General features: G+C 44.4%; 1 protein-coding gene across 2 annotated transcripts; it reads right to left on the bottom strand.

Annotated features, from left to right (window-relative positions):
- Positions 1–19,116: 19,116 nt before the first annotated feature.
- On the bottom strand, positions 19,117–48,867 carry LOC115648079 (L-threonine 3-dehydrogenase, mitochondrial-like). Of its 2 annotated transcripts, XM_030555201.1 has the most exons (10): positions 48,753–48,867; positions 47,836–47,893; positions 34,307–34,506; positions 33,796–33,838; positions 30,258–30,328; positions 24,904–25,053; positions 24,629–24,801; positions 23,510–23,600; positions 21,695–21,964; positions 19,117–21,431 (listed from the first exon to the last, which is right to left on the bottom strand). In XM_030555201.1, the coding sequence occupies exons 3-10, from the start codon at positions 34,488–34,490 to the stop codon at positions 21,292–21,294; spliced, it is 1,122 nt and encodes a 373-aa protein (XP_030411061.1). In that variant the 5' UTR covers positions 34,491–34,506; positions 47,836–47,893; positions 48,753–48,867; the 3' UTR covers positions 19,117–21,291. The 2 variants fall into 2 exon arrangements, with proteins under 2 accessions (XP_030411061.1, XP_030411062.1); XM_030555202.1 differs by lacking the exon at positions 47,836–47,893.
- Between the last annotated feature and the right edge of the window lie 23,222 nt (positions 48,868–72,089).

The raw sequence follows: 72,089 nt of genomic DNA, 5'->3' as shown, positions 1-72,089 counted from the left end.
ACATTTTTGCCAGGGTAGGTTGGCCCTCCGATATCCTTACGGATTCAGGAACTAATTTCCTGGCAGGGACCATGAAAGAACTGTGGGAAACTCATGGGGTGAATCACTTAGTTGCCACCCCATACCACCATCAAACCAATGGCCTGGTGGAAAGGTTTAATGGAACTTTGGGGGCCATGATACATAAATTTGTAAATGAACACTCCAATGACTGGGATCTAGTGTTGCAGCAGTTGCTCTTTGCTTACAGTGCTGTACCACATCCCAGTTTAGGGTTCTCACCGTTTGAGCTTGTGTATGGCCACGAGGTTAGAGGGCCATTACAGTTGAAGCAGCAATGGGAGGGGTTTACGCCTTCTCCAGGGACTAATATTCTGGACTTTGTAAGCAACCTACAAAGCACCCTCCGACACTCTTTAGCCCTTGCTAAAGAGAACCTAAAGGATGCTCAGGAAGAGCAAAAGGCTGGTATGATAGACATACCAGAGAGCGTTCCTTCAAGGCAGGAGACCAGGTTATGGTCTTAAAGGTGCAACAGGCCCATAAAATGGAAGCATCATGGGAAGGGCCATTCACGGTCCAAGAGCGCCTAAGAGCTGTTAACTACCTCATAGCATTTCTCAATTCCTCCCTAAAGCCCCGAGTGTACCACGTTAATTCTCTCAAGCCCTTTTATTACAGAGGCTTACAGGTTTGTCAGTTCACAGCCCAGGGAGGAGATGATGCTGAGTGGCCTGACGGTGTCTACGACAAAGGGAAAAGTAACGGTGGCATGGGAAAGGTAACCCTCTCCACAATCCGGAAACGTCTGCAGGGGCAACAGATCAAGAAGTTGATGCACTCTCCCATGAAAGTTCCCTAACATAAACTGGTTAAAAATTGTCCTTGCAATGTGAAGAATCTTGTAGTTTTACATAATTAGTGGCATATGTAAGGATGCATGTGTTTATTGATCTGCATCTGAGGATTATGCATCTGAGGAAGTGGGTATTCACCCACGAAAGCTCATGCTCCGAAACGTCTGTTAGTCTATAAGGTGCCACAGGATTCTTTGCTGCTTTTATTGATCTGTTTATTTTAAAGTTCTAGGGAGGAATCACTACCAGTGTACTTCCACACTGTCAGCGATTTGGGGGGCTTGTCATAAACAGATAAGAAAAGTTAATAGCACAGAAGTACTTTATATCTCTTTGATTGTAAAGGGTTAACAAGTTCAGTAAGCCTGGCTGTCACCTGACCAGAGGACCAAGCAGAGGACAGGATACTTTCATATCTTGAGGGAGGGAAGTTTTTGTGCTGTGCTGTTAGTTTTGGTTGTTGTTCACTCTGGGGGCTCAGAGTGACCAGATGTGCAACCAGGTTTCTCTCCAATGTCCTTGATACAGGCTCTTATAGATTCAGAATATGAGTACTAGATAGATAAAGCAAGTTAGGCTTATGTTTGTTTTCTTTATTTGCAAATGTGTATTTGGTTGGAAGGAGTTCAAATTGGTATTTTGTTGAAAAGATTTTAATTTGTACTTGTACACTTAGGCTGGGAGAGTATTCCCAGTGTCTATAGCTGAAAGATCCTGTACCTATTCCATTTTTTTAAAATTTACAAAGATAATTTTTACTGTTTTTTCTTTAATTAAAAGCTTTTCTTGTTTAAGAACCTAATTGTTTTTTTATTCTGGTGAGATCCCAGGGGACTGGGTCTGGATTCACCAGGGAATTGGTGGGGAGGAAGGAGGGAAGAGGGAGAGAGAGACTGATTTCTCTCTGTGGCAGGATTACTTTCTCTCAGGAAGAGTCTGGGAGGGGGAAAGAGAAGGAGGGAGGAAGGTGAATTGTCCTCTCTGTTTTGTGATTCAAGGAGTTGAATCACACAGTTATCTTCCAGGGTAACCCAGGGAGGGGAAGCCTGGGAGAGGCAACAGTGAGGGTAAGGGTTTACTTTCCTTGTGTTGAGATCCAGAGGGTCTGGGTCTTGGGGATCCCCGGGCAAGGTTTTTGGGGCACCAGAGTGTACCAGGCACTGGAATTCCTGGTTGGTGGCAGCGCTACAGGTTCTAAGCTGGAACTGAGCTTAGAGGAATTCATGCTGGTACCCCATCTTTTGGGCGTTAAGGTTCAGAGTGGGGAATTGTACCATGACAACCTCCCTAGGCAATTCATTTGCATGCTTAACCAACCTAAACCACCCTTGCTGCAGTTTAAGCCCATTGCCTCTTGTCCTATCCTCAGAGGTTTAGAAGAACAATTTTTCTCCCTCCTCCTTATAACAACCTTTTAAGTACTTGAAAACTGTTATCATATCCCCTTTCAGTCTTCTCTTTTCCTGACTAAACAAACCCAATTTTTTAATCTTCATTCATAGGTCACGTTTTCTTGATCTTTAATCATTTTTGTTGCTCTTCTCTGGACTTTCTCCAATTTATCCACATCTTTCCTGAAATACGGCTCCCAGAAATGGACACAATACTCCAGCTGAGTCCTAATCAGTATGGTGTAGAGCAGAAGAATTACTTCTTGTGTCTTGCTTACAACACTCCTGCTAATACATCCCAGAATGATGTTTGCTTATTTGGCAACAGTGTTATACTGTTAACTCATATTTAGCTTGTGGTCCACTATGACCCCCAGATCCCTTTCCACAGTACTCCTTCCTAGGCGGTCATTTCCCGTTTTGTATGTATGAAACTCAATGTCCCTTCCTAAGTGGAGAACTTTGAATTTGTTCTTATTGAATTTTATCCTATTTACTTCAGACCATTTCTCCAGGTTGTCCAGATCATTTTGAATTTTAACTCTATACTCCAAAGCACTTGCAACCCCTCCCAGCTTGGTATCATCCGCAAACTTTATAAGTGCACTCTCTATGCCATTATTTAAATAATTGATGATGATATTGAACAGAAATGGGCGCAGAACAGATCCCTGCGGGATCTCACTCATTATGCCCTTCCAGCATGACTGTGAACCACTGATAACTACTCTCTGGGAATGGTTTTCCAACCAGTTCTGCACCCACCTTATAGTAGCTCCATCTAGGTTGCATTTCCAGCAGAAATATGAGGAGGGGGGCATGTAGGATCCCATACAAACGTGTTGTCTTTGGAAAGTGCGGCACCAGGTACCAGGAGAGGTGGGTCCATCCCGGAAGCTCAGCAGGCATGGAGAGCAGAGAGGGCCAGGCAGGGAGGTGTACACCGCTGTGTGAGAGAGGCGTACGAAAGTGTGTGTGTGTCACCTCTCCTCGTGTGAACCCTAAAGCCTTAAAGATAAGAAGGTAAATAACAAGAATCCAATCATGCACTATTTCTTTTTACCAGGGGCTCAGTTAAGTTGACGTTAATTTGGATGTTTGTACTGCATAGTTCTGATTGATTGCCATTGAACTCGTCTGAATATGAGTAATTTTACCAGGTTTCCCGTATTCAGCATAGGGAAATATGGTCACCCTAATCAAAGGTTCTCAGTGTTACCTGGTGGTATTCATGAGACATTCCCCAATCACTTTACACACATACCAAAGTTCTTCACTCTAATATAAACAATGATGACAATGACAATGATGACAATGATTAGATACATCTTCATTAAAGTAAGCCTCATCCATGACTTCTAATATTGGAATATATACTCTTAATATATTTGTTTTCTGAGTAGTTAACATAATAGCTTCAGCAGCCAAACACCACAGGAAAAGTCTCATCCCCAGAAGTTAGTTCACATCTTGGTAATAAAATCATTACAATTTTGTATTGTCAGACTTTGTCAGTAGTTTAACCACTACATCTTTACTCATCACACACATTTTGACAGGTTTCCACACCCCCTTTTTATCCCACCCTTCATTCTCTGTTTTGGGCATGTACGCTTTTGGCACAGTGGCCATTTTGAAAAAATCTTTTTTTTTTTTTCCATTATGAGGCAACGTAAGCCTGCTTGTGTGTATGTTTTTTACATGTTATGGGAAGATTTTCAGAAGAAAACAGGTTTTTACACAGTTTAAATAAAGCTTAGTAAAGCGAGCTTAGGTCCTTTTAAAATTTACAAAAGAAAGGAAAAAAAGAGCGAAAGAGAAAGGTTTAGAAGAGCAGGAAAGCCTCCCTGCTTGTTACAGAAAGTGAGAGAGAAAGGTTTAAAGCAGAAAAAAAAAAAGCCCCTTACTCCAAGGGCTCTCCCAGGCAAATGCCAGAAAGTTCCGTGGGCTGGAGGGGGGAAGAGGTAGCCTCAGGCAAGCCACACCTCTTGGCTGAGCCAGAAGAGGTTTTATAAAGCCATTGCCTTTCATGGCTCTGTGCCAGGACCCAGCATTATGCTAAATCCCTGACAGGTCAGCAGTTTTCAAACCCCTAACTGCTCCAAAGACTAACTTATGTAAGAGAGGAGATAACCCCTTTTACCAGCGATAAGAACCTGCCTTTTTTTAAGCAAAGCTTTTAACAAATAAACTTTTGAAACAGAGCGTGGAAGCAGTTTTGCAGTTTCTAATGGTAAACTCCACATTTTACTTTTAGTGAAATAAAAACGTTTAAGATACACCACGCTCTCCTTTAAAAAGTTTCTGCTTCTTTTTAAAGTGCCAAACAAAGGCTGCTCTACTTGGAAACTGTAAAGGAAGATTTAATATGTGGGGTACAGTATAAAATCCCCAACTGATGAATTTTACAATCAAAACAATAGAAATGTTAAATAACAAAAGCCAGAGTTTTGCAACTGCATGAAGTTCGGAGAAGCCTCTGACACAGTTCTCTGCAGAAACAGCCTCACACACCCACTCAAGCCAACCACACTCTGCTCCTTTTGTGATTGTTTTTAATTTAAAACTGTTACCGGCTTTTGCTAAAGAAATAAACTTTTAAAAGTTTAACATGTAAAACAGGACATGGGGAAAAGAAAGTGGTCCTGCATTTTAGGGGATTATTGATAAATCTTTTTGTGAAACACTTTTGTAAGTAGTCCTGCTTTGTTAGTTGTTACGTTTGAGCAGGGGCAAGCATTTGTTATATGGAAACTTTACAAGGCATGACTTCCCAACATTCTAAGGAATAATATATAAATAAAATTAACAAAAATGTTGGAGGATTACATGCATAGAGAGATTTTGTAGAGTACCTGCAAAGCAACAATTACATTTTTTCTTTATGTTTATTATTAGATCCAAGGGGCCCTAAAGAATTATTTTATTGCACACCTCAGTAATATTATCTTTAAATAAGGGCTATTTTGTAAAAATAATGCTTTTTAAAGCTTTACCCATGGTACAAAAGTAACCCCAATCAGCTCTGAAGACTAATTGCTGTAAAAGGAGCTGATATATATATTTTTTAACAAAAAATGAGACCCTGCCTTTTTTAAAAAAGCTTTAACAAATATGCTTTTAAAGCAGAGCATTGAAGCAGTCCTGTGGCTTTTAAAGGTAAAATAACCAAAATGAATGTTTTAGGACTAGTGAATAAAAAATGACATTTGTAAATTATGGAGAAGCAAAGCCTTTTGCTAAAGAATTGAACTTGAGTGAAGGAGACTCCATTCCTATATGAAAAAACATAATCCATGAACGTCTCTCCTTTTTTTAAAAAAAAAAAAAAAAAGTTTTTTTCTGCAACAAAATAATTTTTAATTGCAGAATTAAAATGTAAAAAGCCTGTAAAATATAACATAAAAAAACAGCATCGATCATTTCTGACTGAGATGTAACATAACAAAAAGTTCTGTCTTAGGGATGTTTTGTAGCAGTTTAATGAAATAAAAATGTTTAAGATACGCTATCCTACCCTTTTCCAATTGCATTAACTTGTTTGTAAAGGAGCAAACAAAAAATGTTTTAGTTATAATATGTAAAGAATGCCCCGGTGTAACATAAAAAATCCTCAGTGGATGGGGTTGACAATACAATTTTATTTAAAGTGAAAGGGGAAATGTCATTATAGATAAACCATATTTACATATGTATTTTTAAAAAGAAATTGAAGTTCAAAGAGAGAAAAGCCATGTGTCAGCATGAAGCTTTGAGCAACTGCAGGAAGGAGAGAAATGATGTAAAGAAGCAGCGTGTTTCCTCATGCCCTGTCCTGCTTTTAAAAATCTGTTAACTTTGCAGTGAAATAATTTTAATCACAAGATTAAAATTAAATACAATGATTAAAAGCTATACCGGGGTCAGCAACCTTTCAGAAATGGTGTGCCGAGTCGTCACTTATTCACTTTAACTTACAGTTTCACGCGCCAGTGATACATTTTAAAGTTTTTCAGAAGGTCTCTCTATATAAGTCTATATTATATAACTAAACGATTGTTGTATGTAAAGTAAACAAGGTTTTCAAAAAGGGTTAAGAAGCTTCACTTAAAACACACATGGAGAACATGGTGGGCAGATGTGCTCTAATGATCAGGGTTTACTACTAGTAGTAGGGGAAGAGGGATGAATGAAGGACAACTAGAATAGCCACCATGAAATATACAAGATACTGAGTGAAAGTTTTGTCAGTTTCAGCCTCCACACTCTGCAGGACAGGGACAAAATAAAAAGATCTGAGCCCCTATGTCCTAAGGACATTTCAGGTGTTTAATTCAATACATAAAGAGGATGGAATGAAAACTACTATTTCTTTCAAAGGAGACAATAATTTCCCTGAATATCCAGTTTTCCCCTCCAATCCCTTTGTGGTTTTGTCTATCAGGCTATTTGCTTTCCCTGGGAATCTTTAGTTGTTTTACCAAAATTGCTTTGCCCAAAATAAACTCTGATCAGCATTTTCCCCACCATTTTCTCCATGTGTTTTTTATTTTAAACACTAACATTTCATAGAGGATCTGCAAGCAGTTTGGACATCGCAACCATGATCCTCTGCTGGGGAGGGAATGGGATAGATTTGAACTTGGAAATGGTTCCTGATTTTGATTGTATTTTTTGTGCATTATATTATTGAAGATTGCCTCATCCGGGGGCAGAAAAGAACTGCCCCAGCTTTGGTCACACACCCCCTCAACAACCGAGAGTGAAATTAACAAGGATGCCAGAAATAGCACCTAGTCCTGGTTCAGATGCAGAGTGAACAGCTAAATTTAAACTGTTCTTATGCAGGCAGCAGGCTACCTGGGGAGGATTCTTCCTCAGCCAGTCCCCCTGCTCCTTGCTACAAGCTAGAGGGGAGCCCCTGCAGCCCCTGCTGAGTGGGAGGGTCAGGGAACGCAGTGCCTAGCCACTTCAGGCAGCCTGGCTGGAGGAGGAGAGGGAGAGAAACAAACAAATGTGACAGTGAGTTTTCCCTTTCCAAGCTTTTATTCACTTTGAGTTTGAACTTTTTGTTATGCAGCCAAAAGAAGTGAAAGTAAGACAGTACCGAATGCTTCGATACAGTACCGCACCCCTTTTTACCGGTACTCCGTACTGGGCTCTACCAGCTTACGTTCACCTCTGTGCAAAACCTATTTAAGGCAGGGGAGTGACATAATCATGGTTCCTTCTTCACTGAATCCCCACCCAAGATGACTGCTGTGAAAGTCTAAGAAACAAAAAGAGTGAGCGGGGGTAGAAGGCCTGGCCCAGACTACAAGGTGATCCAGGCTGTGAATGGAATATCTGAAGTTTTAAGCTGCAGGCCAGTGCAGCTGACCTTCAAGAATCTCTGCAATCTACCTAAATCAACATTTAGGGTGAGAATTTGCTACTTGTAACAAGTTTCTTTAGTATATGAAGCGTAGATTGTGTGTTTGTTTTAATTTGCTAGGTATCTGTTTGCTAACTTATAATCACTTAAAATTTATCTTTTGTGGCTAAAAGTGGCTTTTGTTTTCTCTAAAACCAGTTGGTGTAATTCATAACTGGGGGGCAAAAAGCTGTGCATATCTTCCTCCTCATTGAGGGAGGGGGGAATTTCATGAGCTTACACTGTGCAGCTCTCTGTGCAGTGCAACACAGTACGATTTGGGGTTTACACTCCAGAGGGGGTGTGCACTTGAGTGCTGGGCAGTTCCCATGCAGAGCTGATCTCAGCATCTGTGTGTACAGGCGAGTCTCATCTTATGCAAGGGCTCCGTTCTGCGGTTAGCGCGTAAAGTGAAAACCGCATATAGTCAAAATTACATTGAGTTGAATGGTGGGCGGAATCACCCGCACTACAGGTACAGTATAAAAATTGTTATTTTTCTCTTTTTTGTTTGTTTTTGCCGACCACGTAAAGCTGAAATTGTGCATGTTAAATGCGAGTAAGATGCGACAGACCTGTATGGCTGTAGCTGGGCGTGTTCCTACCTGTGTGTGTGCTGGTAAAGTGCTGTCTGAAGCCTGAGGGAGGACTTGGCTGGCTTGCCTCAGCAGTACAGTGTAAAGGGAATCCAGGCTGGTGGGTCAGGCAGGCTCAGGGGTATCCAGCTCCAAGTGGCACCCTGGGGGGACCCAATTACAATGTGAATGGTAAAACTGAAGATATTAGTAGAAATTTGTGCGTGGGGAGTGTTTTAAATATCATTGTGATGGGATCCTTTTTTTAGTTAAGGACTATTTAACTCAGGAAGCAGAGCTGGTGGACAAAATGACAGAGGCAGAGGACCCAGACAGAGCACTGGCTGAAATAATCAAACTGACAGATAAAAAGTTAATGAGGAACACTGAACATCATCTTCATTCAGCAAATTACAAAATCCTGTTGAGAAAACAAACCTTAAATGTTAGTGCAGAGTTTGGGAACAAACTGGGGTATGTTGTACAAAAATAAAATAAAAGCACGTGCAAAATAAAATGCCAACTGAAAATGACTGTATAAAGCATGTTTATATGGAGCTCCCTGTCAGGGTCCCTGGGTCACACAAAAAGATCAACACACAGCGACTCGACTAGTCATGCAAACCCTATCAAAGCACAGCCCCCACCAAGCTCACAGAATTAGTGTTGTTGCTGCACCCTTTAAATAAGCACCGCACTACACCCCCGGGTGCAAATCAGTACAGGAAAACATTGTCTGTAAATGACGGCAGTAACGCTTACAAGTCACACATTCCCATACTGTGCTCTAGCTTTCAGGGTAGGAAAGCTTTTAAACTTTGTATTTAATTTTACCCCAGTGATTAAAATTTATTTCACTGCAAAAGTTAACAGATTTTTAAAAAGCAGGACAGAGCGTAAGGAAACATGCTCCTTCGTTACATCATTTCTCTCCTTCCTGCAGTTGCTCAATCCTTCATGCTGACACATGGCTTTTGTCCTTTTTATTATCAACCCCTTCTACTGAGGATTGTTTATTACACCCTGGCATTCTTTACAGTTTACAAATAAAACAGTTTTTGTTTGGTACTTTACAAATAAATTCATGCAATTTGATGAGAATAAGGTAGTGTGTCTTAACAGTGTTATTTCATTAAACCTCTTTACAAAACATTTCTGAGACAGCTCTTTTTGTTATGTTACATCTCAGTCAGAAATGCTCAGTGGTTTTTTCATGTTAAAAACTTCAAGAAATGTTTTTGTTAAAACTTTACCTAGCTTAGCAGAAATTTTAAAAGTGGGGGGGATAAGCACTATTTTGCAGGCTTTTCAAATTTTAACCGTGATTATACATTCTTTTATTGCAAAAGTTGATTGGGGTTTTTAAAAAAGAGGAGGGGATGCAAGGGTTATGTTTCTTCATATAGGACCAGTCTCTCCCTCACGGAAATTGTTCAGTTCTTTAGCAAAAGGCTTTGCGCTTCTCCATAATTTACAAATATATTTTTTTATTTCACTAGCCCTAAACCATGAGCTTTGGTTATTTTACCTTTAAAAACTATCAAGCTGCTTCAATGTTTTGCTTTAAAAGTTGATTTATTAAAGCTTTTTTAAAAGGCAGAGATCTTATATCTGGTAAAAAGTGTTATCAGCTCTTTTCACCTCAATTAGTTTTTAGAGCAGTTTGGCATTACTTTTGCATCCAGGACACTGCTTTAAAAAGCAATATTTCTACAAGATAGCCCTTGTTTAAAGACAATATTACTAAGGTATGAAACAAGGTAATAATTCTTTAGGGCTCTTTGAATGTAATAATAAACAAAACCAAAAACTGTCATTGTTGCTTTGCAGGCACTGCTAAAAGTATCTCGAGCCAAAACAGTTTTTCTTTATCTTACAGCAGGTCTACACTACAAATTTACTTTGGGGCAGCTGCGCTGCTGTAACACATATGGGGAAGATGCTCTAAGCCAAGGAGGGAGAGAGCTTTCCCATCGGCTTAATAATTCCACCTCCTCGAGAGTCGGTAGCTATGTTGGTGGGAGAAGTCCTCCTGCCAACATAGCATTGTCTATATAAGGGGTTAAGGATGGTATTTCTGTGTTGCTCGAGGTGTGGATTTCATACCCAAGCGACATAGTTACACCAAAGTAAATATGCAGTGTAGACCAAGCCTTATTTATTATTCCCTTGATTGTAGGAAAACAATGCCTCAAAGTTTCTGTATAACAAATGATTGCCCTCCCTAAAGCATAGCAACTAAAAGAATGGCTACTTACAAAACCGTTTCACTAAAAAGGATTTATCAATATTCCCCTAAAACCCAAAGCAAAAGAAGATAAGAATTTTAAATTTTTAAAAGCCAGGAAAGGAGAAGGCTGGGGTCTGATGGGACCTTGGATCTCTTTCTGCAGAGAATTGTCAGGGGCTTCTCTGACCTTCATGCAGTCACAAAGCTCTGGCTTTTGACGTTTAACATTTTTTAAAATTGTAAAATCGATCAGTTAGGGATTTTATACAGTACCCTACATTTTAAGGCTTCCTTTACAATTTCCAAGTAGAGCAGTCTTTGTTTGGCACTTTAAAAACAAGCAAACCACTTATTTTTAAAAGGACAGGGTACATTTTAAACATTTTCATTTCACTGAGCCCAAAACATGGAGTTTGGTTATTTTACCTTTGAAAGGTACAAAATTGCTTCAATGCTCTGTTTCAAAAGTGTATTTGTGAAAAGCTTTTTTTTTTTTTAAAGGCTCTTATTTCCGGTAAAAAGGGTTATCAACTCTTTTACATAAATTACTCAGAGGGTGGTGCTGGGTGGCAGGAGAGAGATCACTTGATTGTTACCTGTTAAGTTCACTCCCTCTGGCATTGGCACCTGGCATTGGTCACTGTTGGTAGACAGGATACTGGGCTGGATGGACCTTTGGTCTGACCCAGTACAGCCGTTCTTATGTTTGTTAAGAGCAGTTTGGGGTTGCTTTTGCACCCTGGCAATCAGAGGCGTTGACTTTCTAATTTCCCCAGGGGTGCTTGGCCCCAGGCCAGGCCCCCACTCCACTCCTTCCCCCATCGCCCCACCTCCATTCCACCTCTTCGCACCCTATTCCAACTCTTCTCCTCGCTCCGCCCCCTCCCCTGATCTGCAGTGGGTTGGAGGTGGAGGATCTGATCTGCAGGGGTGTCGGTGGGTGCTATTCTAGCCCCGGAGCACCCATGGAGCTGCACCTATGCTGGCAATACTTACAGCACTATCGCTACTAAACAGTAGGTTTACAGAAAATGTTACTGAGGTCTGGAGCTTTGGTTTTAAACAGGAGCAGGCTGTGCTGTTTGAAAACTGCTGACCAATCAGGGATTAGTATAATGCTGGGTCCTGGCACAGAGCCATAAAAGGCAATGGCTTTGTCAAACCTCTTCTGACTGGCTCAGCCAAGGTGTGGCTTGCCTGAGGTGCCCCCAGAATTGCTGGCATTTGCCTGGGGACAGCCCATAGGGTGAGGTGCTTTCCCTCCCTCCCCCCCCCCTTTTTTTTTTGGTGCTTTAAACCTTTTCCTTTCCTGCAGTTTTAAAACTCTTGTCTTTTTCCTTTCTTTGGTAAATTATTGTAAAAGGGCTTAATCTATTTACTAAACTTTATTTACACGGTGTAAAAACCTGTGTTCCTCTGAAAATCTTCTAGCCTGGACACATAAACACACACATGCAAAGTCCTAATTCACCCCAAAAAGAAAAAAATTTTAAATAATTTTTTCTAAGATGACACACACATGAAAAGCGCACACATCCAAAAATGAAACCAGGGGCAGGACATAAAGCAAAAAAGGGAGCATGAAAACTTGTCCAAATTGACAGGATGAGTAAAGATACAGCAGTTAAACAACACCCTGTATATGGAAAGTGTTAGAACCCAACTGTGTTAAGAACAGAGGAGAAACAAATGGTGAGGATACAAACAGACCAGTTATGCATCTAAAACAGACCAGTTCGTTTTGAAAAGTAAAAAGGCCCATTTATCTACCTTTTTAAAAGTTTGACATATCAGCATTCCTTGACCATTGCTGCACCCTCATCTCAGAATGGCTGTATATGACAGTACAGCTTATTTTTAAAACTAGACTAAAGTAAAATGACAAATTCCTGCAGTGGCCAAACTCAGCTGAAGTAATCAATGAACCTTGTTCTGTAAAAATCAAAGATACTGTCTTAGGAATGCTACAGGCTGAGATCCCATTTTTAATACTATGACCTGCTCCCCACAGCTTCCATAAAACTTCACATCCCAAAGTGACGTGCAAAGTAGGAATATATTTGCTCTTTGATTCATGTTTATTAGCATCCAGTAGTATTAACTGGAGCTTATATTTATAATGGAGAGAAGACACTTCATGACTTAAACTGAAGCATGGTATCAACAGATGTTTAAAGTAACTGAGGCTCAACACTGAATATTCACCTGAGCATTAATGAGAAAATCTCTTTCCCTCCTCCCTAGGGTGACCAGACAGCAAATGTGAAAAATCGGGACGGTGCGGGGTAATAGGAGCTTATATAAGAAAAAGCCCCCAAAATCAGGACTTTCCCTATAAAATTGGGACATCTGGTCACACGCATACCCACACCGACCGTCTGTCAAAGAAAAATAAGGCATCACTCAGTTCACATAAATTATCCACATCTTGAAGAAGTGATGCAGGGTTGTAATAATGCACAAGGGGATAAAAAGATCTAACAGAGCATTGTCCACAGTGAGTTTACCAAGCAGAAAGTTTTCGTGTGTAGGCAGAATGTATTTAAGGCTGTGGTGCGCAAACTTTTTCAGTCCTGCCCCCGCTTGCCATTAATGGAATGTCTGTACCCCCTCATCAGCAGAGCTTGGGATGAAGGTGGAGCTGGAGGCAGAACTGGGGATTGCGGGAGGAGCTGGGACTAGAGACAGAGTGGGATGGGGGTGGGGGAGGGAATCTGGTCTGGGTCTAAGTATTGTACTTGCATTTGTATTTGAGGATGCTGGGAAGGAGGGAAAAGAATCAAATGCTCCAGTGTCTGTCTCCCCCCGAGCTGTAATGAGACAATGCATTCAGTTCTGAGCATCAAGGTATTGACAGAGGAGAGGGAACTTAGAAGAGTGACGGGTTGTGTTACAAGAGAATGACTGGAAAAGTTAACTACGTATCACTTAGCTGAATGATGCCTAGGGAAAGCATGACAGTCCAGGTTACACCACTGAGTGGGACTGCTGAATATGGCAAAGCATTGGGAAGAGTAATTAGGAGTCACTGAATGAACTTAAGAAAGGGAGGCAAACATTTAAGCAGATCAGGAAAAGTTTGCGAGAATGCAAAAGAGTGAGCGAAAGATTATTCCACTGACTGATCTCCTGGTGGGTGGTGGCTTGGGAAAGAAGAGAGTCCGACTCTAGGGCTGGGAGAGACTGAGGCCTGGGCTACATAGCGGGATGGGGGGTTGAACTAAGATACGCAACTTCAGCTACGCTATTCGTGTAGCTGAAGTCGAAGTATCTTGGTTCGACTTACCTGGCCGTCCTTACAGCGGCGAGTCAACTGCCACAGCTCCCCCGTCAACTCTGCTTACTCTTCCTGCAGAGGTGGAGTACAGGCGCTGATTAGCGGATCGATTTATGGCGTCCAGACGAGACGCGGTAAATCAATCCCCGATACATCGAACGCTAGGGTAGTATGGACGTACCCTGAGACTTCTGCTGGAGAAAAACCACAGTCACTGCTAGTGTTAGTTTTTTTTAAAAGAATCCAAATAAATCATCTCTTCTCCTCACCAAAACATCATTAAAAATCACATTTAATAATCACAAAAGTGACAATATTATTTATGCCGAGCTTTTGCATTGGATAGAATTTCAGAATTTCTTAACTGGCACACCGGTTAGTTAATCTAGTTCCTAAAATGAATGCTACCTCCACCAGCTGCTTAAAATGTTTGGATTTAGCTTTGTTTAGGAACATGTATTACAGATTTAAAATTTGATTTGCAGTATCACTCTTGTATTTTCTAACCCAGGGGTTCTCAAACTTTTGTACTGGTGACCCCTTTCACATAGTAAGCCTCTGTGTGCAACCCCCCCTCTTATAAATTTAAAACATTTCTAACATATTTAACACCATTATAAATGCTGGAGGCAAAGCAGAATTTGGGGTGGAGGTTGACAGCTCGCAACCCCCCACGTAATAACCTCATGACCCCAAGGGGTCCTGACCCCCAGTTTGAGAACCCCTGTTCTAACCTGTCATGTCCCAGCCCCAGGGTTGCAGTGGCCAGGAGAGATGCCTCTTTCAATGGAAATCACTTGGATTCCAGATAAGTGATTTCCATTAAGTTTTAAAATTTGGTTGGGGTGAGGTATTGGAAACCATTAAGGCCAGATCTTTGCTATCTGGTATAGTTCTGGCTCTTCAGAGGACTCCCACTGACTCATAAGTAGCAAGCACTAGGGCAGAGGTGGGCAAACTACAGTCTGCGGGCCACATATGGCCCAATCCCTGAGCTCCTGGCTGGGATGGCTAGCCCCCTCCTCCACAGCCTCAGCTCGCCGTACTGCTAGGGCTCTGGCCTGCGCTCCTGCTGGGCAGCACGGGTAGCATGACTGGTTCCAGACAGGTGGTGGGGCTGTGAGCTTCTGCTGCTCTGAGCCACATCATAAGGGGGCAGGAGGTCCTGGAGGCAGTTAGGGGACAGGGAGCAGTTGGATGGGGTGGAGGTTCTGGGAGGAGGGCAGTAAGGGGACAGGGGGAGGTGGATAGGCATGGGAGTCCCAGGGGGCCTGTCAGGGGGCAGGGGTGTGGATAGATATGGGAGTCCTGGGGGACCAGTCAGGGGACAAGGACCAGGGAAGGTTGGATGCGTCAGGAGGTTCTCAGGGGGGCAGGGAACCAGGCTGTTTGGGGAGGCACAGCCTTCCCTACCTGGCCCTCCATACAGTTTTGCAACTCCAATGTGGCTCTTGGGCCAAAAAGTTTGCCCTCCCCTGCCCTAGGGGTTTGATGTTAGGTGCTTTGTAGGATGAAGACCTTATCTGCAAGTTCTTTGAAGCAGGGATCCGTCTGCAAACTCCAAAGCCATGTGTTAATGTGCTCCTTTTACTTAAGGGACTTGGTAAAAACGTAATGAGCCGACTCATTTTTGAGTTGGTGACACACAGTGTGAAGCCAGGAAACCTTTACCAGTTTCTACGTCACTTGTTTGTGGTTTTGTTTGCTGTCTGTGTTGCTTTATTGCTTATTTTTACTGTTCTCTGTGTGTGAAGTATTAAATGAAGAGTTGACATACCAGAGAAATTGTGTAAGCCTGAGAGAATGCCTTTTACTCACCTTTCCAGTATCAGAAAATATTTTATTAATATTTGTGATCAGAGCATGACTATCTTTAGTTGACTCAGATTTGTTTAGCATCTTAAAGCTGAGCTATGAATGCAGATAATATGCATGCAAGAGGGATAGTTTTCTGGACTGCAAAAGTCTGCAGCATGGTAGCATTTTGGCAGATATTTTTTTGGAAGATTTAGTGATCTATGGTAGGAGTAGGTTATTAAATTGGGTCTCTGGTGCATATTTTTTATGTTTTCACTTTATGTCTTTATTTATAACTTTTCAGTATGCCATATTTTGCTATGTTTACTAGCTTGAGTTAGAAAGGATGATACAATACATGTACTCCAAGGGCAGTGTTAATTTCTTTTTATTTGATTTCATTAAACAAACATCTTAAGCAGTGCACTTTATTAATTATCCCTTGTTTTAATAGTCTCTCCTTCCGTATCTATGAACTTTTAAAAAATATACATATCAATGTAGGCAATCTATGGCATGCGTGCCAAAACTGATTTTCAGTGGCACTCACAGTGCCTGGGCTGGCCACCGGTCCGGGGGGGCTCTGCATTTTAATTTAATGTTAAATGAAGCTTCTTAAACATTTTAAAAACCTTATTTACTTTACATACAACAATAGTTTAGTTATATATTATAGAAAGAGACCTTCTAAAAACATTAACATGTATTACTGGCACGCGAAACCATAAAACTTCTGAAAGGTTGCCGACTCCTGATATACAATATATCTAGGTTTTTTGTTTTTGGCACATATCCACACACTACCTTGATATTGGTGCACATACCAAAATTCAGTCTGCACATGGATAGAAAAAATTAGAAGGAATTAGACTCTATATTATTATGGTCACCACTTTTACAAGATTACGATTACTTTTGTACAAAGCGTGCCTTGTGAGGTATCAATTGAAAGGTCAGTGTGGTGAGCGTTATTATCCTGATAAAACGTGAATCAACATTGTATGTTTCTACTGTATAACATTGCTGTAACATGTTCCAGATTTAGAAAGGCAGGCCCACACCAGTTTTTCCGAGACAGACACACACTGGCTCCCCAAGACAGGTATCAAGGAAGTCAAGTGGGCTATCACTTACTTAAGCAGCCATTCTCCAGCAACAGGAAGGTGTGAATAAGAAATTTACATTGCATCACAGGAACATTTCAAACCTCATATCCACAATGGACTCTGTGTCACCATAAATTAGGAAGGCTGTTTCTAGCACAAAAACAGAGTTATAAAGGAGGAGGAAAATACTTGACTTCACCTCTCCTCCTCTGTGTCTCTGCTTATGACAACTCCTCTCAAAGAGCTGAACTAAGGGTGTAGTGGTCCTAGCCTGGAAGGGGACCCAGCCTATTAAATTTACAGCAGCATATGGTGACAAAACCATTGCTTTTAAGGCCATTCAGCTTGTTAAGTTAGGTATTAGCTTGCGTGTTATTCTTTTTTTTATAACAAATCTTGACTTTTTTGCGTTATCACTTGTAATCACTTAAAATCTCTTTCTCTAGTTAGTAAACTTATTTTAGTGTATTTGGATTGAAGCACAGGGGAAGCTTCAATTGGGATAAGCAATGCTGGTGCAGATATAATTTTCCTTTGATGAACTGACAGACTTTCTCTGAGCTTGCACTGTTCAGTAGTGTGCTGGACAGTACATGATGCACTTTTCTGAGGGAACAGGCTGGGACTAAAAATTTGCAGGTGTTGCCCTGTATGTAATTCATGAGTGACTGGTCAGAGCACTCCTGTATTTAACTGGGAGTGACTTTGCATGGTGAAGGCTGTGAGAGCAGGCCAGGTGTGGACATTCTGACAGCACAGCAGTGTAAAAGGTACCCTAGGCTAGAGAATTAAGGGGATACGGCTGTTCAACCATCCAGATTGTACCCTGGGAATGTTACACAAATATACCGTTAAAAATCCTTTTAACCTTTTATTGAAGACACAGTAAAGGAAAGAAAAACAGTTAAAGCATGTGAAATGTAAATTATTAAATGAGACCTCCATTTCAACAGCATCCCTTCAGCTGAGGAGAGATTTTAAGAAGGAAAACACCCTTGGTTTGACAGTCTCCTAGATAGGATCACAGATGGTAACAACAGTCCTTTGGGAGAAAAGAGAAGTTCATTGAGAGGAGCTGTTGCTGCTGCGAAATCCAGGTGATGGTTGGGATTCAGCTGGAGCTGGTAGAGGTGGCTATGTCATCTCAGTCTTGGTCAGGACATCTCAGGATTAAGATTGAGAAGGCCTGGGGTTCCAGGAGATGGTAGGGAGGCAGCCATAATGGTGAAGCTCACTTCAGTAGCCTCTGTCTGTTCTTCTATATTCTTCCCTCCACTCCAAAGTGTCTCTCTTTAAGGACCCACAAACAGAATGGGGGTGGAATAGCCCATCCCCTCATTATTTTGTCCACCAATTAGGCCTAATGTCTAATATAACCATTTCGGGCCATTAATTTCCAGTTCTACATCTTCTCTTTCTACTAGGTATGATTTTGATAAAACTCAAGGATTATGTTAATGTGGTTTTTTTTGTTTGAACTAATTTAGTGGCTGTCTGGTTCTTTTGCACATATTTATAATGTTATAACATTAATTGTTCAAAGCAACTTGACCTGATTTCCATCAACATGTATGATAGGTTATTGTAAGATTTTATGGATTTTCATATACTTTTCACAATTGAGCTTACAATTAGGGTAAATTTTCCACCCCAATTATTACAACAGGATATTTTAAAAGTTTGTTTATGTTAAATACAAATTTTAATGAAAATCTTAGAGCTTTTAAAAGAAAAATTATACTAGGTTTGGGTTGATTCCATAATAAAATAGTGGAGTTCTGTCTAAGGTCCAGTAGCAAAGGCCTGAATTCACAAAAGCAGTTATGCATTGTGACCGTCCAATGCCTAATTAAGCACCTAGAAAACCACTGTGATTCACAAAGCCAGAAGTTACACCTTGGACTGCAATTCATAAAAGCTAGCATGCTAGGTGGAGTGCTGCCTAAGATAAACGGGAAATGCTGATGACATGGGTGTGTGCTACGTCCTGCCCCTGTCTTGGTGATAGGTGCCTGTGTCTGGGCTGCAAGGAGGCACATCTCTCTGCTTGGGATTCTCCATTACAAACCCTCTCGGTGTTGGGGCCTATGCCATTTTAGCAGGAAGCAGGGGAGATGGAGCTCATCTAGTTTAGTTTGGAAAAGAGAAAAGAGAGGGGACATAGCAGTTTTCAGGTATCTAAAAGGGTGTTATAAGGAGGAGGGAGAAAACTTGTTCATCTTAGCTTCAAAGGACAGAACAAGAAGCAATGGGCTTAAACTGCAGCAAGGGAGATTTAGGTTGGACATTAGGAAAAAGTTCCTAACTGTCAGGGTGTTTAAATACGGGAATAAATTGCCTAGGGAGGTTGTGGAATCTCCATCTCTGGAGATATTTAAGAGTAGGTTAGATAAATGTCTATTAGGGATGGTCTAGACAGTATTTGGTCCTGCCATGAGGGCAGGGGACTGGATTCGATGACCTCTCGAGGTCCCTTCCCAGTTCTAGAATCTATGAATCATTACTCTAACCACTGAGCTAAAAGTTTTCACTGGGATGTAGGAGACACTCCTCCATCTGATGAGGAGAAGGGATTTGAACTGAGATCTGCCTAACTATTGGGCTATTGGATATTCTGACGAGGGGCGCTCTCAGTCTCCCTTGAAGCTGTTGCACTCTAGATAAACTAGAGTAATTGGAGAGTGAGGGACAGTTTCCTGGTTCTCCTACCACTCATCTGAGTGCTCTAATCACCAGGCAACAGAGTCAGTCTCATGCATGCATGCTCTTCCACTCTTCCTGAGTTGTTTGAGCTTACCAGCTCAGGCCACATATGCAACTTACGTGAGCAAATGCCCACCTTCCCCTGGATTGTGAACTGCTCTAGGGCTTAGGCAGGAGATGGAGGCAGAAACACAGACATCTAGGGAACTTTTACTGCAAACACTTGGGTGCCAAGTGAGTTTAGGCACCTACAGGATTCAGTGGGGAGTTCTTTGCATTGCATTGATGCCCGACTCCTTTTGTGCGTTCAGGTTTAAGTGGCCTCCAGAAGTCTAGCACTAACTACTGTTAAACTAGGTCAGTTCTCTCTTATGTGTAACAAAGAGCAAGAGGAAAGGAGAGGAGCACAGAGTCACCTATAGTAACACAAAGTTTTCTCCCGTAAAAAAAAAGGTCGACAAAGCCCAAAGAAACATGTGTCCTGCATGAGGAACCTGAGTTCTTAGTGTCAGGAAAGACCAAGCTAACAAGCCTCAGAAGTGGGCCTTAACCTTCTGCCCCCATTAAAACTCATGCATCAGTCCCAGAATCTCCTATGTATGAAACTAAAGAAGTAGGATAGCCCTTACCAACTGTAGCTAGAATTTGGTGGCAAGGTGAGGTCGTACACTCCGCCCACTCTTTATATAGATTATGGGACATCACTCAACTCAGTCCCATTAATTACGAACAAACATTCAACCTTTCACATAACTCAGCAACTAGAGAAAACTTGTACTTTCAAGTATTGGATTCAGATAAAGTAGAAGGCTGCCTTTGGCTCCATTTCTTCAATTTGTAAAATAAAGACATGCTGGTACAGTCTCAGCTTCTGGATTCCACTCCTCTGAAGCATACAGATTTATTATACCTACACATAAATAGCATCTACCAATACACACATACATAGCGCACAATGTGAAGTGAACAGAACAGGTATTTTCAAGACTGGCTCAGCTTTACAACTGACTCAAGTCTCAACCTACCTTTAAAAACCTGCTCTCTGAGGTATATGATCACAATGGTGTAGTAAATGGCACTGGAAACAGGCCAGGTATGGTGCTAATTCAAGGTGAACTCATTCCTGGGAATTGCCTACTTTAAACAGGATAGTTATAGATTCAGATATGCAACATAGATTTTAGTGTCCCAAATTCATCTTCACAATGAAACTGAAGTCAACAGAATTTCTACATACACGAAAAAGCTTGTTTTGAAAACACTGTATTTTTAAAAGCATAATGAATTCAAGTCTCGTTTTCCTTTACATGTATGGACATAAAAGTAATGCTACAAACATTCTGAATCTCATCTGTAAACAAATTATAGCTAGCTATAGTGCTATGTAAACCTGCAAAGTTGAGCTATTAACTAAATGGTTTCCTTTTTAAATGAATAACTTTAATGACCATTGCCAAGTTTAAGCGATCAAAAGAGCCATTTTATTTTTAATGGTTGGTGGGAGAAAGAAGGGACAATCCCATCTTCCTACAATCCACAATTAGCTACCGCCACTCAGGAAATGAAAATTAATGTAAAATTTGTCAATTCTTCAGTATGTGTCTAAGCACAAGGCTTTGTAATGTTGCTATGTGTTGTTTTCAGAAAGATACTCAGGCATTGGAATGAATGGATAGATTACCAGCCCTGTAGTAAGAGATTTTTTTTCTAGCTTCTTAAATGCTAAAATTCAAGAATTCTATATATGTTTCTCATTTAATCGTGCTGTAGTTTTGCTAAATAATTTGGTACGGTCTCAAATAAACACACTGAATTCAAACTATAGTACTTCAACCCCAACTCTATTGCAACATATGGAAAGTTTATAATTTACCTGCTATAAGACTTAGAGCACAATGAACTAATTCTGCAGTTTCTCCCTGGTCCTCTGTCGGAGTTTGGAAACCATGTTTTAAAAGGAGTTTCAGTTAATCTGGGCTACCCGGGAGTCAGAGCCAAGGATGTTAAACATTGTGGTCACCAGTTCAGAAAGATCAAAGTCATGTTTCCATCCCCAATCCCGCCGGGCATTGCTGTCATCAAAGTTCATCGGCCAACTGTCAGCTATAAGGAAGGGGAAAAAAACCCCAAAGCATGAGATTTATAGCAAAGATCTTCCAACATTTCATAAGCAAGTACCAGAGTAGAGTTTCACACAGTACAGCAACCCTTCCAGATGTCATCAAGATCAAAACAAGTGACTAAGGAGAACACATATAGGAGATGGAGGGGGAAAAAGGGAAATATTGTTTTGTCCCAGCATCTGACTTCACCCAGACAAGTCTGATACAGGATCACTCAAATAGAATGAAAAAGCAGGTACTAACCAATGGCTTGCCTGACAGCATCCACAGTGTAGGTCACCTGGAGCTCAGGAATATGCTTCTTGACCTCTTGCACCAGCTCCTCAGGAGAGAAGCTCATGGCACTGATGTTGTAAGTCCTCATGCTAAGTGAAGCGGCAGGTGCTTCCATGACATCTAGTGTAGCCTTCAGGCAGTCATCAATATACATCATTGGGAGGCGTGTATCTGATTTTAAGTTGCACTGGAATTTGCCATTCTTTATGGCATCATGGAAAATCTGGACTGCATAGTCTGAAGAAAAAAAAAAAGTTTCTTTGCACTCCCCCATCTGTATTCATGTGTTGTCTCTTGTCTTACACTTAGATCATACACTCATTGGGGCAGGGACTGTCTTTTTGTTGTACTGTGTTTGTACATCAGCATAATGGGGTACATTGTACATTGTACATCCTATGACATGGGATACTATATGCTGTGGCAGGGGAGGGCAGACTACAGCCCACGGGCCGGATTCGGCCTGTCACGGCTTTCAATGCAGCCTGCGGGACTGCCAGCTATATGGCGCAGCAGGGCTAAAGCAGAGAGGGCTCCGTGCGCTGCCCTCGCCTGCAGGCACTGCCCCCCGCAGCTCCCTTTGGCTGGGAACAGAGAACAACAGGCAATGGGAGCTTCAGGGATGGTACCTGCAGGCAAGGGCAGTGTGCGGTGGAGCTGCCTGCCCCACCCCGCCCCACTCCACCCCCTGGAGCCACTGCCAGACATGCTGGCCACTTCTGGGAGTGGGGTGGGGCCAGGGCAGGCAGGGAGCTTGCCTTAACCATGCTGTGCACCGCTGCCACCCTGGAGCTGCTTGAGGTAAGCAGCACCAGGCCAGAGCCCGCACCCCAACCCGCTGCCCTAAGCCCCCTCCTGCACCCTGCACCCCTTGCCCTGAGCCCCTTCCTGCACCCTGCACCCCCTCCCACACTCTGCACTCTCTCCTGCACCGCCACCCTCTGCCCCAGCCCTACATTCATGGCCCTGCATACAATTTCCCCATCCAGATGTGGCCCTCGGGCCAAAAAGTTTGCCCAACCCTGTACTGTGGTAATGCAAATAAGTTAAAAAAATATTTTCAGAATTATAGAAATGCAGCCATCTCTGGGGTGCAAGGTGGCAGATGACTGAGGCACAACTTGGTGCATAGTTGTTGAGGTGAGGAAGGAGGACAGATTACCAACTCATGTCACAAGCCACCAAACAGCAACCAGATGGTAATGACTTTGGGTCACTGCTGCATGGATTGGCTTTGAACAGTGAAAGGAATCAGATTTCATTCCTGCTCCGTGGGACTATCCAGCACCCCTCAGATTAATTTCAGCAGAAGTATGATTTGTATTTTCAACAGCATTTCCGGAGTTGTTTAGGTGAAGCAGTGTTTCACTTTACACAAACTTACAGTCCCCTGAAAGTTTCACTTTTCCTCCCATGAGAATTCTTTTTTGAATAGGCTTAATCAGCAAAAATGCCCTCAAATGAATTTCACTGGACAATATATGCAGGTGCACTCTAAGTTAGACATTGATAGACATATTGTACAACACATCGAAAGTGCACAATATTTGGTATTAAAATATGATACAACAGATTAATGGCCATCATATATAGGTGTAGTCACAGGCATGAATTCATTTACGTGACTGCATTTCAAAGTGACTGGTTAGTTGTTTCTCAGTAAATGAGGTCACCAGACAATTACACACTGATGTCACTCTTATCTTTGCTGTGTGGGGCATTCAGCTCGCACACTGCAATGTTCTCACCTATAATACTGAGACATGGAAAAAAGTTTCCTACCAGTTGTTCCCCCACCAGGCTGAGAGTCAGCAGAGATAATTCCAGGATACCTCAGACATCGGAAGTCTAGCCCATACCTGTAGTGGTAGTACTGTTGAAGGAGGATACAAGCAAGGCGTTAGACATAAAACTAGGGGGCTGCATACTTTGTTGCTTCTATAGACTAAATGCATTGCATACACCCACGGTTCCATGCATCCTTCCATTCCCCCCTCCCACACACAAGCTCCTTTCCCTCTCTATTTCACAGATTCACTACAACCCCTCCATCACTCCTTTAATCATGCCCGTGGCTCTGTGCGCGCTCACGTCCCCATTCCCAACAGTGCTGTACCCATTTCCCACCCACTCCTCCATGCCTTGGACTGTGCTACAATCCATTTCCACAAGCCAAAGGCTTTGTGTGACACCACCGCCTCCCCTAGTCCTGCTTCCTCATGCCGTTGGCACCATACGTCAGAGGTTAAGTGACCTCCATTCCCAAATACCAGAGGCACTGTGTACCCACCACTATTCCTACCCTTCCCCTCCTTTACCACACCAGGATATGCAACATGTAAATAACAAATATGAATTAAATAAGAACAGTCAGTTATTTTGATTTAATCCACTCTGATGATCTGTATTCATTCTGATCTCTGGAGTCATTAGAAAATATATTGTAGGAAGACTTTCTGGTACTAATGTGCCATTACTCAGTTCTCCAAGCCATGCCACGCTGGTAACTGAGGCACAGGGAGGTTTAATGATTTTCTTAGGGTCACAGGGTCAGTAGCCGCACTGCATGCATCTGACAAAGTGGGTTTTAGCCCACAAAAGCTTATGCCCAAATAAATGTGTTAGTCTCTAAGGTGCCACAAGTACTCCCCATTCTTTTTGCTGATACAGACTAACATGGCTACCACCCTAAAACTCAAGTGTTTGTTAACTTCCAACTTCATGCTAAATCTTCACATGAAATTTATATGATTTCCCCATCCCAAACCCCTCAGGAAAAGCATCAACAGCTGCCTCACACTACTAAGAAAATAGGTCTGTAGGAAGAGAAGATAGGAAGAGGAAAGAACACTGCAGTGATCCACCTTCCATCAAGACTAACAGTCCATACAAAGTTCTTACTTCTCCCATGAGCTCAGCATGAACCTTGGAGACTCCATAGATTGTCCTGGGTCTCTGAATGCAGAGGTCTGGAGCTGGGTTTCGAGGAGAGGTGGGTCCAAAGGCTCCAATTGTGCTAGGGACAAAGAGTCTCAAACTGTGCTCAGCTGCAATATCTAGAATGTTGTGCAAACCTGAAACAAACAGAAATGATCAGAATCTAAACAAAATCTCCTCCAACCTCTACGGGGGTCAGGAACTTGAAAGGCTAGTCAAACAGTGCTGTAATCACCTACCAGTAATGTTTACCGCTCTGGCCAAAGGAACATTTGCTTCTCCAACAGCACTGAGCAAAGCACTATAATGAAACAGCCAAGTAATTCGATTGTTCACCACTATCTCACAGAGATTCTTGTAGTCCAAGATATCAGAGTAGATAAAAGGACCTAAAGAAGTGAACCAAATAGAAAATTGGATGCTAAGATGAAGAGACTTTGGGACAAAATTCAGTAAAAAACAAGATGTCCAATGAGTTTGCAGGTTCCTGCCCATGTCTTTATTCAGACATACCTTTCAGTTCACTTTATGCAGCAAATTTCTGCCTTCTATAGGCAGCAGCCACTAGAGAGCTCACTCTCCCTCTCTCAAAGATTCTATCACAAAGGCTCTGCAAATTTCTTCACAGCGTGGGTCACATCTTAATCAGGACACTTTCTCATGGACATCTGCTCTTCCATGTGCAATCACATAACATCTTTGTAGCAGCTTCAGCACTTCACAGAAGAGTATTTAATGTATTTTGTCTACATTTAGCACCTGAAGACTAGGAGAGCTAACACTGTGTAATTAGCCATATCTGCAGACCACAGGCCAGTTCAGGACCCTCTGTTCTACCAAATATACTCTACCATCTATTGGCATATACCTGCAGTGCAGTGGTCACCAACTGGTCGACTGCAAATGATGGGTCGATCCTAGAGGATCTCCCAGTCCATCGCAATCTCGGCAGCACAGCATGGCAGCTGCTAAGACAGGCTCCCTGTCTATCCCAGCCTCAAACTGTTACTAGAAGTGGCCCAGGGGGGCGTTCCCTTCGCACACTGCTTCTGCCTGCAAGCACTGCCACCCACAGCCCCCACTGGCCAGGAACGGGGAACTGTGGCCAATGGGAGCTGCGGGGACAGTGCTTGCAGAGAGGGGCAGTGCATGAAGCCACATCCCCCCCAGGGCACGTTGGCCCCTTATGGGAGCAGCATGGGCCAGGGTAGCCAGGGAGCCTGCCAGATGTAAATGCTGCCCAGCAGGAAGCTGCACCAACCCCCGGAGCCAGCACCCCAAACCTCCTCCTGCACTCCAACACACTGCCCCAGCCCAGTGCACCCTCCCGCACCTAAACTCCCTCCCAGAGCTTGTACCCCTCATTCCCTCCTTCATCCCAGCCCTCTGCCCTAGGCTCTTCCTAGAGGCCCCTCCCACACTGTGAACCCCTCGGCCTCAGTCCAGAGCCCACACCCCTTCTCAAATCCCAGCCTCCTACCCCAGCCCAGTGAAAGTGAGTGAGGGTGGGGGAGAGCGAGTGACTGGGGTGGGGTGATGGAATGAGTGGGGCGGGGACATGGGGAAAGGGCAGGGCAGATCCCAGGTTGCCCTTAAATTCAAAAGAAGTGATTTTGGGCATAAAAAGGTGTAGACCACCGCTGTAGTGTGAGGTCAGAGACCAGCTTGCATAATATTATTCAAATGCCTGTAGACTCGTTCCTTTTAATTTATTGTTTACGTCAAAAGGGAAGAAAAGGAGGCTAACCAAGTTCCAAGGCACTAATGCCACTATGTGAATCCATACTGGCAATCTTGTACGGATTTCAGCATATACCACATATAAGAAAGCGATTTCAGTATGGACAAACATGGATTTCATCTCCCAGTTCTTATTCTTTTGGGAAAATTTAAATTGCATCAACCCTCAGGGCAGGAGCAAGAGGGTTAAACCCACTGGGATGAAAGCCAGAGCCAATTAAACTTTAAGATTTATTTTGGTCAGCAAAAATCAGGAGGGAAGAAGAGTAGGAGGAGATATTCAAAACATGTGTTAGTGTATCTTGCCCCAAGGGAAAATTTTGCAAAGGAAAAACAATTCAATTTTTAGGAAGATTTCACAGAAATCAGAATGTAGCACCCAGAACTTTCAAGATGAAAGAAATACTTTGAAAAGTGGATTCTCTGATTAATTTAAGGGGCAGGATCCCCTGGGAGAATAACATGAGGGGGAAAGGAGTCCAGGAGAGCTGGCTATATTTTAAAGAATTCTTATTGAGGCTGCAGGAACAAACCATCCCAATATGTAGAAAGAATAGTAAATATGGCAGGCGAACACTTTGGCTTAACAGTGAAATCCTTGCCGATCTTAAGCACAAAAAAGAAGCTTACAAAGAAGTGGAAGAATGGACAAATGACCAGGAAGAAGTATAAAAATATTGCTCAGGCATGCAGGAGTGAAATCAGGAAGGCCAAATCACACTTGGAGTTGCAGCTAACAAGGGATGTTAAGAGTAACAAGAAGGGTTTCCTTCAGGTATGTTAGCAACAAGAAGAAAGTCAAGGAAAGTGTGGGCCCCTTACTGAATGAGAGAGGCAATCTAGTGACAGAGGATGTGGAAAAAGCTGACGTACTCAATGCATTTTTTTCCCCTTGTCATCAAAAACAAGGTCAGTTTCCGGACTATTGCACTGGGCAGCATAGCATGGGGAGGAGGTGACCAGCCCTCTGGGGAGAAAAGTGGTTCAGGACTATTTAGAAAAGCTGGACGAGCACAAGCCCGTGGGGCTGAATGCACTGTATTCGAGGGTGCAAAAGGAGTTGGCGGATGTGATTGCAGAGCCATTGGCCATTATCTTTGAAAATGGATGGCTATCGGGAAAGTTCCTAGATGACTGGAAAAAGGCTAACGTAGTGCCCAAAATGGAAGGAGGAGGATCTGGGGAACTACAGGCCAGTCAGCCTCATCTCAGCCCCTGGAAAAATCATGGAGCAGGCCCTCAAAGAATCAATTCTGAAGCACTTAGAGGAGAGGAGTGATCAGTTCTGCAGAAAAGGACCTCGGGCAGGCCTGCACAACTCATAAAGCGGCAAGGGTCATATTACTCCAAAGAAAACAGCTGAGGGCCGAAACCTCCCGGCCCCATGGAAACACCCCGCCCCAGGGCCACCCAGCCCTGCAGAAACAAACCCTTCTTCCCCAGCACCGCCCCACCAAAACAGCTGTGGGCCAAAAAGGAAGGTTGGTGGTGGGAAGGTGATACTTTATTTTAAATCAACCAGGGGCTCCCAGCTGAAGAGGTAGCTGGGAGCCCTCAGGGGCAAATTAAAGGGCCCGGGGCTCCGGTGGCTGAGGGAATCCAGCAGGGCCGGCTCTAGGTTTTTTGCTGCCCCAAACAAAAAACAAAACAAAAAAATTTGGCTGCCCCCCTCGTCCCAGCCCTGGGCTCCCCCCTGTACCTCCCTGCTGCCCCAGTCCTGGGCTCTCCCCCCACCCGCTCACACCCCCTGCCGCCTCAGTACTGGGCTTCCCCCTTTCCTCCCCATCCCGCTGCTGCCCCAGCCCTAGGCTCCCCCCACCAGTGCCCCTCACACACACCTCCTGCCACCCCAGCCCTGGGTCACTGGTATCTCGCTCCCAGGGCGGGTCATTCAGCAGGCATTTTGGATGTGCACAAAACACAGATAGGATTGGTTCCCATATGGTTACAGAGCTGCAGTAAAGTGGAACAATTTTCAGCTTGTGCGATTGGATGATATCTGGATGCATATTATAAGACTGTCCTCCATAAATGAGGAAAAGTTGAGGTGCCTTTATTATTCTCTCTTTCTATGGGGAATTTGTCAATGCAATACCCCGTCTTCCTTTCAAGCAAACAAAAAGGCAATGGCTGTTGAAAATAGCAATTCCAGTCCTAATAAGTATTTCTTGCTCAATTTTATCCTACTTTTTCTACAGCAAGTTACAGTGGATCAGAATATGATTTGGGAGAAATGAAGTAACAGCTGCCCAAACTGAGCTTGAGCATTCCTGAATTTTGAGGTGTTCAAATCTGGAAGGCAGGTGCTGGGGGGGGAGCTGTGGACTCCACGGAGGAGCATGGCAGCAACTGTCTGGAGCTGCAGGAGCCAGACATGCTGGTCTGAGTGGCACGGTAAGGGGGCTGGGGGTTGGAAAAGGGATAGAGGGTTCTGGGGGGGGCAGTCAAGGGACAGGGAGTGGGGGAGTTGGATGGGGCAGAGGTTCGGAGGGGCAGTCAGGGGACAGGCAGCAGTTGGATAGGCATGGGAGTCCCAGGGATTTATCAGGGGACAGGTAGGGGGTGGGGTCCTGGGGGGAAGTTGGGGGGGATCTCAGGAAGAGGCAGTTGGGGACAAGGAGAAGGGAGGCTTAGATAGGGGCTGGAGTCCCAAGGGGCAGGGGTCTCAGGAGGGGGCAATCGGGGGACAAGGACCAGCGGTGCTTAGATAGGGGGTGGGGGTTCTGGGGGGCAGTTGGGGCAGGGATCTGAGGAGGGGGCAATCAGTGGCAGCGGGCTGGGATTCAAAGGGCTCTGGGCTGCTGGGCTGTGCGGGGGGAATTCTGCAAAATTCTGTGTATATTATATGTCAAAAACCACAATATAATCACACCAGTTTCAATCATTTTTGGACATTTATTTCAAAATACCTGTCAGCAAGTACGTCTGTAACAATACAGACAACAAAAAAGATTCAGAAAATGTTTTTTGACAAATAGATTCCTTACTAGGCATATTAATACAGAACTCTGAGAAGGAAGTGGCGGCTGGGCTGTGCGGGGGATTTAGAATCCCCCCGTGGGCCGCATAGTGAGGCTACGGGGGCCGCATGTTGTGCGGGCCTGACCTAGGGGTTACAGTGGACGAGAAACTGGATATGGGTTGACAGCGTGCCCTTGTTGCTAAGAAGGCTAACAGGATATTGGGCTGCATTAGTGGGAGCATTGCCAGCAGATCGAGGAACATGATCATTTCCCTCTATTTGGCATTGGTGAGGCCTCATCTGGAGTATTGTGTCCAGTTTTGGGCCCCACACTATAAGAAGGATGTGAAAAAATTGGAAAGAGTCCAGCAGAGGGCAACAAAAATTACTAGGGGTTTGGAGCACATGACTTATGAGGAGAGGCTGAGGGAACTGGGCTTGTTTAGTCTGCAGAAGAGAAGAATGAGGGGGGATTTGATAGTTGCTTTCAACTACCTGAAAAAGGGGGTTCCAAAGAGGATGGATCTAGACCGTTCTCAGTGGTAGTAGATGACAAGGAGCAATGGTCTCAAGTTGCAGTGGGGGAGGTTTAGGTTGGATATTAGGAAAAACTTTTTCACTAGAAGGGTGGTGAAGCACTGGAATGGGTTACCTAGGGAGGTGGTGGAATCTCCATCCTTAGAGGTTTTTAAGGCCCTGGCTGGGATGATTTAGTTGGGGATTGGTCCTCCTTTGAGCAGGGGGTTGGATTAGATGACTTCCTGAGGTCCTTTCCAACCCTGATATTCTATGATTCTATACATAGTTCAAATGCCTGGCTGTGTCTTGCTGCAGATGAGCAACATCAGAGGCAATATGAAGACTTCTCTATATGCTAATCCAGTCACTTACCATTATAAAAGACATCATCTGGTGGTTTTCTAATGTCAGACAGGATCACGTTGTTTCTTCCGAAACGCTTCCTGAAAAGGAAGGCACATGGTACAATTAGTTTGTACTCTTCAAGATAATGTGCCAGTCACTGTTCTGCTACAGTAGTTTTAATAGGAACTAATCTGGAGAAGTCATTTGGGCAGAGTACATTTTATGATTTTGTCCAGTGCAAGCACTGATGTCCATCTATCTTATTAATTCTCAAGGTACATCTACATTACAGCCGCTGCAGTGGTACAGCTACTACTCCTGGGGAAAGTATGTACCAAAAAAACTCTGCAATGAAAAACTAAAATTTCTGTGAACAATATTTTAAAATTCTGCAAAATTCTGCATATATTATATGTCAAAAACCACAATATAATCACACCAGTTTCAATTATTTTTGGTCATTTATTTCAAAATACCTGTTAGCAAGTATGTCTGTAACAATACAGACGACAAAAAAGATTCAGGAAATGTTTTTTGACAAATAGATTCCTTACTAGGCATATTAACACAGAACTCTGAGTAATAATTCATTTAAACTACAATACAGAACCGTATTTCCCGCACCCTGCAGAAGCAGTGCAAAGGCTTGCAGGAGTGACAGGTAACAGAGGAGCTGAGGAAGAGGGAAGTAAATTGCTGAGAAGGCGCCTGGGCATGAACTTGGAGGGCTGTTGAGTATGGGTGGAAAAAGTACAGAACAGGTGTTTTTGGGAGGCAGGGAGCGATTTTTAGGGCTCTTCCCCCATGCAAACCATGGCTGACCCCTAGCCTCTCCCATTTAATCAGGCACATCAGCCCTTGTCCCCATATGTTCCTGCATCCCTACGTGTCCTTGCACCCCCGTCTGTGTGTTCCTCCACCCTGACCCAGACACCCACTCCCGCCCATCCCCATGTGGCCCTGCACCCCATCCCCCGTCTCCATGTGTCTATGCCCCCACTGAGCCACCCCTGCTCCCCTTCCCATCACCATGTGTCTCTGTGCCCCCACTCAGCCACTCCCCTGTCCCTATGTGGCCCTGCACCTCCTCCCCTATCACCAATGGCCCTGTGCCTCCCTCCCCATCCCCATGTGTCTGTGCCCCCACTCAGCCAACCTCTGTCCTTGTGTCCCTGCACCCCCTATACTGCCATGTGGCAATGCAGCTCCCTACCCTCTGTGGCACTGCATGTCCACTCCCATTCAGCCCCTGCCCCAATCTGTCCTCCCCCACTAGCCCTTCTGAGCCCCGTCTGACACCTAGTAGCACCACGCTCACTGCTCCTCATAGTCTGTCTCTTGACCTGGCCCACAGGCTCTCTCTCTTCCCTAGCTGGTTGGGAGCTGCTGCTGTGCTCTATCACCACAGTGCCCTCTGTTGGGCAAAAGGCAGAATGGCACCAACATTTCAGCAGAAGCTTTTATCTGTGCAAAAAAATTAAAAAATTGCATTGTGCATTAATTATGTGCACGCAGTAGTGAAGAATTCCCCAAGGAGTAAGCTACTGGGCTGCAGTTGTGTTGCTGTAGTAGAGTTGGTTCTTATATCAGTGGGAGGGTTTTTTCCCCCCCAATCGATATAATTGATCTGCCTCTCCAAAAGGCGATATCATAGCTAGGTTGACACATTAGGATAGGTTGGCCTAACTGTGTTGCACAAGGTCCAAAATTTTTCATAGCCCTGAGCAACACATCTAGGTTGATCTAATTTTGAAGTGTAGACCAGGCTTCAGACTTGGTGTCAAAGTTTCTCTCTCCTCAGAAAATTTGCAAATAAAAACTAGGTTTAGTAGCAGTTAAAGGCTGCAGCAGCACACACCATCCACCTATGTTAAAAAATGCCAGTAAGATGTTAAAGAACACGTACATTCTTTTGCACATTGTTATTGCCTATGATATTGGGGGAAGCATGGCTCAGTGGTTTGAGCATTGGCCTGCTAAACCCAGGGTTGTGAGTTTAATCCTTGAGGTGGTCACTTAGGGACCTGGGGCAAAAAAATCAGTACTTGGTCCTGCTAGTGAAGGCAGGTAGTTGGACTCAATGACCTTTCAAGGTCCCTTCCAGTTCTATGAGATATACCTATCTCCATTTATTTTTTATTATCATACTCCAACACTCCTTAAGGTTGCATTTCCATCTCCAACAGATACCAGGAAGCAATATGTAATCCCGCTTTACCAAACTGACATTCTAACACAAAACCTCAATAGTGACCTCATATGCTTTTATATCAATATATCAGCACATCTGACATTCGGGAAGTTACTCTACCTTAACATTGCTGAGGTCATTGCTAAGGTTGTGTGTTAGAGTGCAAGTTTGATAAAGCTGGGATACATATTGCTTTCTGGTATCTGTTGAAGATAGAAGTGAAAGCTGCTCCCCCCCACCAAAACAGCATTCAGACCGCCACACTGTCCTCATCGACTTTGGGGGATTTGTTTTGGTGCTCCCATTATGGCTAAAATGTTCTGTAGACAAATACTACCTCTATGTATAGCTGATATCTAGGAATCAGCACATGAGATCAGGAACGTGGATGATGGACAGCTCCTAGAGTATTTTAGATTTCTTGTGAAAGCAATACAAAGAATAAAAGTGAGATAATCCAGTGAAAAAGTGCCAGAAAGGATCATTTTATGCTCTTATTATTCTCTCTGCATCAATTCACTTTACATCAAACTACCATGAAAAATTCAATCATCATCAAAGTTTATATCTTACAGTTTCTTGCCCATTCAATTGTAAAATAAAATCTTAACATTCCGTTATCCTTAACTATGATGCAACTATTGCACTATAAGAGATAGTAACTTAAAAGATAAATTTTTCTATCACTGAAATTCTCTTCAAGAAATACCATCAGTTATGGCAAGGTCTAAAAGTTTAGGTGTTTAGTAAGTTGGCAGGTTTTAGAAAACCCAAAGCGGTTCTCTAAAAAAAATAAATAACAGAATTGTTGTTCATCAAAAAAGATCATGAAAAGAGATACACAAATTAAACATTTGCCTGAGGTATTGGGAACTCAAACCCAGCAGCGCGATAGTGCATGAAAAACCAAAAAGGAAACTTACCACAAGCTAAGGCCTTAGATTCTCAAAATATATGCTTAACTTTATGCACCCAAGTAGTTTCATTGAACCCAATGACGTGACATGTACAAAATTACATACATCTGCAGGACTAAGGTCAAAAATACCAACAAAAGGAAGGATGACTGGTCATTTTTCAGCTCTAAACTCAGTGAAAGGTATAAGAACAAACACAAAAGGTGTAAAATTAGGTTTTGAATTTTAGTTATAGCTTGGATTTCTGAAGTAATAGCAGCAGTTCTAAGGATATTTTAAAATATGGACTTTTAAATTTTAAATGTCCCATTCAGCATTCTAAGATTCTTAGCTACAGTTTTCATAAGATTTTTGGTGCTCAACCTGAGACATTCAGCACAACTAGTCACTTCTGAAAATCTTAATCGTGGAGTTTTTAACTTCCTACTACATATAAAATTACAAAATCCTAACATACCTCAAGAGTTTAGCGAGTCCCACCCCAAGTTGGCCCAGGCCCCCTAAAGAGGAAAAGAGATTGTAAAAACAAAAGCCAAGTCAAAGAAAAGGTAATGATATCGAAATATTGACTGTTACTTATGTGTCCTTATAGACCAATAGAAGTTCAGAACTTAATACTTCAATTACATTGTTATGGGAACCAAAACAGAAGAGTTTTGTTTACACAGAACTAAGAAACTTAATATGCTATTTTAAGAGAAAGGGATGCTTTTACTATAGCTCTAAAATACACTGGCCAAAAAGACCACAATATAGTGCTAAATCTAACTGGGGGCATCAGGTACGTCTGCAATACAAATAGTACATAATAAATAAATAATAATAATCTAGAGAGATGAATACTCAAAACTCCTGGTTGTTTACATGGAATTTGTAGATGCTCAGCAACTCTCAGGATCAGGCCTCGGTAGAAAAAATGACTGCCAACTGAGAAACAAAAATAAGAATGAAGTAATTAAATGACTAACCTGTAATTAATACTCGAGGATGATCAGTCTCTGAAAAAGATACTGAATGGAAGCTGGCATCTGAGGTCACCTGACGTGGTGAGACACCAATACATCTAACTGGCACAATGGAAGTCTGACATCCACAACCGGGGCTCTGCAGCAACTGACTAAGGGTTCTGCCCAAGTTCTTTACAATCGCCATTTTTGTCTTAAATATGCTGTGAGAAGAGGGAAAGTATTAGTCACAAATTAGTCTATACAAAACGTACAGTTTCTCAACATTTAGAACTGTGTAGAACAGTCTGTGTTTAAGAAAAGTTTTATGCAACCCCAGTTCTGTCTGAAGTACTGAAACTTGAACTAGTGCCATGACCTGCTAAATGCAGCATATGAAATAGAATGAATAAAGGTAACATCACAAGCATGAGCAGAAGAAAATATTCACAAGTATAAAGAGTCCAGTGCAGCACAGTGAGAACCCCGGGTGGTGTCATTTCAGCTTTCTGCCTCAGTCCCTCTTGTGGCGAGCATCAGAAATCACGATTCCTACAGCAAATGGAGGCACAAGCTCAAAAAGCAACAGTACCCCTACTAGGATTGGAAGCTGTCACTACATGGGTTAAATGGATACATTCTAGAGCAGTGGTCCCCAACGCGGTGCCTACGGGCACCATGGCACCCACCGGGGCATTTATGTGCGCCCACAAAGTGCCCAGCAAGGGCGAGAAGCTGCGGCCTCGTGCCTGCTGGTGACAGAGATCTCCGGAGCTGCAGGCACTAGTGTTCTCTGTCTTCCCGGCTTCTCTCCGCACTGCCCAAAAACCAAAAAAAAACCCTACCCCCAAATGCTCCGACTCTGCAGAATGGACGGAATGCCGCCCCGCAGCATGTGCTACCCCAGGCATGTGCTTGTTCCACTGGTGCCTGGAGCCGGCCTTGTATGTGAGTAATTGTTGGCGTCCGCCACACTCTTCTGAAAACATGAATGTACTACTGGCCACGAAAAGGTGGGGACCGCTGTTCTAGAGACTACCTAAAGTCAAGTCGTCAAACATTCTCATGGCCTAGCTTTTCTTAACATTGCATCAAGAAGCAGCAATTACATCAGACGCAGCAATTACATCAGTGAAAATTGCAGTAAATCATCTGTGGAACATCCCTGTCCCCAAACACACACTATTTACAGAATGAATGGAACCAGAGAAGCAAGCAAAAGGCAGAATCGCTTATTATATATAAGGTTTGTTTCCAGGGTTTATTAAATCCCTTTTTTCAGGGTTTTGTTTTGTTTTTAAGCATTTTTTAGTTTTATGCAGATGTGCAAAACTGGGGGCTTTGAGGGAGCTCCCTCTTTGAATACGTGGTAGTAACATACCCTAGTACACTTTAACATAATATTGTTTCAAACAACACTATGTTAAAGCACACTAGGGAGCCTTTAGTGCACACTAACAGGATCTACATGGACCAATTAACATGCAACACATTAGTGAACTAAATATCACTCCCCACAGACTGCATTATTGCTCCCTATAGACAAGTCCTTTGGCACAAGTTACCATTTCCAGTATTTTTCTGGTATTTAATAAAAAACAGATTATTAGGATTGTGTGTCTTTATTGGCTTTAAGCCAATAATCAGAAGCCCTATTTATAGTCTAATCTACACAATTAACCTAATTGCTTTACAATCAAATACTGTTTCGTAACAAAAATGGCACACAGTGCATGTAATTCATGCTCAATTAGAGGCCAGTCAGAGAGAGAGAGAGAGAGAGAGAGAGAGAGAGAGAGAGAGAGACTGTCTCCATCTAGATCTATATCTAGGGAGGAAACAGGGAGGGAGACTGAGCACTGTAGCCTTCTTTATTTACTTGAATAGTTAATATTTACTTGATTAGTCTTCACCTCTAGACAAGCCACAACATGCAAGTTATTAGATGGCAGACCCCCAAGAAATAACAAATCTTTATTACAGTCCCTTGTGGTGAAACCTCAGTCAGGAGAATGGGTACATCCCAGTTTCTACTGTCTAGTCATCCTGTTTGTTCCAGCTATGTTCTGAGTGCCACCCTCTTGTATATTATGTTACACTAACATCCATTTTATCCTATGCTTATTCAAAATTAATTCATGCCTTTTCTCCTTATTTGAACTTCTACACTCCACTATTTAGGGTCCTCACTTTTCAAAGGTTAATTATCCACTTATTTCACAATCATTAGCATTTGTATCACTAGCTGCTATGGCTGTACTGTGGTTAATATTTATGGCTGTCCGTTACATATGCTCCTTAAAAGTACCCTAAAATATCAATAACTTGTTTGCAGTTTCTTATTTCATCCTAGTCAACTGATTTATTTCATTTGTTTATCACCAGTCTTCAGTCCAGTGACATCACAAGGTCACTTCTGTCATTTACTTATGTCAAGCTACACTTAAGCCTTTCCACTCATGCCTACTCTCAATACAGGTCCTTAGGCTAGGTCACTACTTGCATTGCAGCAGAAGCCACACCTTTAAGCATTACCTGAAATCCTACACATGCTACAGCAAGTATCCATTACGTATCCATTCTGAAATTACACTTTTTTGTTTTAATGAAAAATGTTGAGTTCAATCACTGAAGCCCTTCCCATCTCCCTCCCACACATCCCAATTCTCTGTCAGACAGGTTGACTCAGAGTAACCTCACAGATGGTTTTATAGATGCTAGTAAAGAGGATTTCTCCTCTCCCCTTCTCATATGAACTCTTAACGTTTGCACAGTAAGAAACAAAAGGCTCCTGCTGGAAAGTCAGACAGCAATAGAGACTAACATGGCTACCTCACTGAAATCTGTCTGAAAAACATTTCCAGCAAAAACTGCATCATGACTCCAATATAAATTAGTAGCATCACTTAACAGAAGAGAGACATGAGGCACAAACTCCGTTCTCTCAATATCCAGGTCTTAATTTGAAAAGGCAGTCTGAAATCTGTTATTTTAAAGTCACCTGCATCACCTTACCACTTAAAGTAATTAGCAGTTTTGAAGATGGAAGGTGCTAAGTATTATTACGAATGTAACAAACTCCTTTTTTCAGGTAGCCTTCTCTTTCCCGACCAACCCAAAGAGAAAATATTCTTCTCATATTTCAAATGTCAAACATCCATTGCCACCGAGATTCTCTGACGAGCTCCTCATCCACTATATTAGCTTGTGAGGGAAATAAATAAAAGAATCAACAATTTGTTCACTATCTTAATTAAATAAAACCAAAGAGTTTCTCCAAAGAAGTGCGTGTACTGAATTTTAACAGTTATTTTTAATAAAATGAAATCAAAAAAATTTAAGATTATACAATAAATCAGCATTGTTTTGCTTCTATCTGAGCTTACCTCTTTCTTTCCCTTGGTAATTTAACAGAAGGAAAAGGGATATGTGTGTGTGTGTAATTTATAGAGCCCTGCCTCTTTGCTAGGCCAATCAAAATCCTAAGAAGAGTAGGAGTTGGCCTGTACCTATGAGAAAGGGGAAGAGGGAGGGAGAGATCAACAGCACCAGGAACACCTAAGAATCACATTTGTTTGGTTTAAGAGGTCTTCACCACATGACATACAGTGTTGTTGTAGCCTTGTTGGCCACAGGATATTTGAGAAACATGTGGGTGAGGTAATATCTTTTACTGGACCCAACTCTTTTGGTGAGAAAGACAAGCTTTCAAGTTCGAAGCTCATCTCTCTCACCAACAGAAGTAGACCCAATAAAAGATATTACCTCACCCACCTTGTTTCATCAGGTGATAGGTAGAGAATACTGAAAACATGTAACAAGATTTCTTAGCTCAAAGGAGTATACAACATATGATCATCACTAAAAAATCATTTAAAGAGAATAGCTTTTAAATAACTGATAGAGCAAAGCATTAATAAAAAAGCAAACAGGCTTGTGTTAAAAAGCAAAGCAGTAATTCAGTGCTGAATAGCAGGGAAATTCCAAGTTTTTTAATAAGATCATGAAAAAATATGTAATACCCTCACAACTGACAAGAATTTAACAAGTTAATCTTTCAGTCTCCAATCCTTTTTCTGGAGTCTGACAAACTTTACATGGGCTGATCGGGTAACATAAGCACCTGTTGCTGACATAAAAGACTAAGGCCTTGGCTACACTGGCGCTTTACAGCGCTGCAACTTTCTCGCTCAGGGGTGTGAAAAACCACACCCCACTGAGCGCTGCAAGATACAGCGCTGTAAAGCGCCAGTGTAAACAGTGCCGCAGCGCTGGGAGCTGCAAGCTAATCCCCATGAGGTGGAGTACATGCAGTGCTGGGAGAGCTCTCTCCCAGCACTGGCGCTGCGACCACACTCACACTTCAAAGCACTGCCACGGCAGCGCTTTGAAGTTTCGAGTGTAACCAAGCCCTAAAACGTGTTTATAAGTTAGCTGGCTGCTTTCCCCAATATCAGTTTGGATTAGGACTGTCAAGTAAGCAGTTAACTCAAGCAATTAACTCAAAATAAATTAACTCAATTAAAAAAATTAATTGCTATTAACTGCAATGTTAAACAACAATAGAATATAAATTTACATTTACTATAAATATTTTGGATGTTTTTCTACATTTTAAAATATATTGATTTCAATTACAACCCAGAATACAAAGTGCACAGTGCTCACTTTATATTATTTTTATTACAAGTATTTGCATTGTAGAAAAGATAAACAGTATTTTTCAATTCATCTATCAAATACAGTACTGCAATCTCTTTATTGTGAAAGTGCAACTTACAAATGTGGACCTGTAGGCTTTGAAGTTTTATATTGTTTTGAGTGCAGTGACGTAAAAATTCTACATTTGTGAATTGCACAAAGATTGCATTATACTACTTGTATGATGTGAATTGAAAAATACTATTTATTTTATCTTTTTCACAGTGAAAATATTTGTAATAATAAAGTGACCACTGAACACTTTGTATTCTGGGTTGTAATTAAAACCAATATATTTGAAAATGTAGAAAAACATCCAAAATATTTAAATAAATGGTATTCAATTATTGTTTGATCACAGTTTTAATTGCACTGTTAACCACCAAGATTTAAAAAATGTATTAATCACAATTAATTCTTTTAATTGTTTGACAGCCCTAGTTTGGATATTAATGATTTTTATAGATCTCTAAGAAATAAGATAAGGGAACTTATGAGTTTAATTCCCAATAAGTAAAGTTTTTGCAAGCTTCAGCAATAAATTAAACTGAAAATCAAGCCCACGGCATAAAAAGAAAGATCTAATCCCAGAACATAAAATCTCAGCTGTAGCTTCAGTAGGCTGTACAGCTGTTGTATGCATGAGCGTAGCTGGGTCTCACACTAATTTTAGAGGATGTTCATTTTACCAAGAATACACAGTGTCATTGGAGGAGTGGGTGGAAGAAACTCACCACAATCTGTGCTTTCACTATTAGAAAATACAAATATACTGAGAGAAAAGGACCAAGTGAGCTGGTACGGCCGTAAGAAAAGGAGACTGACTTAGGGAGGGAGAGAGAAGCCTGCTCTCTGCATAAGAATAGTTTAAACTCAGCTGTTCCCTGATGGTTCAGTCCCCAGAGCTAGGTTTCTGGCATCCTTGTTAATTTCACTCACAGCAGCTGGGGGTCGAGGGGAGGGTGTGTTTGACCATGGCAGGGGCAGTCCTTTTCTGCCCCCGGGGATGAGGGGATCTCTCCAATACTAATATATACAACAAATACAAGCATTTGGCTGCACAGCTTAAATCCAGAGCTAATAAAAGCAAGTGGAAGGGGAAAACTCACTGTCACATTGGTTTCTCAGCTCCTCCATTCCCCTCCTCCAGCCAGGCTGCGGACAAGGCTCTGCATTCCTCCCCCCACCACCACCCCCAGCAGGAGTTCTCCTCTAGGCTCTAGCTTGCAGTAGGGACACTGGCTGAGATGCCTGCTGCTGCTGCCTGCAAAAGAACAGTTTAAACTCAGCTGTTCCCTGTGCAGTTCAGTGCCCAGAGTTTGGAGCCGTTTCTGGCATCCTTGTTAATTTCACTCCAAGTTGTTGTTCGGTGTGTGTGACCATGGCAGGGGCAGTTCTTTTCTGCCCCCAGGATGAGGGGATCTCCTAAACAGTCAAAATCAGGAACCATTTCCAAGTTCAAATCTATCCCATTCCCTCCCCAGCAGAGGATCATGGTTGTGATGTCCAAACTGCTTGCAGATCCTCTTTGAAATGTTACTGTTCAAAAAAAAAAAAAAAAAAAACACAAAAAACATGGAGAACATTGTGGAAAGATGTCTCATGATGATTAGGGTTTATTTTGGGCAAAGCAATTTTGCTAAAGCAACCCAAGATTCACAGAGGCCATGTCTACATCTAAAATTTTGCAGCGCTGGTTGTTACAGCTGTATTAGTACAGCTGTATAGGGCCAGCGCTGCAGAGTGGCCACACTTACAGCAACCAGCGCTGCAAGTGGTGTTAGATGTGGCCACACTGCAGCGCTGTTGGGCGGCTTCAAGGGGGGTTCGGGGAACGCGAGAGCAAACCGGGAAAGAAGACCAGCTTCGCCGCGGTTTGCTCTCGCGTTCCCCGAACCACCCTGCAAACCGCAGGGAAGGAGACCTGCTTGTTCGGGGAACGCGAGAGCAAACCGCGGCGAAGCTGGTCTCCTTTCCCGGTTTGCTCTCTCATTCCCCGAACCACCCTGCAAACCGCAGGGAAGGAGACCTGCTTGCTCGGGGGTTCGGGGAACGAGAGAGCAAACCGGGAAAGGAGACCAGTTTCGCCGCGGTTTGCTCTCGCGTTCCCCGAACCACCCTGCAAACCGCAGGGAAGGAGACCTGCTTGCTCGGGGGTTCGGGGAACGAGAGAGCAAACCGGGAAAGGAGACCAGTTTCGCCGCGGTTTGCTCTCGCGTTCCCCGAACCACCCTGCAAACCACAGGGAAGGAGACCTGCTTGTTCGGGGAACGCGAGAGCAAACCGCGGCGAAGCTGGTCTCCTTGCCCGGTTTGCTCTCTCGTTCCCCGAACCACCCTGCAAACCGCAGGGAAGGAGACCTGCTTGCTCGGGGGTTCGGGGAACGAGAGAGCAAACCGGGAAAGGAGACCAGTTTCGCCGCGGTTTGCTCTCGCGTTCCCCGAACCACCCTGCAAACCGCAGGGAAGGAGACCTGCTTGTTCGGGGAACGCGAGAGCAAACCGCGGCGAAACTGGTCTCCTTTCCCGGTTTGCTCTCTCGATCCCCGAACCACCCTGCAAACCGCAGGGAAGGAGACATGCTTGCTCGGGGTTCGGGGAACGCGAGAGCAAGCCGTGGAAGGAGACCAGCTTGATTACCAGAGGTCAAGAAAAGCGCTGGTAAGTGACTACACTTGATTAACAGCGCTGGATCACCAGCGCTGGATCCTCTACACCCGAGACAAAACGGGAGTACGGCCAGCGCTGCAAACAGGGAGTTGCAGCGCTGGTGGTGCCCTGCAGATGTGTACACCTTCAAAGTTGCAGCGCTGTAACTCTCTCACCAGTGCTGCAACTTTCTGATGTAGACAAGCCCAGAGAAAGCAAATAGCCTCCATAGACAAAACCACAAAAGGAGTAGAGGGGAAAACTGAATATTCAGGGAAATTATTGTGCCTCCTTTGAAAGAAATAGTAGTTTTCATTCCAATCCACCCTCTTTATATATTGATTTAAACACCTGAAATGTCCTTAGGACAGCTGGTGCAATCTCAGATCTCTTTTTATTTTGTCCTCCCTGCAGAGTGCCAGAGGCTGAAATTGACAAAACTTTCTCTAAATATCTTGTATATTTCATGAAGGCTATTCCAGTTGTCCTTCATTCATCCCTGGCTGGCTGTGGTTTTTGCCTTGGTTACTTACTCCTTGGCTGACCCAGCCCAGCGGCATCTGCAGACTCTCTGCAGGCAGCAGCCCACAGCGGCTGGTTGCTGGGGTCGCTGATGATTGGTGGCAGGCTGCAGCTGCATTGTTTGAGACACATTCATACAGTCAGAGGTGAAAGTAAGCCGGTCCAGTCCAGTCCAGCATGCCAGCAAGAGGCAGTACGCCTTGCTGGACTGCATCGACTTCCACGGCGGGGATCGAAAGGACTCTGGGCTGCCTGCAGCTGTGGGCAGCCCAGAACCCTTTGAATCCCAGCCAAGGCTCTGGCGGCCGGGCTGGGGACACGATTCCCTCAGCGGCAGGCGCTCTGGGCCCCTTAAATCCCTGCCCCAGCCCCGCAAAGCTTGGGGCTCCCCCTGGCGGCCAGAGCCCCAGGCCAGTTAATTTGCCCCGGAGCCCCGGGGGGCTCCCATCTACCTCTGCAGCTGGGAGCCCCTGGTTGATTTAAAGGCTCTGGGTCTCCCAGCCACAGCTGGTTCCCCAGGGCCTTTAAATCTTGAGAGGCCATGCCTCTTCCAGATGAGGCCATGCCCCCCTCAGGACTCCAGCAGTACTGGTAAATCCTGTAAGTTACTTTCACCCCTGGCTGGTGTTAAAGCAGGGAGTATGTGGGTGAACTCTCCTAGTCTATCTCTAGGGAGGAGAGGGGCAGCTCTCCACTACTCCTTCAACCTCCTGGTCAGGCAGTAGAAAGACTAAAAAGGGGGATTTTGCTACCCTCACCCCAGCACGTTTTTTTAAACCCCCCTTTCCCATATCTAGCTCCCTAGTGCTTGCCTCTTCTGCTGCAGCAAGAGTATGAAATGAACATGATTTTTATTTTCAGTGCTATACACAGGGTTTGGAATAGTAGCAGTGAAAGACAGGAATCACAGTTCTAAATATGCTGCTTTCTTTGTCAACTGCAAAGGCACAAGAATTGTTTCTGCACACTTTGGAACACAGCTTTGAAGCATTAGGTCACATTAAGAAGACTACCTTCATAACTGCAGGGACCAAACATTGAATTATTTTAAAAGAAAGTTTAAATTCTTTAGAAATTGTTGGTTTAGTCTCTTTACTTTTGGTGAGATTATTCTTTTGCTAGCTAGTAGTTACAAGCCTTGAGTTACAGCATTAGGCTTTGTTCACTAGAGAACTACCTATCTATTTTAGTATCTCTGTTAAGTTGCTTGAAGGTTATTGGGGGGGGTTGTGTTTGTTTCTGGAGTGGGTGGTGGGACATTCGGATAGAAGGGGTTTCAATGACCCATATCATCTACTTCTGCCTAGACAGGAAATTAGTTGGATGGGTTCATTCTATTCTATATGGTAAGGATGACACTATCACTCCATTCAACTGTCAGGGCTTGTCTACAGTTAAAACTCTACAGTGGCACAGTTGCGCCACCGTACCGCTTTAGCATTGAAACCACCTTTGCGGACAGGAGGGATTTTCCTGTCAGCACAGGTAATCCGCCTCCTTGAGAGTTGGTATGTTGATCAAAGAATTCTTCCGTCAATCTAGTGCAGTCTACACAGGGACTTAGGTCCATTTCACTACACCACTCAGGGGAGTGCATGATTCACACCTCTGACTAACATAATTAAACTGACCTAATTTGCTAGCATAGACCAAGCCTCAGTCCCTGTTCAAGAGTAGCTCCAGACTAGAACAGTAAGGGTGTTACTGTACTAAGGTGTGCTGGGGGATCCAGAAGAGGAAGCTGGCAAAGCACCTGCCTGCAGTATGGTAGGCTTGTGTCCAACACTGTCCACCAGAGGCCAATCACATTATTTCACAAAGGTCAGGAAGCCACAATCAAGATTTTAGAATCTACCACAATCATAACATTTGTGCAACCCAGGTAGGACAATGGGGAAAAAAGCAACCTGCAAGTGAAGGAACCTCAAATGGGGTAGCCAGTTCCTATACCTCCCTCCTTGCTACACCAGCACAAGTAACATGTCAGGACAGGGAAGACAAGAGCAGCAGGAATGCAATGCACTCTGGTATCTCTAACTAGTGTGTGAGCTGTAAAGTAACAGCCATTAGATCAGCCTCTCCAAAACACATTCCTCCTCTTCTTTTCTCACTATGTGCCCCAATCAGTTTGCACCACCATGGATGACAATGTGCCACACTGCTGCCCCCTGCCTCCCCACACCCAGAGAAAGAGACTGAGGTTCAGTATAATTGTGTTTTAAAACAAAGAAAGACAGATCATATCTGAGTTACAAGTTACTAAAAATATCAAGCTCTTGAAGTAGGTGACATGAGAAAGATCCTATCTCTACACTGGGACCTTCTTGGACCATGGTCTCTCCTGCCCCTCTGCAGTCCTTGCTTCCTCCCCACTGTACTTCTCCTCTGGAAGGATCAGAGATTTGAGAGAGTGGATTACCATTGTTTCGCCTTCTCCTCTGCAGTCTTTTGCTCATCTGCTTGGGCTCTCTACAGCATGCCCTCAGCATGAAAGGAACTACAGTAGTGCCTTTCATGCCCTCCACCCCAACATAGCAGCACTTAACCTGAAGTTGGTTGCTGAAACCAAGGGGGAAAAGTAGATTCCTTCAGTTACCAACTGAAGCATGATTTTAAAAACATGTTACAGTAAGGCAAAAAGAAAAGCTGTAACTATTTGCCATGTTTTTCTCAGGCCTGGTCTAAACTACGTGTTTAAACTGATTTTAGCAGCGTTAAACCGATTTAACGGCGCACCTGTCCACAGTATGAGGTTCTTTATATCGATATAAAGGGCTCTTTAAATTGGTTTCTGTACTCCTCCCCAATGAGAGAAGTAGCACTAAAATCGGTATTACCATATCAGATTAGGGTTAGTGTGGCCGCAAACCGACAGTATTGGCCTCCGGGTGGTATCCCACAGTGCTGTCCAGAGCAGTCACAGTGGTGCAATCTGAACTCGGATGCAGTGGCCTGGTAAAGAGGAAAAGTCCCGCGAACTTTTGAATTACATTTCCTGTTTGCCCAGCGTGGAGCTCTGATCAGCACGGGTGGCGATGGAGTCCCAAATCCAAAAAGAGCTCCAGCATGGACCATATAGGAGATACTGGATCTGATCGCTGTATGGGGAGACAAATCTGTTCTATCAGAGCTCCGTTACAGAAGACAAAATGCCAAAGCGTTTGAAAAAAATCTCCAGGCTACACAGTGCTGCACGACAAGCGTAACGGAAAGCCAAAGAATCAAATGGACGCTCATGGAGGGAGGGAGGGGGTACTTAGGACTCCAGCTATCCCGCAGTCCACAGCAGTCTCTGAAAAGTATTTGCATTCTTGGCTGAGCTCCCAGTGCCTGTAGGTTCAAACACATTGTCCGGTGTGGTTCAGGGTATAACTCATCGATTTACTCCCTCCCCCCACCACGTGAAAGAAAAGGGAAAGAAATCGTTTCTTGACTTTTTTCCAATGTCACCCTATGTCTACTGAATGCTGGTGGTAGATGCGACGCTGCAGCAGCGAAGAGCAGTATCTGCTCTTCTCCCCCCCCGGTGACAGATGGTACAATATGACTGCTATCCGCCGTCATCATCAGCCCGTGAGTACTCCTGGCTGGCCTCAGGTGAGGCTGGCTGGAGGCGCCTGGGTAAAAATAGGAATGATTCCTGGTCATTCCCAGTAGATGGGACAGAACGGCTGGTAACCGTCTTCATCATAGCAACTAAGGGCTGAGCTCCATCAGCCCCCTCCCTTTCCTGTGTAAAGAAAAGATTCTGTACTGCCTGGACTATCATAGCAGCGGGATGCTGGGCTCCTCTCCCTCCCCACTGTTTAATGTCCTGCCTGGACTATCATAGCAGCTGGAGGCTGCCTCCCCCTCATTTAATCTCACTAACATGTCACTGTTTCTTATTCCTGCATTCTTTATAACTTCATGACACAAATGGAGGGGACACTGCCATGATAGCCCAGGAAGGTTGGGGGAGGAGGGAAGCAATGGGTGGAGTTATTGCAGAGGCACCCCCCATGAATGGCATGTAGCTCATCATTTCTGCGGGATCTGACATGGAGCAGCTGTGCTCTCTGATATACTGGTTCTCTAGTACACTTGCCCCATATTCTAGGCTGGACTATTTTTAGAAATCATAAAGGAGGGATCGACTTGGGGAGTCATTCCCATTTTTGCCTTTGCGCCCCCGGCCGACCTCAGCCAGGGGCACCCATGATAGCAACAGACAGTACAGAACAACAGATAACCGCTTCTGCTATCATGCAAAAGCAAACGAATGCTGCCGTGTAGCGCTGCAGTAATGCCTCTGTCAGCAGCATCCAGTACACATACGGTGACAGTAAAAAAAAAAGCTGAACTGGCTCCATGGTTGCCGTGCTATGGCGTCTGCCAGGGCAATCCAGGGAAAAAGGGCGCGAAATGATTGTCTGTCGTTGTTTTCCCGGAGGAAGGAATGAGTGACGACATTTACCCAGAACCACCCGTGACAATGATTTTTGCCCCATCAGGCACTGGGATCTCAATCCAGAATTCCAAGGGGCGGGGGAGACTGCGGGAACTATGGGATAGCTACAGAATAGCTACCCACAGTGCAAAGCTCCGGAAATCGACGCTAGCCTCAGACCATGGGCGCATACTGTCAAATTAATGTGCTTAATGTGGCCACGTGCACTCGACTTTATACAATCTGTTTTACAAAACCGGTTTATGTAAAATCAGACTAATCCTGTAGTGTAGACGTACCCTTTTGCTCATCTGCTTGGGCTCTCTACAGCATGCCCTCAGTATGAAAGGAACTACAGTAGTGCCTTTCATGCCCTCCACCCCAACATAGCAGCACTTAACCTGAAGTTGGTTGCTGAAACCAAGGGGGAAAAGTAGATTCCTTCAGTTATCAACTGAAGCATGATTTTAAAAACATGTTACAGTAAGGCAAAAAGAAAAGCTGTAACTATTTCCCATGTTTTTCACAAAAGCCCCACTGTCACTAAAGTCTGCTTTAGAAATTACAGGATACTTAAAGAAGACAGAAACAACAGAAACTCATTTCTGTTGCCATGATGATAGGTCTAAACTGACAATTTACAGAAAACAGGTATGTTTAAAAACTCAGAATTATTTCAGTCTAATCCATACAAGAAAACAGCATCAGACAATGATTCATTAAACTAGGTAGGAATTTTTTCCCCCAGGTTAAGTTCTAGTAAATGGATGCTTCTAACTACCTTAATGATCAGAGACTATAAATGAAGTAACTGCATGGAGTATTAAATTCTTAACCAGCAGGTTCCATTTTGTAAAATGCTTTTAGATTATTTGGATGACAAGTACTAGAGAAATATTAAGTATTATTAATAACACTTATCTGTAAAGTCAAAGTCTCTAACCTGCCAGTGTTGGCACTTAGAGTGACACAAGTAACTGTCAGAATTAATCTAACTGCTTTTTTCCAGCTCTTTGGCGACCTTCCTTGTTAAGACCATGCCTGCTACATCAGTATGACACAGCAAGCTTTTCACTTTAATTTTTAAAGCAATTTGATCTTTCTAACGCACTGGCATGGCACGTAAGAGCCAAGCGCTGAGTTAACGCTAGCCATGACTAGGTGCACTTGGCAAGAGCCCCAGCTTATGCTGAGGTTGCAATGCACAGCACGCAGCAGCCCGGCCACTGATTTATAAGTCTTGCTTTATTTACCCCTTCAGCTGCCGCAGGACCCAAACGGGTTGGTGCAAGAACCTCAATCCAGGTCAACCTGCCAACACAAATAAGACATCCTCTTAACCTTTAGAGTCTGGGCCATGCAAAAGTGGCCTCAACTCACCGCCTGGTCTCTCCTCACACCTTTAAAAGGTTAGGAGCACTTGTGGCACATTAGAGACTAACAAATTTATTTGAGCATGAGCTTTCGTGGGCTAAAGCCCACGCCATCGGATCACGAAGTGGGCTGTAGCCCACGAAAGCTTATGTTCAAATAAATGTTAGTCTCTAAGGTGCCACAAGGACTCCTGTTCTTTTTGGGGATACAAACTAACAGGGCCGCTTCTCTGAAAGCCTTACAAGGTTATACCCCCCAGCGCCTAGGTAGTATTGTCATCAGCACCTCTCAACACCCTTGATAAAGGAGGATCCTGCTAGAGCCCATTTCCCCCGGGAGGCTCCCAGCGCGAGCTAGGAACACAGATCCCCCCGCCCCTCACTGGGAGGAGGGGGGGTTAATTCCCCCAAGACCAGGCACTGATTGAGGGAACCCAGGAGTCCTGGCTCTCACACCCGCGCAAGGGGGGGGTCTCTCCCCAATTCTCCCCTCCCCCAGTCCCAGCGCGCGCCCCTCTCCCGCCCAGCCACACACCCTCCGCCCCTCGCTTCAGCCCCCGCCGCCGCTATTCGCCGGCAAGGCTGGGGAAGCGGGAGCCCGGAGCTGAGGGGGCAGGAAGGCGGCTGGGAGGGGGGAGGCGACCAGCCCAAAGCCGGGTCGGCTCCGCTGGGGTGGGGGAGGGGCGGAGCTGAGGAGAACCAGCAGCGGGGCAGCCCCCCGCCCCTCCCATTCATTCCGAGGCAGCTGCCCGGGGCCAGACCATCGTCTCCCTCCCCGCTCCCGCAGCTGTACTGACCCCTCCAGCAGGAATACAGTTGGTTCCGCTCGCTCGACCCGCTGCCTGGACCCCCCCACGCTGCAGCCCAATGGTACGTGGGCAGGGGCCTCGCGCACGCCGCGGCGGCTCCTTTATCAAGCCGGCTCGCGCGGCCCCTGAAGCCCCGCCCCCACCCGGGAGCCTGAGCCGCCTGATAGGCCTGATGCTTGGGGAGGCGGGGCCAGAGCGCTCCCATCACCTCCGCAGTAACCGTGGCGCCCGGCCAGTCTCTCCCTGCGTCTCAGCTTCGCTCGCCCCCCCCCCGAGAGTGGGGAAGGCTGAGTGGTGATGTCATCAGGTGACGTCCTGCCATGACATCACAGGGCCATGTTGGGGTTGTGCCAGAAGAGAGAGGATTTTGCGGCAAAAGTGGGAAGCACGTGGTCTGGGGCAGAGCAGGGGGAGTCAGGACTCCTGGGTCCTTTCTGTCCCCACCTGTGGGGTGGGCAGGTGGTGCCGTTGCTAGAGCATGGGGTGATGAAGAGCCAAGAGTCCTGGGTTCTGCCCCCACCGCTGGGGCAGATAGACAGTGTGGGGGTGGCTAGAGATCAGGCTGATGGGGAGCCGGGACTCCTAGGTTTTCTCCTCACCTGTGGGACAGGCAGGTGGTGCAGTCACTAGAGCATGGGATGAGGAAGAGCCAGGACTCCTGGGTTCTGCCTTGACCTTGGCAGGGAGAGTCATTGGAGACAGAGGATCCTGGTACCCATCAGTGGTATTACTCACCTGTTCTAACCACGACACACAGCTGGGACTAGAATACAGCTTTTTGAAAGTATATGCTGTTTAGGAGAGAGAGGAATAAACAGAAAGGTGGCAGGGTAGCAGTTTACATCAACTAAATAAATAAGAAGTGGTTGTATGGTCAAAACAGAATCTGTTGGGGGTCAAAATCACTTTGGGGAAGTATGGTAAAAGAGCATATGTCTGTTGGGATAGTGTGAGAGCAGGGGTGGGCAAACTATGGCCTGCAAGCCGTTTTAAACTGGCCTGCAAGCCGCAACCACGCTCCTCACCTTGCTCCGGCCAGGGCGCTGGGTTGGGGGCCACACCACACAGCTCAGCCCCACTCCGGCCAGCGCACTGGGTCAGGGCTGGACCACATGGCTTGGCCCCACTTTGGCGCTCTAGCCGGGGCACTGGCTTGGGGCCGCAACGTGTGGCTCCTGGACGCCAGGGCATAGCCCCGCTCCGGTTCTTACACACTCCAATGGGAGCTGTAGGGGTGGTGCCTGTGGACGGGGCAGTGTGCAGAACCATCTGGCCACGCCTCTGCATAGGAGCTAGAGAAGGGACATGCCACTGCTTCTGGGAGCCGTTTGAGGTAAGAGCCACTCGGAGCCTGCCCCCCCGAGCCTCTCCCCCTGCCCCAACCCCCTGCCCCAGCCCTGATCCCCTTCACGCTCTCCAAATCCCTCAATCCCAGCATGGAGCACACTCCTGCACCCCAAACCTCTCAGATCCACCCCACAGCCCACACCCCCAGCCAGAACCTGCACCCCTTCCCACACCTCTGTGCCAGTCCTGATCCCCCTCCCGCCCTCCAACCCTCTTGGGCCCAGCCCAGAGCACACTCCTCATCCCCACCTCCCCCACCCCAGAGCCTGCACCCCCCCTCACACCCCAACCCCAATTTTGTGAGCATTCATGGGCCGCTATACATTGGGCCAAAAAGTTTGCCCACCCCTGTGTTAGAGTTTTGCTGTAGACCCACATGAGCAAACATAGATTTGGATAGAAATTGCTGTATTATTAGAAAAATACTTTTGGGAATTGTGTCATAAATGAATACTTTAACTTTCCAGATATAGATTAGCAAACAAATGCTACTAATAGTAGTAGGGCCCAGTTGTTTCTGGAGGTGATAGATGGCAGTTTTCTTCATCAGTCACCAAACGAACAAGAGGTGATGCAATTTTAGATTTGTTTTGTGTAAATAGTAAAGACATCATAGAAGGGCTGATCGTAGGAAATAACCTTGGGTTGAGTGATCAAAAGTTGATTCAGTTTTAATTAAATGGAAGGATAATCAAAGCTGTTACTACTGAGCAGCACAATATGGGGGGGAGGTGACCAGCCCTTTGGGGAAAAAGAAGTGGTTCAGGACTATTTAGAAAAGCTAGAGGAGCACAAGTCCATGGGGCTGGATGCTCTGCATCCAAGGGGGCTAAAGGAGTTGGCCGATGTGATTGAAGAGCCGTTGGCCGTTATCTTTGAAAACTCATGGCGATCAGGGGAGATCCTGGATGACTGGAAAAAGGCTACTGTAGTGCCCATCTTTAAAAAAGGGAAGGAAGAGGATCCAGGGAACTACAGGCCAGTCAGCCTCACTTCAGTCCCTGGAAAAATCATGGAGCAGGTCCTCAAGGAATTGATTCTGAAGAACTTAAGAGGAGAGGAAAGTGACCAGGGTCAGCTTAGATTCACCAAGGGCAAGTCATGCCTGATTAACCTAATTGCCTTCTATGAGGAGATAACTGGCTCTGTGGATGAGGGCAAAGCCGTGGACACGTTATTCCTTGCCTTTAGCAAAGCTTTTGATACGGTCTCCCACAGTATTCTTTCCAGCAAGTTAAAGAAGTATGGTCTGGATGAATGGACTATAAGGTGGCTAGAAAGCTGGCTAGATCGTCAGGCTCAACGGATAGTGATCAATGGCTCCATGTCTAGGTGGCAGCTGGTATCAAGTAGAGTGCCCCAAGGGTCGGTCCAGGAGCCGGTTTTGTTCAATATCTTCATTAATGATCTGGAGGATGGTGTGGATTGCACCCTCAGCAAGTTTGCAGATGACACTAAACTGGGAGGAGTGGTAGATATGCTAGAGGGTAGGGATAGGATACAGAGAGACCTAGACAAATTAGAGGATTGGGCCAAAAGAAACCTGATGAGGTTCAACAAGGACAAGTGCGGAGTCCTGCACTTAGGACAGAAAAATCCCATGCACTGGTATAGACTAGGGACCGAGTGGCTAGGCAGCAGTTCTGCAGAAATGTATCTAGGGTACAGGGAGACGAGAAGCTGGATATGAGTCAACAGCGTGCCCTTGTTGCCAAGAAGGCTAACAGCATTTTATTTGCACTAAAGAGCAATTAATAAAAGCAATCTTTGGAAATATGTTTGTAAGTTGTTTAAAAAGGAAACCGAGAAACAGTAGAAATATGTACCTACCAATGGGAATATTTTATTTGCCCAGGCTGCAAAATGTAAAATAATTCTTGGGGTTATGCTTGTTGTCTGAATACGTTAGAACCAGAGAACAAAGATAAAAAGTCAGGCTGCCGAGAACAGGCTGCACAAAACCAACTCCTTGCTGGCAGACAGAAAATCACCGTATACACTCAAAGGATAGAGAAGAAAGAGAAACAAAGAGCAAAGGAAAAAGTTAAAACAATAATTGCAAGGTGTAAGTAAATGCCTCCTTGTCTTGTAATTTGGCAAGAGGCAAGAAATAAAATTGGAGGAGTTCAGGAACGAATTAATTAGTCAGAAAGCTTCAGAGAAGTCGCCGTGGAAAAACCAGGCTAGGAATCTCAAACACAATACAGGGAGTAAGATGTCCAGTTACAGCAGTGGCAAGGCTGGAAAGTAAAATAAGTAAGTAAAAATATTGGAGGAACAAGTAGGTCAGAATGATCAGAGGACAAACAGCCTCTAAATCCTTCTTCAAGTTGTTCTTTTCCCTCTCTCAAACTTATTTATAGTTGTGGGTGGTTGATGCAGCTGCTCCTCCTATGCTAATCTTGCTTGCTTTTTTCTTCTCTGGGTTGTGTAATGACCAAACTTTCTAAACTTCTTTAATGTGTACCCACTTGGCTTATGTATTCTTGTCTTACATTTATTTCTGTTGCCTGAAAGTGGACTTACAATGTCATATGTTATCTGAAAAATCATAATTGAACTATGTTCTAGGATTTAAATCCAACACCTTGTCATCCGTTTTTCTTTAAAAGCTCTGTAATTTAAGAAAATGACGTTTGCATTTGTGTATGTTAAGGCTGATTTAACAGTTATTAGCTGCTGAATCCATTTTGGTTTTTAATTAAGACTAATCTTTGTATTTTTTAAATGGTTAATTTTTGTTTTGTTGTTTAAATTTATGAGCTAATGAGAACTATGAATTTTGTTAAATCAATATTCAGCTCTGTCCTGTGTGTTGCATGCTCACTTCATAGTAGCTGAACTGTCTTTGTGTACATGGGGGAGGGAGGAGTTCTTCAAGTGCTTTTTTCTTTGTATCCTGACACTGTGTCTAAATAATTAAACTTGTCACTAGTTTATCTTGTTATCTTAAATACTAGAGAAACTGTGTTAATTTAGAGGATATTTATATTTTAAATTTATAAGAATGTTTTGTGGTAAAGGTTTCTCTTGTCTATACCCACCTTTTCCCCCTCCTCCTGTTTTTAAAGCAAAGCTTACACATCTGGTTTTGCAAAGAGTTGAAGGAGAGGTGAAAAAAAAAATCCTTTAGCATAAATTGTAAGTTCTGTGTGGCAGACAGCACTGTAAAAAACAGAATACTTAATTTCTAAAAATAGTGTCGTAAAAAGTATTAAATCAGGTGCAAGTAAAAGCAAAAGCAAAGTAGCAAAAATGCTAAAAAATAAGTTTTTTAATAAGTCCAGTAAAACTAACAATTAACAATTTTTAAATCCAAAGGTCAAACATGCAATATGATTTTCAAGCAGCAAACTCTTAAAGTTGTTTTTTGGTAATCCTAGCATAACTACATAAAAGTCTCAAACGAATGAATACTTTTTTGAACATTTCCTGAAAGTTTTTAAATAAAAGGTAAGCTGCCTAAATCAATTTGTTTAATTTTTGTTGTTTAATTTTGGGTTCCTAATATTATTTTAAGTAATTTAAATTGTAATGTTTTGTCTTGTATGCAACACCACATTTGTCTTGTTCTGTGTGTGTGTGTATCACATAATTATTTGGTTTTTTATATTGGTTCTTGTTGCAACTTTATATACATCTGCCACAAAGTATTCCCCAATTACCATTCTCTCTTCCATGTACAAGTGAAACATGCACTGTTATTTTCTAAACCATCTAGGTCCCCCCTCCCCCCCCCCGTATGTTAATAGCTTATGCCTTGCCATGTATACTCCGGAGGAACACTTCAAGCTGTTACCTGAGCTTCTAAAGCTATTACAACAAGCTGGTCTGAAGTGTAACCCAACCCTGGCACAGCTGGTAACTCAATCTGTTTTCTTTAAGAAATTATTTTGTCTTAAGACAGACACCATCTCCGTAAAAGATAAACCTAATTTTGCATTTGCTTTTACCTATCAGTGTCTCTACCTTATAATCCCTTCCTGGCTACCATAGACATTTGATACCTAACTTTGCCTATAGCTCTGGTCCCCTGTACCGCCTTCTGAAGAAGGAGTTGCAGTAGTGCTGAACAGCGGAACAAACAAAGGCAGTTACTATCTTGGGAAAAAACCTGTAACCTCTGCTACAGGTCTGGTCCTACCACACTTTTTTGTTTCCAGGTTACTACACAAGAAAGAGCACTATTTCTTTTTCTTGTACGCGCCACGCGACCCAGTATGCTTGTCATAAACAGATAGGAGTTAATAGAACAAAAGTACTTTATATCTCTTTTGACTGTAAAGGGTTAACAAGTTCAGTGAGTTTGGCTGTCACTTGACCAGAGGACCAATCAGGGGACAGGATACTTTCAAATCTTGAGGGAAGGAAGTTTTTGTGTGTGCTGTTAAAATTTGGTTGTTGTTCTCTCTGGGTTCTGAGAGGGACCAGACATGCAACCAAGTTTCTCTCCAATCTCTCCGATACAGGCTCTTATATAGTTCACAATAGTGAGTACTAGGTAGATAAGGCAAGTTAGGCTTATGTTTGTTTTCTTTATTTGCAAATGTGTATTTGGCTGGGAGGAGTTCAAATGTGTATTTGGCTGGAAGGATTTTAATTTGTACTTGTATACTTAGGCTGGGAGGGTATTCCCAATGTCTGTAGCTGAAAGACCCTGTAACATATTCCATTTTAAATTTACAAAGATAATTTTTACTGTTTTTTCTTTCTTTAATTAAAAGATTTTCTTGTTTAAGAACCTGATTGTTTTTTTATTCTGGTGTGAGACCCTAGGGGACGAGGTCTGGATTCACCAGGGACTTGGTGGGGAGAGAGGATGGAAGGGAGAGAGAAAGGTTAATTTCTCTCTGTGTTAGGATTACTTTCTCTCTCAGGGAGAGTCTGGGAGGGAGAGAGAGAAGAAGGGGGGGAGGTGAATTTTCCTCTCTGTTTAAAGATTCAAGGAGTTTGAATCACAGTGATCTTCCAGGGTAACCCAGGGGAAGCCTGGGAGAGGCAACTGGGGGAAAGGGTTTACTTTCCTTGTGTTAAGATCCAGAGTGTCTGGGTCTTGGGGGTCCCCCGGCAAGGTTTTGGGGGGACCAGAGTGTACCAGGCACTGGAATTGGTTGGTGGCAGCGCTACAGGTTCTAAGCTGGTAATTGAGCTTAGAGGAATTCATGCTGGTACCCCATCTTTTGGACGCTAAGGTTCAGAGTGGGGAATTATACCATGACAATGCTAATCACACTACTGTGTTGTGTACACTGAAACATTTTGCTTCTACTAATCTACAGTTGCCCTTCCTAACTCCACATGGGTCTGGAATGCCTTCCCAGAGTTTCTCCTTCTGGCACTCTCACAACTTAGTATCCTCTGATGGATCTCCCTTGGCTTATGCCTCTCTCCTTTCTTGCATTGCTCCCCTTCCTTCCCCCTCACTTTGTTCTTAATGATAAAAGCCAGAGTAAAATCACTGTTTCACTTTCAAAATTCTGTGGCTAATCCTCTTGCAAAATTGAAGTGCTCAAGGGGGCGAGAAATTAGACTTTTTCACACAAAAGCATGAGCACCCTGACACCTCCAGTTAATATTCCAGAAACTCTGTCTGTTTCAGCAGTCAGCACCACAAAGACAGTGTCTGACTTGCAGTACTACAGAAGCACAATGCAGCATTATCAGACCTGTGATTAAACACATACAAAAAAATAGTCACAGGATTCACCCTCAACACCTTATGGATCAACATTGCAACAGAAAGCTGTTTGCTCAGGTACAAAGGCAGTACTAACCAAACTGGTATTTTATCAGAATGAATCAGGAAGGATCTGATATATTTACTCCACGATGTACTTTCAGGAGGAAACAGGGAACAGACCAAACAATACAGAGATTCAAAACACTCGGCTGGTGGCCACAAATGAAAAAGAAAGTAAAAGAATATTGTGGCAATTGTTTAATCCGAAACATAAGGGATGGCCAGGCCTGGAGATGCAACATTGGCAGGATCATCAAGGGCTCTGAGATGGCAGCAAACATTCTCTCTCTCTCAGGTGCTTGGCTGGCTGATTCTTGCTTACATCCTCAGGATCTACCAATTGCCATATGTGGGGCTAGGAAGGAATTTTCCAGCAGGTGAGGCAATGACTTGGGGTTTTTTCGCCTTCCTCTGCAGCATGTGGGTGTGGGTCACTTTCCAGGATTATCTGGGTATATCTCACTTAATTCCTGCGATGGTGGGACCTGAGGCACTGGTGCACCTTGGTCCCTCCTATTCTCTGCCTGTGGCATGTAATAGTCTAGTCACCTGTGGGCTGTAATACTTTGGTCTCATTTTGATTGTTGGGTTTAGCATGTGAGTGCTGGGTGCTGTTGGTGGCCTGTGATGTACAGGAGGTCACTCTCTGATCTTGTGGTCCCTTCTGGCTTTAAACTCTAGATGATTAGGGCCAAGAAATAAGGGTCCAGTGTTTACCAAAGCATTAGTTGCCCACCCACTGCTAAGATTGAAAACTAAGCCACGCTGCAGACACAAAGTTACACCGGAATGTCTGTATAAAGGAAGAGGTACCATTCAGAGTTTCAAAAACAGGGATATCCAGGTTCAAGAACAGCCTGCAGCCTTGCCTGTGTGAGACGGGTGTATAACTGGCCTGCTGAACAGGCTGCAATGGATATTCTTTAAGAATTTGATGAGGTTTTTAATGACGGATTTATTATGGCATAATACAGTATATCTCATTCACATAAAATCAGTTTGCTGCCTAAATACATGCACCACATACAGTCCTATTAGCAATGGGACTATGATATTCCCCAGGATGTTATCTGAAGGGCTGGACTGCTGTGTCCCCTTCGCTCTCCAGCCTATGATGCTTTTTACACTGCTTTGCTGGTGAACAGCAACCTTTCCAGGCTCTGTGCACACACACAGCCACAGCACGTAAAATTACTCCTAGCTGGATACATGAACGCTATGCCCAGCCATCCATGAATTACAGACCGGGTGACACCTGCATATATCTCAGCTCCCGCCTTGCTCCCCAGAAATGTTCATCTTGTACTGCTCAGTAGCCCACTAGACACACAGTTTGTCATTCCAACACCAAGTAATAATTATGCACCAGGCTTATTGACTTAACTAGCGATTCTCAAACACTTCAACCAAAACACACTGGTTTAGATAAAACAATAAAACAAGTTTATTCAGTAGACAAAGATAGATTTTAAGCGATTACAAGTCTAGATGCTTTTAAGTCAGAATGAATTACAAAAGAAATCAAAGGATAAATGCGCAGCTCATTCCTCAACATTATCAAGGCTAATAGGTTTAAAAGCAAAAAAGGAGTTTCTCTCTCCAAAAGCCTACAGCAGTCTGTACTGGCTGGAAAACGTCCAGGCCAGGACCACTACCCCAGTTCAATTATGCTTCTTTTGTTTTTCAAACGATCTCACTGCCATGAATAGTGATGAAGGGGGAGAGATCATGTGGAGGTCACTGACTTTTCTTTTTATACCCTCCTCCGTTCTTTGAGAATTACCCCACAGTTGGGTGCAGACAAATGGTCTCTCGTGTATGTGAGGTTTGAAGCATTTCTGGGATGAAATGGAAATTACCCTGTGGCTGATGAATAACCAATTAAACATGTAATGGTGCTTTAGTACCTTGCTGGCATGTCAGGGAGTCTTTGTCTTTGAGAAATTGGTTTTTGGGTGTTACCAAGAATTACAACAAATATCAGTAACAATCATACAGTAAAATCTCATAGTTTTACACACAGTGTTGCTATACACATTTTATCAGGACAATGATGTTCAGCAGATTATGAGTTTTCAAATGTTACCTACCAAGGCATACTTTGCACAAAATATAGAACTATATAAAAGTGGTGAAACTGGGGCACAGGCTTTCACAGAAATGGGTGTATAACTGGCCTGCTGAACAGGATGCAACTGCTATTCTTTAAGAATTGGACGTTTGTAATAGTTGGAATTTATTATTGCATAACATATCACACTCACATAAATCCCACTGTGCTGCCAAAATACACACACTACATAAAGTTCTATTAGCAATGAGAGAATGCAAATGCTGAATTTCAGTGGATCGTAAGATTAAATGTTTTTGACCAAAATCAGACACCAACTGACTTGACTAACAGTGTGGTCACTGTCATAAAAATAAGGTAAGGATTTGTATAGATGCATAAGATTTGAACAAGACCAGCAAAGGCAATTGTTACCCCACAAGGACAACTGAGCTCAGGCTTAAATTTCAAAAAGCAAGAGTATTTTCAGATTTGGATGGCAGGCAAGGATTTGGCAAGCTTGACACAACATAGTAAGTGCAAAGTTCTACTTCAGCTCCCTTTTTGGTAGAGAGATGATTAAGCAATATATCTTTGGGATAGCCTTAGCAGTACCAATGCATTATTGCCAAGTTCTTTAAGATTAGGGAGAGCATGAAAGTAATTGTCAATGATCGGCAGCTTTGGGGTGGAAACAAAACCATGATATGAGAGAGCACAAAATTTTGCCACATGCCAAAGCAAAGAACATTGAATTGAACAAGAATGAATGGCAGATCAGGCCAAATGAGATTAGGTATATAGGACAAATACTCAGTAACTAAAGAGCTTGACAGCAATTATAACAAACAAAAAGACTCCAAAACAGGGTGGCCTATCGGAGATTCATGGGCATGCTGACATATCTAAGCAAATACATCCTTAATTTGTCCCAGTTCAGTACTTGACTAAGAATACTGCTTGAGGATATTACAGAATGGCACTGGGATTGTACGGGGAGATTTTGGAAAACCAGTAAAGTGCCTGAAACCACTATTGCTTATTGCTAAAAGTAGCCAAGTCAGCAGGTCCTAAATTGGTCACACAGTGGCCTCAGTGTAACCAAGGCATGAGGGGAGGAGGTTTTGGGGGCCACAGACAATGTGGCTTGACCCCGTGTCCTTCCTGCTGAGAATGTTGAAATTGCTGATACATGTATTTTAGAAAAACAAGAAGTCTGTTTATATGTGCCCCCAGGAATGTTTGTCAGGGCCCCAAGGCATGGACACTCTGAAAAAAACAACAGCATATATCTGGTTAAATTGATGATCAGAAGGAAACCTCTTGCTTGACCTTTAAAAACTGCTTGCTTAACAAGTTTTCCTTAAGTGATATGTCATTGCATTACTAATGTATAAATAAAGGGAAAAAGTTTAAGGTAAGGGGACTTCTCAGAAGGAGCTCTGCAGGGACTCTCCCTCTGGATGCATCTTATGTGCCCCACCGGCAGACGGGCTGATGCTGTGCCACTCGAGCACCACACTCAGCTTCGGTAATCATCAAGGGTTGGGGGTATCATACTAACTTGTTGCGGACGTGTGTAAGTTCTTGAGACTAAGTAAAGTTTAGCTTTAAGTGAAAGCACTCTTGTGTTGTCCTGTTTGTGCCAGCCATCTATCGGTCGGACGGCCGTGTCTCCCCTGATTTATTTCCTAACACCAGCTCACACAGAGTAAAATAACCAAAAGCTTTGGGTTGAAAGAACAGGATGATCAATAAAAGAAAGGCTTCTGTGAATTAAAAAATAACTTGTCTCCAGAGCGCTGATATGAGTAACATGAGGTGGAAGCAGACCTTCTCCAAGATGATCATCCAGTGGGTATATGCATCCAAAAGCAATGACTAAGACAATAGAACTGTGATGCTGTATGGCATATGGGTGACCATTTGATAATATTATTGAGACCAATATTACAATGAATTGTACAAGATATACCATGTAAGGTATTAGTGGAAAAGTTTTGATTGGCTAAACATGATAGCCATGTTTATATGTATCATCTTTGTATTGTGAGTTACAAGTATGTGTGATATATTTGTATATCAAACTTGTGCTGTATTTCTGGGTGGCACCCAGAAATCCAGCCTGCTTCATGATCTGTCACGGGCAATCAGCTGTAGAATGAACTCATTGAGAGAAGCCAGGGGCTACGTCTGTGAATCAGCAAGACACATAGGGACATGCCTGTGGATAGGGGACTCTAAGTGCTTTTCCATGCCCGTATGCTCATGTTCATTGTGCTGTGAGCTTGTGTTTGGGACAGAGGATGTACAAGCCACATGGCAAAACGATATAAAAAGGCCGCTGCATCTTCTCCATTTTGTCTTCCATCTTGCTTCTTATCTCTGGAGTAACTTCTGTACAAAATGCAGCTTTGAACAAAGGACTGACAAACCCATCCAAGTGTTTCTGAGGGACTTTGCAAGCCAGCAAATTCAGCAGTGCTCCTAATAACCTGATGTATGGACTATGAAGTCCTATGTAGGTATCTGATTGCTCTGACCATTTAACAACTCTTCTTGTTCTTTTATAATAAAACCTTTAGATACTAGAGGATTGACTGGCAGTGTGGTATTTTGGGTAAGTGTGATGTTCCCCTGGTGTTATCTGGACCGGTGATCTGCTAGTCACTCCAATCCTTGACTCTGGGAGCCAGCCTTACTCTGCTCTGCTGTGAAAGCCCCTGCTCCCGGGCTCTTCACACACAGTCTCCGGCATGTAAGCTGCTCCTTGGATTGTGCAACGGAGTGACATTAGCGAGTATCTCTGATCCCAGAAACAACCCTAGGAAACTTCGTCTTGCAGTGTCCAGTTATGCCCATTGGATGCTGCAAGCTTATATGAGTTTGTCAGTTTAACAAAGAAATTGATATGTACCAGGCTTGTTCTCCCAAGGGAAGTCTCTGGCATGCTTCAACCCAAACACACTGCTTCAGGTAGAATAAACAAATATTTATTTTAAAAGATAAAAAGATAAATTTTAAGTGATTATAAGTCAAAGCATAACAAGTCAGATGAAAAAAAAGCAAAACACATTTTAAGCTGATCTTAACACTTTCAATGCCCTTACAAATTTAGATGCTTCTCACCACAGGCTGGCTGGTTGCTGTTCAGCCAGGTTCTCCCTTTTGATTAGAGCTTCAGTTGCTTGGTGTGGTGTCTGTAGGCGTAAGTGGAAGAGAGAGAGAGGGAGAGCACGCGCCTGGAAATATCATGTTCTTTCTTCCCTCTTGGCTTTGTTTCCCACCCCCTCCTTCAGAGTCAGGTGAGCATTACCTCATCATCATCCCAAAATGACCAAAGGAAGGGGGAGGACTCACTGGAGAGTCCAATGGATCCTTTTGTTGCTGCCTAGGCCAGAGTCCTTTGTTCTGTGAGGCTGGGCTGGGCTTGTCCCATACATGCCCTGATGAGGAGTGAACTGCCTCTCTGCTGTTGGAGAGTTTTTGCCTGGGCTTATTTTAAGCCATGAAGACACATTTTCAGCCTCATCACTATATACATTAAATTATAACCTATAACATTACTATAACAACAATGCTCAGTGCATTATGAGCCTTCCTAAGACACCCAACGTTACAAACTTTGGATTGGCTACCACACAACCATTTTACAAGGAGGTTGCTGGGTGTTCCCCCCCAGTTACAGAGCGTCACATTAAGATCCAAACTAGTGTTGACCTGGTCATGTGGCTGGCCCTTTGGGGCTCAGAAGAACACTTGGTATAGTAAGCAGAGTTTTAAATAACACCCCACCTTACTGGACAAATGTACTGATTGGGAGCAGAGAACTGGAATGCAATGAAGGGGGTTATGTGATTTTTTTTTTTAAGTTTCTTGATAATCAATGTGGAAGATCAAGAGCAGTTTGTGACTGGATGGTGAATCTAACTACAGTGTTAACCATCAGTTTGGGGAGAATCTGCTCTCCTTTTTGCAGCCTGCCCTGACCTTGGCATTTTCACTGTGGACTATCCTAGCAGCTAGGTCATATCTGATGAAGTGGGTTCTAGCCCACGAAAGCTTATGCCCAAATAAATTTGTTAGTCTCTGAGGTACCACAAGGACTCCTAGTTTTTTTACAAAATGGGGAATAACTGTCTATGCAGTAGTACTGCTGAAAAGAATCTGGAGGTTATAGTGGATCACAAACTGAACATGAGTCAACAATGTGATGCAGTTGCAAAAATATTCTGGAGTGTATTAAAAGAAGTATTATATGTAAGACTAGGAGGAAACTGTCCCCCTCTGCTCAGCATGGGTGATGCATCAGCTAAAGTACTATATCCAATTCTGGGCACCACACTTTAGCAAAGATGTGGACAAATTGGAGAGAGTCCAAAGGAGATCAACAAAAATGAGAAAAGGTTTAGAAAACTTGACCTACGAGGAAAGGTTAAAAAACCTGGGCATGTTTAGTCTTGAGAAAAAAAGACTGAGGGGGGAACCTGAGGATAGTCTTCAAATATGTTAAGGGCTGCTATAAAGAGGACTGTGATCAGTTGATCTCCATATCCACTGAAGGTAGGACAAGAAGTAATGGGCTTAATCGGCAAGCATGGGATATTTAGGTTAGATATTAGGAAAAACTGTCTAACCATAAGGTTGGTTAAGCTCTGGAGTAAGCTTCCAAGGGAGGCTGTGAAATTCCCATCATAAGAGATTTTTGAGAACAGGTTGGACAAACACCTGTCAGGAATGGTCTAAGTTCACTTGGTCCTGCCTCTGCAAAGGGTGCTGGACTTAATGACCTCTTGAGGTCCCTTCCAGCCCTACATTTCTGTGACTCTGTGATACATTCCAGGAAGCTGGGGAAGATGAAATACTACAACAGGAATGTGTAACGGGTCCTATCCCGCTGCAAGTGAGAGACAATGCTAATTTTAGTCTAACTGCTTGAGTAACAGCTATGCCATCCACAAAGATAGTAGGTCATAACCATCCCAGGGTCAGTCTCACTGGGAAGAATAAAAGACATTTATTCAAAGCCCGAGGGGACACTGGCTGTTCCTTGAGCGCAGCTAGAATATTACCATGCTCCATGTGGTCAGATGTAACTCATGTCCATATGGACACTGATAATAAAAAACTACAAGGAAAGAAGCCCTGGGTAGTGGATTCACCTCAGAAGCTGAACAGACTACCAGAGAAGGAACTGTTCTGACAGTAGTTAATAGATAATTCAGAAAGAGGCACAATAATCTTCTCATCTGTCATGAGGCTACTAGTCATCTCTCTTTCCTTGACTCCTGGGCTCTATTCCAAGATTTGAGAAAGGAGTGGTCCTAGTGATTAGAGCAAGAGATTGGATACTAGGAACTGGAGGTACTCCTGGGTTCTAATCCCAACTCTGCGGAGGGAACAAAGTCAAGGTCAAGTGGTTACCGCAAGGGAATGGACATCAGGACTCCTAGGTCCTATTCCTAGCTCTCCCACTGACCTGATGTGTGACTGTAAATCACTTAACCTCAGTTCCTCATTTCTAAAACTGGTCTAACAAGGTTTACCTACCACAATAGTGTGGCTAGGTGTTATTTATTGTAAAAATCTGCAAGTTGCTCAGTCAGCATGTTCTAAAGGTGGGAGGGATAGTTCAGTGGTTTGAGCATTGGCCTGCTAAATGCAGGGTTATGAGCGCAATCCTTGAGGGGCCCACTTAGGGATCTGGGGCAAAATCAGTACTTGGTCCTGCTAGTGAAGGCAGGGGGCTGGACTCAATGACCTTTCAGGGTCCCTTCCAGTTCTGTGAGATAGGTGTATCTCCATATTTTTTTTGTTTATAGAAAGACAGGTATTATTTATCACATTGTGTTGCAACAGAGCGACGATACACCAGCTCTAAATGTGATTTTGTGCACTCTGAATATCTGTGGCTAAATTGCTATATTCTCAGCAGGCTGGAGCCCGCAGTGAAATTCACAGGGAGGAGGAATCCACTTGAATGTATCTGTGCCAGGTGTGAACATGTGTCAAGCCTTTGTTCTTCAGCACTGCCTAGGGAGGTAATGCTACTTATGCCTCTGGAATGTGAAATAGTTTAGGGTAGAAAAAATTAATTTTGATCGCTAGTGTTGTCACTCAGCATAAGGAAAGGGAGAAAGTATTTGCCGTTGTGAAAGCTATTCGCACCACTGCTAGTGGAAATCCTAGACTTGTGGGGCCTTGCGGGAAGGGGTGGAGTGGGGGTGGAGCAGGGGTCAAGCACCCCCTGGGAAATGATAAAGTCAGCACCTGTGTTTCTGTTGTCCCCGGTCCACAGGCTGTACAGGAAAGCATGAAGGGAGCAGCTCACCGCATGGCACCAATTCACAGCCCAATGTGGCATGGCAGCTCTCTACCTCTTTGGGCGACAGCCGCTTCCTTCTGTGCCGTGGCCCTCCAGCCAGGTCAGTTCTGAATCTCTCTCCTTCTGGGGTAGGCCATAAACCAAACACAAAGAAACCTGGTTAATATGTGAGGGGGAATTGCCTCCTTCTCAGGGTCTATCAAAAGCAGGTTTTCCCTTCCCTCAGGGAGGGCCCTTTAGGCAGTTGTGGATGGAAGAGATCCTGCCTTCCCTCAGGCATTTTCTCAGGAGCTGCAAGGTGAAGGTCCTTTCTCTTCCCTGGCCTGCACCCGAGCAACCTGTTCTGCTCCCTTTTACCTACCCCTCCAGCCTGTGCATCTCTCGCAGGTGTGGTGGGGCAGGGCTGGCTGAGCCCAGAGCAGCTCCTTAAACCCCTTGCCCAGTGTAGGGTTTGGATACCTCATCACTGCAGCAGAAGGCAAAAAAAAAAATCCCAAGGTCCCTGCCAGTCTAGCCTGGGGGGAAATTCCTTCCCAGTCCCAAATCTGGGCCCGTGAGCCTGGGAGCAAAACACACCAGTCAGACATCTAAGAAAGAGGATTTGCTGTACTACGTCAGAGCCCTGACCTACTGTGACCATCAGAGCATCCCTGTGTGGGAAGGCAAGGAGCTCCCTGGTATCGAGCAGACAGTCTCAGCTATCGTGGTCACCTCAGTACACCCCAACTCATTATTGTTATAAACTGCACAGGCACCGACCTATGGGTGGGTGCTCCAGGCCTCAAACACGCACAGAAAAAAATAATAGGAGGTGCTCAACACCAGTGCTCTGGTTCTGGGGCCCTGAGGCTGGCCACTGTTCAGCAGGTCCCAGAACTGGCTGCCGATCAGTTGTCTGGTGGGCCCCATGGCAGGGGCAGCTCCAGGCACCAGCGCAGCAAACGCGTGCCTGGGGCGGCAAGCTGCGGGGGGCAGCGTGCCAGTCACTGTGAGGACAGCAGTCCTGCAGCATTCAGCACCATGCCTGCAGGAGGTCCACCAGTCCCACGGCTTTGGAGGCAATTCAGCAGCAGGTACACCCACAGAAACACTACTGAATCTGCGTGCCCAGCGGAACAGCCGCAGGCGTGCCGCCGAAGGCAAAAAACGAGCCGCCCCTGCCCCACGGCAGGAAGACACGGAGCGAGAGCGGGGCCTTGTGGGAGGAAGCAGAGCGGAGCAGGAAGAAGTTGAGAGAGGGCAGGGTCTCAGAGGAGGGGCAGAGCAGGGGCAGAAAGCAGTGGAGTGAGGGCAAGATCTAGGGAGAAGAGGAGGAGCGGGGCTGAGTGAGGATAGAGCATCCACCAGGAAAAAAAAAAGTCTGCTAAATTGTATCTAAAAGGTGCCATGTTACGTCACTGGAAAACAACTCACTGATCATTAATATTCTTGCATCACGTATGTACGGTCAATCCACAAAGGAATATACATGTGTGCTGGAATTATGACTAAAATGTGTTTAAACCCCGCATGCCAGGAGAATTGATTCAAAAAACTTTTTCCAGACAAAGGAATATGGTTCCACCTGCTTGAATGTGTATCCGATGTAAATTGAGTAAGGTGTGACCAAAGACAAAGAAAAGCACATTTGCATGCCAGGCGAACAAGACCATAAGGATAGCAAGTGGGAAAAAGTGATCATTTAACCATCTCACTGTGGAATGGTGACCACATCCCTAGGAATCCTTCCTGCCTCTTGAAGCAGGGTCAATGAATTTTGAGAGAGAGACTTTTCAAAGGTTTCCTGGATTATAAAAAGAGTGGAGCAGAGAACTCCTGAGGCAGGGGTTCTCAACCTTTTTCTTTCTGAGGCCCCCACAACGTGGTATAAAATCTCCACTGCCCATCTGTGCCACAACAACTGTTTTTCTGCATATAAAAGCCAGGGCCAGCGTTATGGGGTAGCAAGCAGGGCAATTAGCCAGGACCCATGACACAGGGGACCCCGCGAAGCTAAGTTGCTCAGGCTTCAGCTTCAGCCCCAGGTGGCAGGGCTTGGAACCCCAGGCTTCAGCCTCATGCGGTGGGGCTTCAGCTTTCCACCCTGGGCCCCAGCAAGTCTAATGCCAGCCCTGCTTGGCAGACCCCTGAAACCTGCTCAGGGCCCCCGGGCCCTGGTTGAGAACCACTGCCCTAAGGGATCCTTCACCTGAGCCGACAAGGAAAACCAGTGCCTATCCCTTATATCTGAACTCTCCCTCTTTGATTAAATAAACGTTTTACTTTTTATCAATGCCAGCCCAGTGCTTTGATTGAATTGAAATGATTGGTAACTCTAGTCACGATAGCAAACTGCTGTTTCTGTCTCTTTAAAGGAGCAGCAAACTTAATCACTTCTGGGAATGTACAGTGACAGGGGCTGTGCATCACAGAGGCCTGGTCTACACTACACGTTTATACCGAATTTAGCAGCGTTAAACCGATTTTACGCTGTACCCACCCACACAACGAAGCCCTTTATATCGATATAAATAGCTCTTAAAACCGATTTCTGTACTCCTCCCTGACGAGGGGAGTAGCGCTGAAATCAATATTGCCATCTCAGATTAGGGTTAGTGTGGCCGCAATTCGACGGTATTGGTCTCCGGGAGCTATCTCACAGTGCACCATTGTGACTGCTCTGAAAAGCCATCTGAACTCGGATGCACTGGCCAGGTAGACAGGAAAAGCCCTGCGAACTTTTGAATTTCTTTTCCTGTTTGGCCAGTGTGGAGCGCTCACCAGCACAGGTGACCACGCAGAGCTCATCAGCACAGGTAACAATGCAGTCTCCTGAGAATCGAAAAAGAGCTCCAGCATGGACTGCACTGGAGGTACTGGATCTGATCGCTGTATGGGGAGAGGATTCCATGCTAGCAGAACTCTGTTCCAAAAGACAAAATGAAAAAACATTTGAAAAAATTTCCAAGGCCATGATGCAGAGAGGCCACAGCAGGGACTCAGTACAGTGCCGTGTGAAAGTTAAGGAGCTCAGACAAGCCTACCAGAAAACCAAAGAAGCAAATGGAAAGTCCGGGGCAGGGCCAAAAACATGCTGCTTCTATGCTGAGCTGCATGCAATTCTAGGAGGGTCCGCCACCACTACCCCACCTCTGTCCGTGGATTCCAAGGTTGGGGTGGTAATCGCAGCCATGGCTGAAGAATCTGCGGATGGGGAAGATGAGGAGGAAGAGGAGGACGAGCTTGTAGCGAGCACACAGCACTCCATTTTCCCCAACAGCCTGGAGCTTTTTCTCACCCTGACGGAATTACCCTCCCAGCCCTCCCAAGCAACTATCCCAGACAACGAAGCCATGGAAGGGACTTTTGGTGAGTGTACCTTGTAAATATAAGATATGGTTTAAAAGCAAGTGTTTTTTAATGATTAATTTGCCCTGAGGACTTGGGATGCATTCGCAGCCAGTACAGTTACTGTGAAAGTCTGTTAACATGTCTGGGGATGGAACGGAAATCCTCCAGGGACATTTCCATGAAGCTCTCCTGGAGGTACTCCAAAAGCCTTTGCAGAAGGTTTCTGGGCAGCTCTGCTTTATTTCGTCCTCCATGGTAGGACACTTGACCACGCCATGCATGTAGCAAGTAATCTGGTATCATTGCATGACAAAGCCTAGCTGCGTATGGTCACGGTAATTGCTGGTATTCAAACAACATCTGTTCTTTATCTCGCTGTGTTACCCTCAGGAGAGTGATATCATTCATGGTAACCTGGTTGAAATTCAGGAATTTAAGTAAGGACACAGAGATGGCCATTCCTACTGGGCTGTTTGCCTGTGGCTTAAAAGAAATCCTTCTCTGCAGGTAGCCAAGCGGGGAGAAGGAGGGGGCGCGATTCGCGCTGAGCTTTTCCGCGTTTGGCTAGCAGGGATCTTTCCTGTACCAGCCACGCGGTTGTAGGGGGGTAAAGAGGGGTGTTTAGCAGTGATCTTCCATGATACCAGCCACAGGGTGGTTTCTGCTGCTGCATGTTAACAGGAAAGAAGCAGCACTCAATGGGCTTTGCTTGCTATTTGGGAAAGGAGGGCACTGGATAGATGAAGGCTGCAGAAGACGAAAGACAATGGCTTACCATGGCCACATGCAAGCCGAATTCTGCTGCCTGCGTCTGTGATCTGTAACACCAAAGCCGCAGGCATTCAGTATTAATGATGCAAAATGCAACCTTGTAGTGAAAACATGTGCTTTGTAAGGTGAATAGTGTTGTTCACCGTGAAAGAGTATGACCATTGTTCTCTAAAATGTATCTTTTTAAATACTTCTCTCCCATTTTTCCCTCCCTCATGCAGCTGCAAAATTTTCAAGCCTCCCTACTCCGTCCTGAAAGCTATCTCAGATAAGGCGGCTGAAAAAAAAGAGGCGAGAAGAAATGTTTTCGGAAATCATGGAAGTGACCCGCAATGAAAGAGCTCATCTGAATGAGTGGAAGGACGTGGTAGCAAAGTACAGAAAAGATGCCGGTGACCGTGAGGACAGGAGGGACCAACGTGAGGACAGGAGGGATGAACGTAAGGACAGGAGAGATGCTCGAGACGAGAGGTGGTGGCAGGAAGATCAGCGGTGGCGGGATGCAACTCTGGGGCTGCTGCGTGATCAAACTGACATGCTCCGGCGTATGGTGGAGCTTCAGGAATGGCAGCAGGATCACAGAGTGCCGCTGCAGCCCTTGTATAACCACCCTCTCCCCTCACCATGTTCCTTAGCCTCCTCACCTGTCAGATGAGTAAGAACTCGTGGGCTCCGTGCACCCGCACACTCCACCCCAGTGGACAGCCAACCAAAAGGCTCTCATTATTTTGAGATTTTTTTAATGGCCTTTTCCTTCCCTACTATTCTCCTCCCAAACCCCACCCGGGCTACCTTCTCAGTTCACTCCATCTTTTTATAATGAAGTAATAAAGAATACATTATTTTTAAATGAGAGTGACTTTATTTCCTTAGAAAGCAAGTTGTGATCGAAGTGGGGGGGGTGGCTTACAGGGAATGAGTCAATCGGGGGGGAGGGTGTTGGGATTCATCAAGGAGAAACAAACACAACAGTCACACTGTACCCTGGCCAGTGATGAAACTGGTTTTCAAAGCTTCTCTAATGCGCACCACTTCCTGGTGTGCTCTTCTAATCACCCTGGTGTCTGGCTGTGCATAATCAGTGGCCAGGTGATTTGCCTCAGCCTCCCACCCCGCCATAAAGGTCTCCCCCTTACTCTCACAGATATTGTGGAGCACACAGCAAGCAGCAATAACAATGGGGACATTGGTTTGGCTGAGGTCTGAATGAGTCAGTAACGTGTGCCAGCGCGCCTTTAAATGGCCAAATGCACATTCTACCACCATTCTGCACTTGCTCAGCCTGTAGTTGAACAGCTCCTGACTACTGTCCAGGCTGCCTGTGTATGGCTTCATGAGCCATGGCATCAAGGGGTAGGCTGGGTCCCCCAGGATAACGACAGGCATTTCAACATCCCCAACTGTTATTTTCTGGTCTGGGAAGTAATTCCCTTGCTGCAGCCGTTTAAACAGAGTAGTGTTCCTAAAGACGCAAGCGTCATGAACCCTTCCTGGCCATCCCACGTGAATGTTGGTGAAATGTCCCTTGTGATTCACCAGTGCTTGCAGCACCATGGAAAAGTACCACCTGCGGTTTATGTAGTGGGTGCCCTGGTGCTCCGGTGCCAAGATAGGGATATGGGTTCCATCTATGGCCCCCCCACAGTTAGGGAATCCCATTGCAGCAAAGCCATCCACTATGACCTGCACGTTTCCCAGAGTCACAACCTTTTGTAGCAGCAGCTTAGTGATTGCTTTGGCTACTTGCATCACAGCAGCCCCCACAGTAGATTTGCCCACTCCAAATTGATTCCCAACTGACGGGTAGCTGTCTGGCATTGCAAGCTTCCAGAGGGCTATTGACACTCGCTTCTCAACTGTGAGGGCTGCTCTCATCTTTGTGTTCTGGCGCTTCAAGGCAGAGGAAAGCAAGTCACAAAGTTCATGAAAGCGCCCTTACGCATGCAAAAGTTTCGCAGCCACTGGGAATCATCCCATACCTGCAACACTAGGCGGTCCCACCAGTCTGTGCTTGTTTCCCGGGCCCAAAATCGGCATTCAATGGCTAGAACCTGCCTCATTACCAGCAGGATCTCCAAAGCGCAGGAGCCTGCGGTTTGAGAGAATTCTGTGTCCATGTACTCATCACTTTTGTCACTGCTCTGCCGTAGCCGCCGCCTCCTCACCTGGCTTTGCAGGTCCCGGTTCAGCATTGACTGCACGAGAATGCGCAAGGTGTTTAAAACATCCATGATTGCTGTCTTGAGTTCAGCAGGGTCCATGCTTGCCGTGGAATGGCGTCTGCACAGTTCACCCAGGAAAAAAGGCGTGAAATGATTGGCTGCTGCTGCTTTCACGGAGGGAGGGGTGAGGCTGTACCCAGAAGCACCAGCAGCAAGGTTTTTTGCCCCATCAGGCACTGGGATTGCAGCCCAGCATTCCAATGGGCGAGGGAGACTGCGGAAACTATGGATTAGCTATGGGAAAGCTACCCACTGTGCAACGCTCAGGGAAATCAACACTAGTCTCGGTACAGGGACGCACACTGCCGAATTAATGTGCTTAGTGTGGCCGGTTTATGTATAATCGGAATAATCCCATAGTGTAGACATACCCACAGAGACATCTCAGAGGAACTGGGACTGGAGTTCACTGATTGTTACCTGCTAGGCAAGTTTTGGGCTGAGGAATTTGCTGGTGAGGCAGACAAACTGGTATGTCAGGAAGTTGTCACACTGCTTGGCTGCAGCAAAGTTCCCACTTCCCGAGGCTGAGAGGGGTAGAACAAAGGCTCCCAGTTCTGGATGTCCTGAACAGCATGTCACACCCACCTCTTCCAGTGTCTCATTTCCAGTTGTGGCCAATCCCTGGTGCTTCCTGGCCACCTAGTGACAATGCTGTGCATGAGGGAAGGAGGGGGTATAATTTATTCCTGACTCCAGTGAGAACAATGACCACCTTTCACTCATATTGAAAACTGGCCTCCACTCAAGACTTGGAAAGTCACAGGAAAGCTTAATCTCTCCCCTCTGGTGGAACAGCCACCAGCAGCTCCCCTTCCTCTCTGCTAGCAGCAGGAAACCATTCACAAGCTCTCCGTTCCCAACAGCAGCAACTTGTGATGTAACCACTCACAAGTCCTGCCAGACTGGAACTGGCAGGACACCTTTGACTTCGGAATTTCATTGTGGCATTCACAGAGCATAGAAAGAAGGGGCAAAAGCTGCTAAAAAGCTTAAAGCTGATTCAGCTTCTCATTTTACAAGTGGTGAAGTAGATATACAAGTCTGAATGTTATGAGCATCATAACAACATGAACTCCAGGCTCTGGGATCTCTCATATCTATCTGCTGACCCTGCTGCTTGCAGTTTTTACCAGTTGTCTTTGTAACCAGGACATAATCAGATAGGAGATCCTGGACAAACAGGTGTGTCTGGCAGCTCTTTCAAATAGGAGCCTGGTTCATACTTGTGTTTCTGCACCCTGTGCATTTTAGAGATTCATGGTCACTACTGAAAAAGGTCTACCACCTGCATCCATGAGCTTCATCCTTTGAAAATGCTAAGTAATAGCATTGCTACCTTGCAGTAATATGGGTGAGCCAGATCTGAAAAGGAAAGCAACGTTTTGCCATAACATATGTAATATGATAGGTCTTTATTTAAATCACCTTCCATCATATAGTCAAACGTCCTGCCATCTTTATGGGACTGACTTAGAAGAGCGTCCTAGAATCAGGCGCATTGATAATGCTCCTGGGTTTAGGAGCCAGCTACCTCTGC

Source organism: Gopherus evgoodei, chromosome 3 (assembly GCF_007399415.2).
Source record: "Gopherus evgoodei ecotype Sinaloan lineage chromosome 3, rGopEvg1_v1.p, whole genome shotgun sequence".
NCBI classification, from domain to species: Eukaryota; Metazoa; Chordata; order Testudines; family Testudinidae; genus Gopherus; species Gopherus evgoodei.
This window is presented reverse-complemented; position numbering and strand designations above follow the sequence as displayed.

Coding starts and splice junctions, on each gene's coding strand:
- LOC115648079 (XM_030555201.1), bottom strand. CDS start 34,490: ATGGCGATTGTAAAGAACTTGGGCAGAACCCTTAGTCAGTTGCTGCAG. Junction 23,601..24,628: donor ATGCTGAGCTCATGGGAGAA/GTAAGAACTTTG, acceptor CTCCTTCAACAG/TACTACCACTACAGGTATGG. Junction 21,965..23,509: donor GCCTGGTGGGGGAACAACTG/GTAGGAAACTTT, acceptor TTTTTTCTTCAG/ACTATGCAGTCCAGATTTTC.